Here is a 71644-nt window from a genome sequence, read left to right on the forward strand (position 1 = left end):
CTCTTGCATGAATTACATTTCTATACCGATCTGATTGTATCCACGCGAGCTTCAACAAACACCGACGAAGAAATTCTTGATAATCCATGGTGCCGGGGCCGCGATCTCGACGGTGATGGTGCATTGCTCCGTTCCTCGTGTCCCGCGGCGAGGCACGGTCGATTCGCGTACTCTGACGCCCCAGCAACGGGCAACGAGGTTAACAACGATGTAATTTCGCTCGATAAACGCGTTTCCTTCAGCCTTTCGACAATTTCGACGGAGCCCTTAACGACGCTGCTCTGGCGGCGCTTAGCTGATTGTTTTTACGTCTGTTTTCTGGCACACGGCCCGGTAATTGGCAAGGAAGCCCTGCACCACCTTCCTCTTCCTTTTTTTTCTTTCGTACGACTCCAGGCAGCAGCCAGGATGTGTCGTTGTTTCGGGGGATCTCGGGCGAAGCAACGAGCAAAGAGACACTCCGCAGGGAGCAAACTCGGGCGTTCCTATAACGAGGCTGTAGGTTGATCGATTACTAATCGACCAGTGAATCAGCGTGAAAGGTGTCCGCAAACCGAGTCGCGAATTTATGAAATCGGTCACTTCGCTTTTACAACGTCGAAGACGGTTGGCATTCTCCGGAAACGTGGTAATTGGATAACCTATTAATCGGAGAAGCCGAGGTACATTGACGATCGGAAACGCCTCCATATTATTCTAGTCTAGAAGGCCAGTTTTTTGCCTTTCTTTAGGGACGACGCGCAAGAAAAACTGCACAGTCTTTACCGATGAGCATTATCCACACGTATTTATTAACACTTCAGTAAAGAAATTTCAGCCAGAGATAGTAATAATTAATGGAACATTAGGTTTCTGTTCTCCAATTACCTTTAAACCGTTTGCAAAATTTGGGTACCTCAAAGTGTCTACTTCGATGGGTTAAGGGGTTAGAATATTGTAAAACGGTTGAAAAATCGTATTTTTTCGCTTAAGTATTAGCTTAAAATCTTTAGAATGGCGTGCCAAAGGTTTGAAGTATAAATATAGCTTAGTTTTGGAACGATACGTTTCAAACCGGTGTATATGATTTTTGTTGCTACATTCTCTAAGCATTAATGGATCATTTTTTGAAAATTCTTTCTTTTTGCGGGAGTTACAAACGAATCGTCGGGAAATCAGCATCCTTTTCTTCAACACGCTGTTATTTAGCGAATTTTCAAAATATTAAAAAACGGGTTCGCTAATGCTTAGGAATAACATTATACTATTAAGTATAATGTTATTCTATTAAGACAAATTTTTATTTTTTTTATTTTAGACAATCCAAATTTGAGTTACGAGGTCCACCGTTTATGAAACACCATCAGTTCGGAGTCACCTTGTGACATATATACCTCCATATTTTCTTAATTTTTATAATGGTTTTTAATGCTTTGCAATATGCCAACATCAAGTGCTAAACCGCATTTTAATCGGCTGAGTAGTTTCTCTACAATTTCCATTAGAAGATTATCTACTTTTTCGGGCCCTCGCAGTATTCCAACCCTTTGAGGTTTACGCGGCGATTCGTGTTCTTCGTGAAATCCGTTTACTTCTTCGAGGTAACGCAGCTGGCAGCCACACAGGGTTGCGAACTTTATCCCCGACAATTTGCGCCGAGCAAGTGTTAGGGAGCCGGTTGAACAATTCCTCCGATTGTTTGTATAACGAAGTTGTAAAGCATCGGGAGTCGAGGCACCGCCCATTATTGCCACCTGCTCGGATAATAAAGCAATTGCTGGCGATTATCGAAATTCACGGTTTGCGCCGTCGAGGCCAGGCTTTCCTCGAATCGCGAGCTCTTGGAAACTGATCGAGCCCTTCGCTAATTTTGTATACCCTTCACGCGTTGAAGCAACACCTTCAGCAATGCCAGGAACAAATAACAAGTGGCTTTTATCCGCGACAACGAACGAAAAGGAGGACGACTTTTACCCTGAGAACTCAGAGAATCGACGCAGGGAACCCGGGGTTCACAGGGTCAAGCCTTCACCAGTTACTCACACGCAGCAATTTTGAAAAATTCCGTGGTATTTTGATATCTTCGAGATACGTATAAATATGTATCAGACGTAAACGTCCCATTTAAGCGTGATTACCGCGAGATTCCCGGAGAGCCCGAGAGTTACGGAATTCCATTACGCAAACTTTCCACCGAACGCACGATGTTTCAATCTGAATTCTCGGCCCAATTAACGTGGACGATAATGAGCGTTAATTCGCGGGTAGGTTTATAGTTGGTTGGCATGTCGCACCGGCATTTGTCGTGGCCCGTGTGCGAGACAGAGAGCCCGAGCGAACGCGAGCCACGATCCCATCGATGATCTTCGATTCGCGTTATTTCGAAACATTTTACGAGATGCGAAAAAAGGCCAGCCATAAACGTTTCTACGAAAAGAAGACAAATGTCGGAGGTAAAGTCTTCCAAGAAATTCTCATTGCCGTAGCGATTTATCCAACCCACATTGCGAAGTACGTGTATTTTCCTTATTTTTTATCATATAAATTCTGCGAATCCTCTCGGACTTTTTGTCCCGCTGACAACCACTGCGTCGTGAATAAATCTCAGCGCTAAATGGTACCTAAATTATGGAGATGGGAAAGTAAATATACTTCTCGATGAAGGGAACTCAACGACACCGTCCCCGTATTCAACATCCCCGTGCAACTTTCCCTCGAAACGCTAGTTCAGGCATGGACTCCTTCACTTGGAGTGGCTGGAAAGCGCAGGAAAGGGCGACGATTTAACGTGACGTTGACGTGGCCACAGAGGAAACGATATGGAGGCTACGTGGAAATGGTCGTTACGCGGGCCGTTTGCTCCTCCGAACGTCGATCAACCGTCGGATTACGCATGTCCTGGCAGCTGCGCATCCTTCCTGGGCGTTCCAAAGAGCCGCCAATCGGCGAAACCCTCTAATATTAACCACCCGGTGGAGCGGCCAATGGGAACGAGGCGGTGTATCAGCGCGGGTGTCATCGGCCAGTTGGGCCACGCGATATTATCATTTTTGACTGGGTCGGGCTAGGGGGCTGGGGGTGGCAGGGATGCGTGGGGTTGGCGGGCGAGGGAGCGAGAGGACCATTGCCAGGTCGTTGGTCATCGATCCTGCCGAGTCTGGGAATGAACGCTGCCTTCGGGCAATCCGCGTCGATGCTAAGCTCGCTGGCTGACGGGTCAAGCAAGCGGAAAAGCATCAGCTCGAAGTAACAGTTTAATCCTCCTTTCCGTATCCAATTCGACCGAGCCCTCCCCCCCGTAATCCTCCGCGCAGTTTCAGCGGGATTTGCGGAGAGCGATATGTAACTCCGTTTGGTATTTAAACGACGAGTATACGTGTCGATTATCGTACGGTGTGCCTACCAGCATTGTCGGCGAAACATTTGCCAGAGAGTAATTTGGCGATCGTACCGATTAATTCTACGAACGGGGGTCTGGATGCTTCTTCCTCGGGGCTGGATAAAGCTTTCTGGCGATGCGGAAGGTGTAACATGCTCCGCTGTAAAGGGGTTGGGGTAATAAGTAACTCGGATATGGTTCATTGATTCTTCATCGCGCGCTGCCTTCGTTTAACACCTCCTCCCAAGTTTCCTCGAGTTCGATCAGCCTGGACTTTCAAGAAGTCAACAAACGGGCGGTTCGACACCTAACGACAGCAAGCTGCGAGGATGATAAACCCCCGAAGCGGATTAAGTTGTAGCGACTGGTTTCGGAATCTCTTAGTAACTTATGTATGGTAATCGCGCCGCCCTGATTGTTTCATCAAAATCGTGCGAACACCTTGCGCGACTGGCTTCCTTTTTGCTCGGCTTCGCTGCACGCCCCGTCCTTTTTCGCCCGTCTCACCATCCCTCCTTGGCTCTATAAGTGGCGACTTGCTTCGCGAAATTAATGTTTGATCACGGCCACGCCGTGAAGTCCTTTCGGCCGCAAAAAGAGCGAGTCCTAAGCCTAAAAAATAATAGGAAACCGGGTTCTAATATCGTCGATGGTTACTCGGCGGCGGCAGCAGCTGCATGTTTTCGGCAAAACTGCCGTCGATGAAATTGCAACGAGAACATAGGATTCTTTTTCGCGGGACTATCTTCTACCTTAGTTTTGCTCGTTCCTTTGCCGGTCCAGCTCCCCCTTTCTCAGCCAGTTAATAGTTCTAGCAGCTTTTATTTTCGTGCCGAATCCTCTTCTCGTTCCGCTGTTGTCTTTTTTGCACGCATCCCCCTGGAGCGGGATACTTGTTCACGCCTCCCTGGGTAAAGCGAGTCGCCTACAAATTGGCCCACGCGAATAAACTGCGTTCCCTTGCTCCCTGTCGCACTCGAAGGCTTTGGTGTCTATTAACGGGCAATTGGCACGAAGCTTTTCCACTTGATATTAGCTGAACAGTCGGAGGAGGATGCTGAACGCCCCGGGGTCCTGCGCGAATTCCAGGAGCAGGTCGTCGAGGTAGCTCCACACTTCCACCTGCCCTTGTTTCCACGACGAGGAACGGTTACAGTGGTCAGAACGCAGGCATTCTCCCGTAATCTTCCCAGTGCTCCCTGCCGGCGTGCAAAGGGACATAGATTAATCTATCCGAACCATCTGATCCTCTCCTCGTTAGGGGTTGTTCCTTTGCTATTACCACGCGGCCTACCCCTGGCCCGGCATCGCGCACGATCTGATAAAAAGGGCGCCACGCAATTTTTACCCTAGTTCCGTGGATGTGGCGGGGACACGTGGGAATTGTTGTCCGAATTTTCGAAAGTGTTCCGACGATCTGTTTGGGATGCGGCGGTAGAATGTGGGATACAGGATCGGCGCTGATAAACAGGTGGTATTGACTGCTTGGTGTTCTTCTGAGCAGAGCAACTTAAGGGGGGATTCTCGTCTAACAGCCCCAAAAGTAACTGAGGTTTAAGAATTTTTTTTGAAAAAACTGTTGGTCATATTGGATTAAACTCTCTTGGGATATAATTAGGCATCTTTAAGCTTGCAGAAAATATTTTTTTTTATGTCGATCCTTCCTATTGTTTATTAATTATTGTGGAATCTTGTCCACCTCTTCGACGATGTAACTCCTGTTGGCGAGATGTCCAGCACCTACCAGAGTGATCTGATTGCAAAAAAAATAGAAGCTTCTTAAGGTCCACTTTAAAGAAAAAAAATGAAAAATTGAAGGAGTTATAGCGTTCGAAAGAAAAAGTAAGCTTTTTCCTTAGTCAAATTTTTCATATTATTCTTTATATCGGCGAGAAAGGTATTATAAATAAAAACTAATATTAAAATTTTAGGTCCAGTCTCAGCGTAAATTAGTTGACTTTAAGAAAATCTTCTTCTTTTTGCAATCAGATGACTGTGACAGGTGTTACACCTGACGCCAACATCGGCGAAGAGGTTAACACGATTCCACAATAATTAATACATAATAAGAAGGATCGACATAAAAAAATTCTACAAGTTTAAAGATGCCTCCTTATATCCCAAAAGAGTTCAATGTAATATTAACAATAGTTTTTTCAAAGAAAATTCATAAATTTCGGGGGCTGCTACACGAGAATCCTCCCTTGAGGGTAGCCTTCCATCAAGTCACCCCAAAAATCGGCCATGTTTAGGATTTTATTTAAGAAAAAGTAAACGTCATAGTGTTAACAAACTTCTTGGGCTATATTTTCACATCATTGAAGAAAATAAAAAAAATGTTTCGCATGTTTTATCTAATACTGCTGTCTGTTGGTGGCTCTGACTGTCCTGGTGGTAGAAAAAAAATCTGCATCTGCGGAATTTAAAACGCCTTGTAGAATTATCTGAAATCAGCAAACCAAGAAAATTCCTGAAGTTCATAAGATTCTGCATGGGATCATCTACGATCATAACTCTTCGATCAATCATCTTCTTTTTATAAACATTTTCGTGCGTAAAATTAGTCGTTTTTTCGAAATCTGTAGATACAAAGGTCTGCCAAAACATGAGATTACATGAACATGCGAGCAGAAGAAAATTTATTTGATTCTGTCGCAGTTCCTGAACCCTAAAACACGAACGTCGAGTTCCGGAGTCGTTTCTATACACGAGACATATCCGAGAACAGCAATGCGGCATTTGGATGAACCGTAACAACGGTTAACCGGCGATGATCCGTGAACGAGCGCAACCTGCTTGGTGCGACGCACAGAGGGGGTAGAAAGAGGGTAAGAAGCTGTGCCGGTGGTGTCGAAAGTCGAGAGTTCGACAATCACTCTATGGGGGGTCGTTACAGACGCAATGGGTGCGGTGGTTGGGCTCTTGTTTATTTGTCGTTGAGCTACCGAACCATTAAACGAGACCATAAGCCAGCCTGAGAATGATGGACGCTGTTAGCCTTCGCAATCTGCGTTCCTATCGTGGAGGGTGTAATCGATTTGCAACGTTGTTAAAGCGCAACAAGGATGTGGAAGTTGGATTGCGTATGCAATTCAGGACCTTGCAGCAAAAACGATGCAGCTCCATCTTTCTCAACTTCGAGTAAATTAGAAAAAAAAACTGTTTATAAAATTATTGCTTTGACTTAATATTAAAAAGAGAACACTAATCGGAAAATATATACATATTTTCACACAATAAATAGTGGCTATTGAATTGATAAGTTTTGTATTTCTATTTTTGGCGTATTTTTCAAATCTGCAGCTACAAATTTTCCAAATTTCCAATAAATCGCTCATTTGTTATCGGATTTGCACCAAACGATTTAGAATTATTTTTTACGTATATTGCACGTCATAATTCAAAAACTGTAAAAAATGGAGCTGCACTCCTCTCCTCTTGCTGCAAGGTCCTCAATTCAATTTTATCACGACAGATTTTTGGAAGCTATTGTAAAGAAATTGGTGTCAATCATTAAGAACTTAACTTGCAGGGAGAAATTTGTTATACAGTAGCGGACAAAAAAGGTACCACTTTTCGATCTGTTTTATTTTTGTTATTCTTTAGCATCAACTTGGAACTGTTGTATGTATTTAATATACATATTCTAATGGAGAATTTAAAGCTGTATAAAACCCAGTTAAAGTTGAATTTAATTAACTAACAAACAAAAGTTTTATATGGCATTGAATGTAACAGCACATTTTTGGGGCCGACAAAGGAGTTTCCACTTTTAGTAACTTTTTAGACCCTCCTAAAAGCAAAAGGTGCCCCACAAAATATTAGACTTCTTATTACTTTTCAAAAGTGATAATTTTTTGTGGGCTTTAAAAGTGTGTTGTTTTGATTAACGTTGTGTTAACCGCCTTTTTTATTTATTAATTAAATAAATTCACCTTTAACTGGGTTTTATACAGCTTTTAATTCTCTATCAGAGTATGTATATTGCACACTTGCTGCAGTTTTGAGTTGATGTTAAAAAGTAATAAAAGTAGAGTGGATGAAAAATGTTAACTTTTTTGTCGGCTACTGTACTTAAAAATCGATTTCTCGATAATTCACACTCGACGTGAATCTCCCTCGTGCACCAATAGCGAATACCTTTATCTAATTATATTCTCCTCCCTGTACAATACCAATTGCCTCGTCCTTTTCTATCGCGCGTTAAACATTCGGCGAACAGCCAAACCTATGTACCTGCCAGTCTCGGGTCAGGCGAAAATTTATCGCCGCGACGGTGCAGGTAAGAATGTCACCGCCCTTTGCCGCGCACCTGTTCGCGTAGAGAGTAATTTAGAATGGGGCACGGTTTCGGTAAAAGCTCGCCGAGATCGGCATAACCCAGAGAGGACGAAAGTTATCGCGATAACTGAACAGATACCTTCAGAGTAGAGTCACCAGCCGATCTTTATCTTTCTAAATCGCCCCTTCGAGGCAACCCGACGAGCGCCGTAGATCCTCGACGGCCGAAAAACAGTAGCGACGGCGCACACTTATCGTGCACGTGGATAGAAGCCGCGCTGTCGTCTTTTATCGAACGCATCGAACAGGTTTTAATTACCAACGGTCGTAAATTTCATTCCAATGTCCTGCTGGCCTTTGCAGGCGCAGCTCGGCCCGCGGCGGTGTTCAGGATGACGTTCAGGAATTCAGAGTTTGATGTCTTGCTCCACGCAGAACGGCCGTTTACGAGCAAACCGTCGGCCAGACAGGCACGGTAACAGAATCCCCTCGGATTCGTCGGGGCCTCCACGCTCGTCCATTCCGGGGCGCCGATTTCGCAGCAAGCTCGTGCCTGGCTGTCGATCTCTATCTTCCGGAGCTGTCCGTGAATTCCCGATGCGACTCCGAAACGCCACCGAACAAAAGATCGAAATTGCCAGCCGAGGGATCGGCATTACGCAACGCTGGAGAGCCCCCCAGATCGCGTTACGAGGAACGCTCACGCCTTTCGTAAAATCGCGACGCAGCGGAGAGCCGGTCGGGTCCGTGGCCACAGAAGTAGAGCCCTTTGTTGTGTAATACCGCTTGCTCCTTTGAGGAAGATGTAATCGCTCTGGCGATGGCACGCGAGTACGCTCCACGGGGGGATCGGTTTCGTGCGTTCCACGAATGTCGAGGAAGCTGCGATCGCGAGCCGCTTCTAGTCCTTGGGCCCGGCTGGACCCGCCATCCTCTCAGATTCTTGCGCAAGAATATCTGCTCCTCGACAATTACACGGCCTGTGGAACCGGCGTTTTCTGCTCGGGACCGTCGAATTAAAGCGGAATGGGAGGTAAACGGTGGACGCGTGTCCGCGAATCTTAGGGTTCCCGTCGATCACGAAGGTCGACGCGATTCGAAAGAATCCATCAGTCATCTCCTGGCGCGGGAATAATAATCGCGTGGCTGGCCACATGCGTGAACATTAGACGGACAGTTTTTTGCGTGCTGGTCCAATCGCGCCCGCTCTTTCCGCACGTTTCCGTGCTGTTTTCTTCCCCGGTGACTCAGCATCCCCTTCGAGACGACCAAGCGTTCAAGGGGTTATGGCTAGCCAGTATTTCGAAAAAGAACGCGATTTTCGGGAATTTTTTGTGGAATTGCGAGTTACAAAATAAAATCTAAAAATAGCCGAATATTCAGAGGTTAATTTCATCCACTTAGTTTGAATTTGGGCCGCAAACCAAATTTGCGTTGTAATCAGGAGAAAATCCCCTACATATCCACGAAGTTTCAGAATTTTTTGAATTTCCGGGCTCGGGATCTTCCATTGTCAGTGAGAAACTTTGATAGAGATCTTTGGGTCCCTTAAGTATTAAAAGAATTACGACTTCTAACGCGAAGAGTTAGTTTCTATTAAATATTATTCCCTTTGTCATTTCAATGTTCCCAGATAATTGTTGATATCTCCAGAATCTACTAGCCACTATTTCACAGTGAATCACAAAACGCAGTCTCTTTTGCAAGACCTACGATCTACGTAGATCGCCCGAATTGCCGTCAGTTAGACGTGTTAGAAATCACAATCTCAACGGGGCACGAGCCGAGGTACGCGAATCACAGTGGCGTGAGCGTGAAGAAAAGTTTCGCGGGTGTTGAAAAACTTTCGACATGCCGCAGAACGCCGAATGCCGGTGAAAAGTAATCGTCACGCACGAAAATCGTGCCGTTTGGAGTACGTAAAACACCGTTGAGAACTATGAAACCAGGAATCCGTCGAATTAACGATCGCGGTTACAGGCACGAATGTAATTATCGTGGTGCGGGGTCGTGAAATTAATTGATCGCCAGATTACCGTCGACTTGAACGGGCTTCGAGGAATAATTCGTACCGTTCCTTAATTCTATTGTGGTTCAGAGAGTGTCGCCACGATCCCTAGACATCTACAGTCACAAAAGAAGCAAGCAGAAAGGACCTTGCTCCTTTCAAATCCACGCACATCGTGATTGAAGCTTGATCACACTAAACAAGTCGCTGACGAGGACATCCCTTGTGCGAAGGAATCGAAGGGATCACCGGGTGAACCCCCAGCGAAGGGGTACGCAGGTACCGAAAAGCGAGTCTAGGGGGCAAGCATCGGCTGCGTGGTTCGGAGCGCGGCGCGAGTGCGGAGCAGGCGAAGAAGGTGGAGTAGAGGATCACCGTCAGGCTCGAGGAGGAGGAAAGCCATCCGGAGGAGAGTCGCTCAGCCCGCCCACCCCCGACTCGTCGTCTCCTTCCATCCTGGATCTTGCATCGCTGTCTGCCATCGACTGAATGGTTCGCGTGGAAGCGGTAACGTTCAGAGAGCGCGAAAGGGACCGGGCGTCGGAGGGACAGAGCGGAAGAGAGAAAAGCGGGAGAGAGGAACGGAGATGGTTTCAGCTCGCAGGGGCCACGGGCCATAAGGGCAGCCCCGAGCCAACATATTCAGCACGCGACGACACGCTACCGTCACCTTCTGCCCCCTCCCGCGGTTCTCTTCCATCTTCATCGTACCCCGGCCGAATCGCGGCCAGGACTCGCTCGCTCTTCGGCCGCGCACACGTAGCCGTTGCTGCACGAACAGCCACCACCACTAGGGAAGCGTGGTTCGCTCGTGGCACAGGGTACGGGGGGCCAAATCGAAAGCAAAGCCCGTAACCCCCGAGCCCGCTTCAGACACGTCGTATCCTCCGCGTGGTCCACATCATTTCGTCCTGGTCCCATCGCGTCGTCTCCTCCCGTCACTCTTCTGTCTGGCTCGAACGGTCTCGTTCTCCTCGTCACCCTTCGGCACCCGAGCCTACGCGTCCTCAGCTTCTTTTCCCCCGCGGGTCTGATCCGGCCCTCGCCGTTTCCCCTGCTCCCTCTCCGCCCCCCCCTCCTCCTCCTGCCGCGCGAGCCGAACCTCCCTACCATCCCCGTGTCGCTCCCTGTCCCCGCTGCTTTTGCTTCTTTCCTGCCTTTTGCGTCCCTCTTCCTCCCTCCTGCCGGGCGTCCTTCTCGCCACACGCTCGCCGGCCAACCGCAGTCGTCCAACGCGCGTTCGCCCTCGTCGCGCGGACCTGCCACTCCGACGGCTACCAGGAGTAGCTGCACGCGCGCACGAGGTGTCCAGCGCCTGGAGGAGGTCCAGGAAGACACACGCCGACCGAGACACCACTGCGCCGCTCCGACAACCGGTGGCCGTGTGAATCGCGAAGTTTAGACGGTCCAGGGAGATCCCTCGCGGTAGTCTACCAGCTGGATCAAGTCCGCGGGGTGAAGCCAGGTTCTGGGAACTGTAAGCCACTCGGTGCAGCAGAGGAGGATTGGCGGGAAGGCCTCGACGACACCACGTGATATGCTCGAACCGACCGATGTCAGGCGATATCGAGGGATCGGTAGGAAGTGACGTGCGGTATATAGGAATTTCAATGAGACTCGGAGCTTTCGTACGGTGGCTCCTCAGGTACTGTTATTGAACGATAAAGTGGACATTTCTCAGATACACGAACGAAGGGTATTGGAAGCTACAAGATTGCAAAGTGTTTGCAGTAAGCAGTCGACAGATACGCCGAGGTTCTTCTTGACAACCAGAAGTCAAGCTCGCGGTGCTACCGGTCACCTGATAACGGTTGGAGCGCGAAAGAGACATGAGCCCTTCTCGCGAGCGCAGAAGAGAAGCGACTTGACGGTGTCCCGGGCAAGGAATCCCAAGCAACGAAGATGTCACTCTACGTCGAGTCGTTAGAGGAACAATCGAGCCAGTCACCTTTTGACAGTGTATTTTGAAGCACGCGGAGAAACCTCGCTGTCTGTCACCGCTGTAGGTGTATCATTATAGAGTCGGATTTCTCCTTCTCTTTCCGGTGCACGACACATCTGCATCTTGCTGCCGTGAAAGCGGAATCACTTCCTGTGACCGGCGCCGAAACCGCGGCAAAAGTGTCACGTAAGATCGTGCCGGAATCGGTAAGGGACATGACGTCGACGGAGGCGGAGTGAACGGAAGATCGGAGAACGGGCGCCGCGAGCAACTGTCAGCCGGAGGAAGGAAATTGGAGGAAGGGACAGGCTTAGAAGTTTTGGTCCATCCAGATGCACCTGAGAGGCGAAGGGATTGCTTCCTGCTAACAGAGAACTCAACAGGTATGATGCTTTGTCTTCTTTCTTTAATGTAATTGTGGTTGAATAAATTATTTGCGGTCGCGAGATGGTTCGGAGCTGTGGGTGGAAACTTAAGTGGATAATGGAGCTTCATAGAAAGGAACGGAAACGTGTTTGTAAATGTAGTTTCACGGAAGGATTGCTTTGAAGAGACACAGTTTCTTCGGGAGAAAGGTCTTGTTGAAGCTTCTGAATATATATTTGAGCAGCCAATGTCGCGTTGCATAGCTTCGTCTTGAGATAAGGCCTCGAAACCATATGGACGATTATTAGAAAAGACGCGATTAGTTGAAACGAGGCTTTGCATTGTTGAAAGTGTAGCTAGAAGAAAGTTTATTCGGTAAATGTTCACTGTGAGGTCTCTCATTGGGTGTCAAAGTGCTGAGCTTCTTTGTTGATTAGTTATTAGAACTTTTCTGCTTCTTCCCATGAGCTCCATTGGTTGACCAAGAAAGATTGTGCTTATAGCTCTGCAGTATTCTTATACATTACTTCATATTTGCAAATCGAACTCTTTAAATGACAGCTTTGATCTCTGAATAATAACTGAAGCAGTGTCGAAGTTGTTGGTTTATCGAGAGTATAACATTTCTGCTAAGACCTCAAGCTGACAGGCGTAGCACCTAAAGGTACGTCTACACGTTGACACTTCTTTGTCTAGATCAAGTGTATACAATACTCAACAAAAAAAATTCGCAAGATTAGAAACTGCAACTAGCTAGACACAAAAGACACTTGATCTAGTCACAAAGGCGCCGTCGTGTAGACGTACCTTAAACAATAGTGATTCATGTTTCCGAATAATTCAGAAAAATAAACCGAATATCAAAATTAATGAGTATTCGACTGATATAACACATTGGAGTTCTAATAACATTGAATACGTTACTGATACCTAGAGTTACCTTAAGTAGGTTAAAGTAAATTTCCCTGGGAAGTCGTTTCCCCTATACCCTACTTATCTCTACACACGATCCTCGATCTACCTGTGTATAATCTAATCTATCTATATTCTGCAACTTCTACCAATCAAACTGTCGATTAGAGTCCAGTTTACGTGGAGCTGCTCGATTGGAATATTTTCAAATTTGAATCAGCCATCTACTTTCGCGGCGAACGTGCCCCAAGCTTCTAAAGCTATACGCAGAACCAAACTACAGCGTTATTCACACAGAATCGCGACAAATTATCCTGAATCGCGAAAGATACTCGTTACCGGACTGAGCGTAACGTGGATTGCTATTCAATTGCCTTTTCTCACCTTCCACCGTCCCGATATACCGAAGCGGAGGGTATCATCGCCCGGTCGCATGCGTGTCAATGAAATAACACTAAAATCAGCGGCGCTAATTACGCGATAACGATCCGCCGTCAGGGGGTCTCAGATGGAGGAGAACCTTCCGCGGACGCGAGAAGAGAGGACGAACAGGGGCAGGGACGATCGAACCGCCCGTGACTGCGTCCAAAGAAGGAAGCCGTGAATATACCGTACCATAAATACGACGTGTACGTGTGCTCTTGCGTATATGTGTACACGCTTATTCGGTTTGGATATACGCGATAAATATTAAAGTTCCTTATAAAACACAAAGTTCTGCCGCTCGGCGTACCGGGGGCCTCTGACACGCCATTGCTTCATTTAAAATGCAAATTCGTCCGTGTGGCGTGAACCACGGCGGCCCGAATTATTCTAATTACCCCCCCTCCCGTCCCCTTGACCGCCCTTTTTACTCGTTCCTACGCCGCTTAGCTCTCGAAAGCTTACCCCCGCGTTTAGCTGGCTTCAATACTCCAAGGAAAAACCGAGATTCCGCTAAATCCTCCAGGCTGGCGAACGCGAACTTTCCTCTAACCTTCAGCAAAAGAGTTTAATATTCATTTATCATTCATCGTGTACACCAGCAATTTATAAATAACCTTCCCTATTGCATTCCGCATTCCGCTACATTTCTCCCACATTCTGCTATATATAAAATTATATAAAACACATACCTACCCCCAACACATAAATTTCCTTTCCGCTTTGAAAAGTCAACCACTTATAATCGAGTCTCAGCTGATGCGAATTGAAGCCCCAAAAATTTCCTTAGTTAGCCGTGCCCCTAAAGATAGCGAGCAAAAGGAAATTAGCGTTCCAGCGGAACGACACGAGGAAACCGGGAGGGCATCCTGGGACTTGGTCGGTGGAAGAAGAAACCGGGGAACCTAAGTAGTAGCCGGTGTCCAGCACTGTGTACGCAGAAACGTGTTAAAGTGTGCTAGAAACGGGCATAGATTATCGTGGCTAACGTGTTCACGATCCGAGCGAGATGTCGTGTGCATGTACGCCTAATATATTCAGATTTTTATGGCTGGTGGCATATCGGAGATACGGCGGTCCACCCTCTCACCCCTCCCGCCACCTCTCCCTGCTTACGGCGTCTCTCGGTGTGTCGGGGCAAGCCTTCTCCACGTACCACTTAAAGCGCGGGGTAACCTAATGAATAAACAAAAACTAGATTTCGCTTAGGGCTTACACGTAAAAGCGTGACCTTACTGGCGATTTGCCGCTGCGGTTCTCAAATCGAGCCTTCCATTCCCAGCGGGAAAAACCAGGAACGTACCGCGACTTAGGAATTAGCCCCGCGCTCCTCGGGGCTCTGCGGGGGCGTTCGCGGTATCGACGATTCGATCGCGATGAAAGGGCGAGAGGTTTTAATACACTTCTGCCGTCACACGACCCCTTTTTCTTGAATATTTTAACCGGCGTACTATGTGTAGAGAAAGTTTCGTCGGAAATCAGATGTGCGTTTCTCACGTGAAGGGTACCGAATCGTTTGGTTCAGGGTGATTCGTTTGTAATAGAAGTTCCACGGGTAATTATTGTAGCGCGCTGAGTAGGAATTTCTTCATATGTTTTCTATCGCGGAGAAGGAAATTAGTTGCAGTCGCTGGGGCTTAGGAGCAAGGATTTCGCTTATTTCGTTTTGCATTCGCCTGGGAATACAGAGGGTGGACAAATTATTATACTCGAAACATTTTCGTCGATTTTTGGGATCATTTTAAAATGGATTTAATGCGATTAAAAAAAAATCATAAATTGGCAACTAAAGGTTCTGAAAGGAGACTTTCTTAGCTTTCCAAAACACTCATGAAAATTGATCTACGATCATGAGTTCGTAAGTTGTAGGTGTTCAATGTGAAAAGTACCTTTTTTGCTTTCATCGCGAATAACTAGTTCACTAAAAATCATACAACAAAACCAAAAAAACGACATTAAAGAGAAATGTTTGCTCTATAAGAGCTCTTCGTTGGATTTACCGGAACAATTTTTTTTTTGGCCAGAGCATACGTTCAAAGTAGGCAAAAAATTCTGAAACCTCGTTTGCTGCGCTTCATCTTGATAAAATATTATCGTAATGGATGAAAAAATGAATTTGAGTCTTTGATTAAAAATCTAGAAACTTCAAACGTTAAAATACGTTTTTTAAATATTTTTTGCGACCATTTTTCGCGGAGATACAGCCATTCCATCGCTTAAACTTACAAAATCTCAAACCTTTTTCTTTGAGTAGAATAATTTAGCCACCCTCTGTATTTAAGAACGTAATTTAAAATTATATAGTAGGAGGAAAAGTTTGATACAGTAAACGGGAACGCGTTGACCTGAGAACTTGTTAGATCTTCTCTGGAGCCGAGTACTCTCTTATGCAGGCGTCGATGTCACTTTAACTGCACCCTGTTTCTCAGTTTTTTTTTTAATTCTACAATCGTTCAGTACCCACGGAATATTAAATAAATATATGTTCTTGATTTGGTACACTGAGGTTACTCAAATTTCGAAGCTTTAAATAAAGGTAGAACGATTACACATATACCTCGAAGATAAAATGGATCCCTATTAGACACAAAATTCTGTTCACATTCTCGTCTCCCCATTTCAGTTTTTGACGCACTGGGTAATCTTGGGAATAAGAAATAAGAGGAACAATATATTTTCATCGCGATAGAATTGACTGACCTGGTCAATTATTCTTCTCCGAGATTATTCTTCTCGATATCTTAGCCTTAGCCCCTCGAGTAAAAATTCATTTCGTGGACTTGACGAAGTCGGAGATAATCCTCAACATATACGCGCGTTCTACGACTCGGTCCTGTTCCGTGAAAGCCTCCATCGCGATTTTAGGCCGCTACTTTCACCCGAAACGATGTAATTGAAACATCGGAATCATAGCCTGCGTCAAAAGAAGTTACCCTTCGGCGGCGGCCCCTTGCTACGGAGGAGAAAAATTCAGCGTGTCGGGGGCCGTTCGGTGCGTACGTCACTTTTGCACGTAGCTGGCCGGGACGTGGAGAGGAACGAGATGAAGAAAGAAGCATAAAGCAGGAGGCGGGACACGTGTTCACGAGAGAGTAACACCGGCAAAACACGTGGCGCGCGAGAAATGCGGCGAGCGATCCGCGTTCGCGGCGCTGTTTGATTTATAATAATCGTTCAATCCTCATTACCGAGATATTTTATTGTGGACGGCTGCTCGTCGTGTTTCCCCTTGGGACTTCTGATGGCCGAGACTCTGGGCGAAGCCCAACCCTCTTTGTCCACAGAAAACAACTGTTTTTCGCTTACAAGTGTTCAAGGGTAGTTATCCATAAATTGGCGGAAATTCTGTGTTATTGCCACTTATATTGCTTTCAAAGGGGGATTGAATGCTAACCCTTCGCGGTCACTCGGGGTGTATCGCACCCCAGGCAATTTTCCTCCAGAAGCATACGTCTTTGCCAATATTTCTGCAAAATTTTAAACCTTCGCATTAAAACTGAAAAATTTGGTGAATTTTAAGAAAAAATATCGCTCTCTGCCACAACTACATTCCCAACCAAAAATTTAATCGTATCAGAATTTACTCAATTCACTCTAGTTCACTCAAAAGTTGAAAGATTCAAAAACACGAAAATGGTAACTCAGAAATGACGCTGGGGTGCAGTTAACCCCTGACCAATTTGTGATTACATGGTGTGACCACGAAGGGTTAATGTAACCCCAGAATGGTGGAGATTCAAGAGGAACTGATATGGAAATTTCGTTGAGGATGTTTCACAGCGGACAATAGTAATTTAAATAGACAGCTTTTTTCGAAAGCTGATGTGCCTGAAATATAGAAGATAAAACTGCCAATACTCGTTGCGTTGGAAGTAAGTAAAAAGCGACGTGGTTTCGCCATTTTTGTAGCCGCCGCCGATTCCCATGTTTCTGCTTTCGTTGCACGGGATTCCACAAAGGAATCAATTTAATTGAAACAGCCGTGCACCGCTGTGCACCATCCGTGTTCCTCTTCGCCGACGCCCCAGTTGCACCGTCGCTTCGGACAGGGTAAAGGGGGCCGCGTTTCGCGCAACTGCAGCTGCAGCTTTAACGAGTAGCGCCTTGACACCTTGAAATCTCTCCGTGATGGAATTTTAGCATCCTCGAACTTTACAGACGCCATATACGTAGGATCGAGTTTTTCGAGGCGACGGTCGCCATAATAACTTTGCACCGTCAATTTTCCAGGTCTTTGCGCGGACGCTGGATAAAAATATTTCAGCCGTTTTCTTGCGGGACGCGCGGCCGTATATGCGACATTCTCGGCTTCTTGCGCATCTCGATTTTTCACTGCTGCACAAGCCAGATACACGGCTGAGTCTGTTACTCTCGATCCATATCCCGATCGAGGATGGCGTGCGGTTTTTCTCGCGACACAGAGCACCGGATAGAACGGAGCTAATCCTCGGGGACCAGGAAGGGAGCAATATGCTTTAAGAAACCTGACAATCGATTCATCAGAAGCATTCAATTTCATCGCTCGACGTCTGCAGACACTCTGCTCCGTCGCAGAGAGAATTTGATTACTTACCTCTGAAAAGTATCGAGCGACCCGTGGAGCACTCCAGCGAAGTGTCTCCGCCGCTCGTCAGCGTCAGCCTTCCAACGCTATCGAGTTCATCCTCCCGAGCGTTTTACAACGAATCAATCAACGGGCATGAAAAAGACCGCGCGGGGCAGAGAATAATTCCGTCGATATAACGTCGGCCGTGCACCGCGTAACGTGTAATAGTTACATCAGATTAGCGGCGGGAGTGAGCGTGTAACCAGGCTTAATGCGTGGGTAGGCATCGAGTGGCGCAGGGGTGAGTGCTGGTGGACCCGCGAGTACACCTGAAATTGTGGTACGCAGCCACACGACACACACGAAGCCGTGTAGCCATTTGCTGGTAGCCACGGTCCGCGGCGGAGGCCTCGACACGAAGGAAGCAAGGGTAACGACGAGGAGGGGCGGCCGGGGGTTGCGGGGCGGTTTGGTAATCGCGCATTAATTTGCATCACAAAGTACACGCCACCCGCCACGCTACGCACGCATTCCACGTAGTTTTCCGCTCCCGTTCGATCTCTGCGGCGTTTCTCAAGCCACCGCCGGCACACCCACTCGTTTCACTCCTTTCGACGGTACATTTTTTCCGCGAGATGATAGGAGAAGAAGGGACCGCCACTCGGGAGCACGGGCGGACGTTTGTTATTGGTTTCGCAAGGAGGGTATTAAAATTTTAAGAAGATCAAATCGCCCTCGGACTTCGAGGGAGATTCAAATTAACCTTGAGACACCTGTGGTAAGACGGAGAGGGGTGAGGGGTGGTTCTACACCATGAAAGTTAAACTTCGAATTTATAGCTGTGAAGCTACTGAGGTACGAGCATCGCGTCACTAAATATTCCACTAATAAGTCCGACCGAGTCCAGTGAGTATCATGAATAATTCACCCCTCGTGTGGCCGGTGGAATTAATTCAATAAAAATTCATCGGGCGCGTCATTTTATTCGGATAATTGCGCCAAATTGCGCGCTACCTCTGCGTCTTTATCTTTTATATTGACGCTGATAACTCATTCCGACGTCCCCCCCTATTCGGATCATCAGATCGTCAGCATCGATCGACGGGGATCGGCTCGATTCCCCTTCGCGACGCTTTCAAGGAATGAGAGTCACGGCTCGCTGCGGCGGCAATATTTCGCCCGCGTGGTACCGTTGCATATTTAAGGGTTGCCATGTCAAGCGTCAAGCGCGCCCTTTGAATACATTTAAATTCATTAACAGTAAAGGCTACGTTCCCGTAAACCTGCGCCCGTACACATGCGAGCCCCGTGGGGCTACACGTACGTAATATATGGACATCGTTACGTTCCAAGCCCCACGCGACGAGTCGCGAATAATCGCGCGCTGCAAGGAATCGGCGACTCCAGTGGTCCACATTCGTTAACGGCGGCCCATCTTTCTGTTCCAGATTGTCGGGGAAATCCTTGGATCAATATGCCGCATACAGGTGAGTCTGAGAACGCGTAGATCGCGCAAAGCTGCGCGGGCATATGCAGCTTAGAAACTCACGGCCACTTAGAGTCCGTAGTGACACCACCTCCGCGATCAGAAGTAGCCACAATTAAGGGGTTACACCACTTTGGATTCGACAAATAACAGCTTTCTTTAAGATTTTTTTTTTAGAAAATGATAAAGAAAATTAAAAATCTATAACTAAGCATTTATTACACAACTACTGAGGTACACAAAAAAATTTTTGTTTCTTTCCTTCGAACAAAATGACGTCGCTGTGATCGGTCCTCGAAATGATGATTTCACAAACGGTGGGCAGTCTAATGTCTACAATTTTCATCCGATTCGCTTGAAACTTTCAGAGGATTTTTTCAATTTAACAATCTAAAGAAACATGTAGCCGTTTTGCGATATATTAACAACTGACCTTGCTAAGGACAGTTTTATACTCATTTTTTACAAAAATTCGTCGCATCGACGTCATTTTGTTCAAAAGAAACGAACAAAATTTTGTTGCGTACTTCTATAATAGTTGTATAATAAATGCTTAGTTATAGATTTTTAATTTCCTTTATCACTTTCTCAAAACAAAATCTTAATGATAGTTGCTATTTTTTTAATCCGAAGTGGTGTAACTCCTTAAGCATTTAAATGACAGTTTTAACGCGGAAGCTTCGTATCCCTCTTTATATTCCAAGTTACCAAGAAAATATTCTTCCATGTACTGACGCTTTAGAACATTCTTCCCTCTCATGTTGCCGCGTCCGCAGAAGTTTCTTCTTGATGTAGTCCAAGCACTGCACCCCCAAAGCTCCATCAGAATTCAGACTCCGTTCGACCACGATTTACGGTGCACAATCAGGCAGAAAATATTAGCGGCACTATGTACCACATATCGCTGCTCGCTGATAGCCCGGCGAAGCACCGGCTTTCTGATTTATGCAACGACGAGGCTGGCTCGTCGTTATCGTTCCTCGGACATTTAGCACGAGGTCAGCTACCAGTCGGCGAAGATCAGAAGACGAGTCGTTCGGAGCAATCGACAGTACAAAATTAAAATCACTCCATCCTCCCCTCTCTACCACCACACCCCTTTGCCATCTTCCTCTCGTCGTCTCTCGCCTTTCCATCGCGAGCCCGCGGCTTCCGTCCTCCTCTTACGGGAGCGTATCCGCCCTGCCAACGATTGGCTCGAGGCATCAGCTAAATTACGATTTGGAAGGCACTTTGACAGTAATTAACGAAGAATTTTATACGGCGGATCGAGAGGCAAGATCTATGGACCCGTTATTAAACGACTTTAATTACATCGCACTGCCCCCTCCGGTTCCCCGGAGCTCTTTCCGTTCCCCAGCTTCTCCGATCTCTTTCGCCTAATGTCCGCGGCACGATGCTCCGGCTGAACTCCTGGCGACTGTTAACCGCCGTTCGATCCGCTCGTTGCTAGTCAGCGGAACGTTCGTCGAGATCAGAGGTTGCCCCTTTAGCTGTTCGAAGAAGTAAACGTGGTAACAGGCACCTGGGACGATTGCAGCCGTTACGAACCGTTCGAAATGGTAACTATCGATATTCGCACCATAGTCCAGCCTCGAATCTCTTTCCCTGTTGCCACGTTCGCTGCGTCTAATCGCACAGCGTTTCACCGTGCGTACAAATTGTTTCTGTCGTCGTCGCTGGAGGGTAACCGTAATTACACCTCCATCGGTCGAAGGAGGAGATCTCGGCGAGCTGACTGCGGCTGATAAGACGAAAGGAAAAGTATGGCGGAACAGGGCTAACGAGGAAAAGGGAAAAGCCGCCCGAAATTCTGCCGGTGCGCAATAAACTGGCATAAGCTTGCCAGGTAAAAAAACATTCGTCCGACGGCGACTGGCGGAGCATGAGCTAGGGTGTATCTCTGGATTCACAATAATGATTAGCTTAGAATTAGCGAATTAATGCGAGGCAACGGCGATCCCTATCGCGCGCTCGCCATTTAGGTCCTAACCAAACTATACACCTGCCTACCTGTAATCACGATCCATCTACGCTAACAGATTTTTCCTCTCTCTCTCTCCCTCTCTCTCTCTCCGTCCAATTTTGCGTACGAGGTGACACGCGATGCGACTCGAGTCGATCCTGGAATCGCATTGTATCCGTAATTGAAACGTACGATCGATATTTATCCTGAAAATACAGCCCCCTCCGTTCTGTCCCCATTCTCTTCTCTGAAGATGCATCGCGTTAGCAGATAATTAGCTCTTTAATGGCTGGAAGTTTTCAATCCCACTTGCTTCGACGACGTTCACGCGGCTGTAAAGATCCCGAGGAGATTACGGGGAATTGAAACGATCGATCGATTCCTGATAAAACTTTATCGAGTACGTGGAAATTGGATGGATGGTGGAGGGAGAAATGAGAAATCAGGAACGATTGGCTTCGACGAGGGCTTCGATATAAATTGCACTTCAACGATTAGCAACGGCAACGAAGGGTCCTCTGGGAAATTCTAGCGTCGAAATGGATGAATGGATAAGATTCTCCTGCGACAGTCGGGATCGTACTAAATCTCGTAGAAATGTGTGATGCTTAACGATTTTTTAGACTCCTTTCGATCCGATCAGACGCAACCAGTGGCGGAACTGCGACAGCTAATTGAAAGCGACTGTAATCACGTTTTTTTCCCGCCGGCCATTCCGAAGTCGCATGGGGGATCTTCACGCTCGATAAATTTGCGCCATCGCCATCGCCATCGCCGTCGGGTTAAAAGAGAGTCGCGGGAATCCGACATTTATTCGCGCGATTTCGCGTTTCGCCCGGAGATTTTTATAAAGATAAGGGGGCCGACTTCCTGCTTCGTTTTTGCCGTAATAATAATTTCGCCGGCGGTCGTGTCTCGTGGCCGCTCTGTCGCGTACTCTGGCTCGCGCGTGTAATTTCGCTCGATCCTCGGAGGCTTGGAACAGGAAGCGACACTCTTCTTATCGTGTAGCGCCGAAATTAAAGTGGAAAGAGAGAGAGAGAGAGAGAGAGAGAGAGAGAGAGAGAGAGAGAGAGAGAGGGAGAAAGGGGGAGAAGAAAAGGGAGGAGGAAGGCACACTTGCGACGACCAGTGTCCAGGATTTTTTTTTTCCAAGGAGGCGAAATAATAATTGCCGATAAACCCGAATAAATCGTTATTTCGCTTGTCGGATATCGCCTGATGAATAACGAGGGATCGACACGCGAGAATTTCTCCCCTTCTCGATGTAATTTCCGCGTAATAACGTGTCGAAATGTTTGTCGCCGCTGCTTTAATGGAAAGCGGCTTAAATCATCCGGTGAAGAGTATGTACCTGGACTACGTGCCTCTTTCATCGTTCACTAATTTCTCCTTGGATCTTCGTTTTATTGGCCGCTTTAAGAGGCGCGGGAAATGATACAGGGGGGATCAGCGTGGGAGTCGAAGAGCTTCTTGTAACTTGGAATCGAGTTTGTCGAAGGGTAAAGTTAATAGACCTAGAAGCATACTCTCTTCGCTGAAGCGCAGTGGACTGTTTTGCAAACATTTTAAAGATACCATTTACATACAGACATTTCTTCAGTGATTCATATCAGGTATTCATAAAAATCGCGCATTGGCGCGAAACATATTTTCGAGAATTTCATCGTTCGACCCTTAAATTTACTCCGGCAAATTTCCTCACAATCGTGTTACTCCCGGCGGTATTTATTTGAGAAAAGAAGCACCCGTAGTTGATACAGAGGCAGGTTGATACAGACGAATTACCTCGACACCGTATATATGTAGCTCCATTTCAGCGAGATATGTGAAGTTTCTTGTTCAATTCTTTACTACGATCCAGCGTACGTCTGTGTACCTTGACGTTAACAATCGTTTTTTAACTCGTTTATATTAGAGGAAAAGTAAATAGTTTTGATACATCAAAATTGGTCGTCCAAATAACATTTTTTCATACATTTTGTATGCATTTTCTCAAGTTTTCGCTTACTATATATTAAAGAGGAAGGTCCAAAGTATATTTTGGCATATTTGTTATTAAGTAATTAATTCAAATAAAAATGAAAAAAAATTGAAAACCGAATAACGTATCAACTAGCCCCGGTCTCCCCTATTTATGTTAGGCTTGATAACAGTGAAACGTGCTGCCACACGAGACTGCCAAAAAAGCCAAACTTCACGTCCAATTGAATATATAATGTTATAGTGAAGTCTCGTACCGACAAACATATCTCCAACGTTCGTTTCCGTAAATCTAGGAGTCCATCCAGGAGTCCATGCACGTAAAGAATACTCCCTTTGGCTGTGGTAAGAGTAACGACACAAGTCAATTACGGCAGTAATTACTAACACGTTTTGCACCGGTCCAATAAAAATACGATTTTCCATATTGTCGCTTGACTGCCGGTCACGTAAAATTACGACTTTTTTCGATACTTTTACACCACACCATTACACCATTCATCGAAATTCCGGGGTGCATTTATATTCGCGGCCTCGCATTATTATAACTTATTGCCTGAAGACATTAGGTCCATCAGCTCAAAAATAAATTTCAGGCAAGCAGCTTCGTTGTACGTAAACAATACGAATTTCTAAGGTGTTTGTAAGTTATTTACAAGAGTAATAGAGTAGGATTTTAAAAGAGCAATTTGCTTAATCTCGCCCATTGCGCCACAAAAGGGAGGGGAAAAAACTATGTATTAATCTAACGCAATTTGTTGGTGTAATATAGCCGTATTATTGTTGTTATAATTATTATTTTGCTAGTAAAAATAAAGCGGAGAGACACGTGTACGGAGAAGTTTACCAAGTGATCGGAATAGTTGCTAAAATCTTGGTTGATTTGTCCGTATACCTTTCTATCTGAGTTTCGTCAAAGCAACAGTGGCATTTCTCTGAATTGGATATTTTCGCAATCTAGGATATAGGCACTAGCTCCAGCTTCGCCCAAAAGTTTAAATAAAACACCGCGTGTTGGATGTATCTTCCTCGTCGCGGCGAGCACTCAATCCCTAAACATGATTTACGATTTACTTCAGACTTTCCATTAAATGGTCCTCGATAAAAGCCTACTAGCTTAAAGTTTCACGAATTTTTCGCCGCGAACGGCAGCAGCCGTCTACGAATGGGCCCGGCTACGCTTTGAGAATCGTAAAATCGTAACGCTCGGAATAAAAACGTCAATCGATCAGCAATTTTATATCCGCGCGTTGAAAATCGTGGGGCCAGATGGGCCGACGGGCATTAAAGCGAGGAATAAAATTTGAGTTACGCCACACTCGCCGCGCTTCTTCCTCCCAACGAAAGCTGCCACGTTCAGCTTCCGAGAGGGAAGAGGCTAAAGACAGGTCCGGCGACGGTATTATATCTCCCATAAATCCTACGGCGGCTCGCCAATAGCGAGAAGTCCCTAATTCTCGAATCGTTTCGGTAGCCGAACGATTACTTAACGGCATAATTATTATGCGCGGCCCAAAATTCCGTAAGAATTCTCTGTGACGCTCGGACGTTTACTTTCGATCCAAGCTGACTCTTTCGATGAGATTTTACAAGTATGGAGCTTCTTTGCTACATTATGCAATCGATGGACTCACTTTCTATGCGGCTTGACACGCCCCCTTTTACGGAGTAAGTAGCTTCATTGTTGCAGTTTGATAGGTGCCATTCAGAAGTTCGTAATACTCTTCGGGAAACTTTGAAACGCTGCTTTCTAATTCGACGTGCTAAGATCGTTTATGTGGCAAGTGATGCTCCCAAGCTCGGGCTACGAATATTCAATCATTTCTGGGCTGACGTAGTGGTTGTAAAAGTAATGGACCAAACGTAAGAGTTATGAGAAAGAGTTGCCTCGTATGAGGGACCATTATTGGAGTCACAAGCAGCTGCGCGCTGGGGGGATTTTAAAAGATCCTAGATCAATCGAATTCGTAGTCTTACCGATCAGATGAACTCTGTGTATGCCAGCGTTATGATAATTTTTATTAGCCGAATCACGTAATGTATACTTCTTTTGCCTTTCGATCGAGGGACACTTTTATTGAGGACTAAATCGCCTAGTCTCTTCCATGCTGACGCAAAGTTGCGCGTCATAGATGGTCAATAAAAAGAACGCTGGTGTATTATTTTCCAGCGAAATGGTGGAGGCCAAGTAGAAAATCGATTGGAATTCAAACGATGTCGAATAAGAACTCACGATGATATAGCACAGCCCAAGCAAATCAAATGAAAGATGGGTGCGATGTACTGAATGTAAGGATTGATCACATGAACAATGCACCAGCCAAAAGGTTTTCTATTTCTGCCACAATTGCAATACCGCACAATTGGTTATAAATTTTACTTTTCTTCGTTTATCATTACAATTAAAGTCAACAAGTATTTTAAGTTTGTAAAGTTAAATTTGTGCTCCTATCAACTCCATGCAGTGTTACAAACGACCTCAGAGACGCTTGTAACAATTTACACCGTAACGTTAGGGCTATAACACTCCGCTTCTCATTTTTTATTAATAACCTGGATATTACTTGACATACAGCGAAACTGTTGTGTCTCAATAATGTCGGATAAGTAAGTCACATCTTCGTATAAGAACTTTTGTTCTAACTGTGATAGGCCTTGCGTAATCTTATTCCAATTGCAAAGTGTTCCTACCGCCCCCGGTCTACCCTACCAAACTTCACTTGGTCGCCGTAAGGAATTACAACTTAAACACTCCACCTACTTTCTATTATAATATTTCATGGCAGGTAATTACAGATACTTCAATCGAACCAGATTAATTATTTCCCCTGGAGCGTGTGCAGGGGAAAGTAACGCGCTTGTCAGACTAGTTTTTTGCTAAAAAATGACAGACAAACTTTGTCAGTTAACGCGGCATAGAATCCAACTATACATCCCCGATAATCATCCATAACTACTGCGCCAGTATCATTAACAAAAACAAGCAGCGGGTGATCGAAATTCTGGTAATATAAATCGTACAATAAACCGAGGACACATTCTGGTTCGTCCTGCCGTCTAGCAAATTACGGGGACGACACCAAATGGTAGATTCCTGTTTAAAATGGCGTCGTCAGCGATTACTGGCTGGAGAGAACGGAACAAGGAGAGAACAGACTACCCTGGCTGGTAATTTTATTTCACGGCGAGTGCGTGAAAAATGGTTAAAAACGGTAATTCAGGGGATCCTGAAATGTCCCGGGAATCAGCGGAAAACAATTTCGAGGAGCATCGCCTGTTCCTCTTTCCGGCCCGCGCCCGTCCCTCCGTCGACATCCGCTGCCGGAACGTCACGATAATTATACGTCTCCTTTTCCCGAGGAGGCGCATGCTAGAATGTGTCAGGCGACTCCTCCGGAGGACATCCGACGCTACCAATATTATTAGAGGCCAGGGGAAAAGCATCTGCCCTCCGTCCCTCCCAAAACCGTGTACGCACTATTAGCAGATTATTACTATTCCGGTTGCCCTTCCACGTGCCTGGAAACGGCCTGGCGAAAAGGCACACCTGCGCCTTTTTCGGCCAATACCTTCAATCTTTTCGTTACGTCCGGCTAATGATTTAATTTAGTTAATGCCTGGTTGCGGGACGCGTGACCGCGCTTCCATTCCTCCGCCGATTGCTCTCCTTGTGCAGTATTATAACGACAATGGGTCTTTCTTGTCGCGGACAATAATTTAATAACGGAATGATAGCGGTGCCATTTTTTTAACAGGGCACACGGCTGGTATGTAATATGCACGGTGGCTGACAGGTTGTTCTAATAAATTTCGAGGATTAATTGCTACACCCGTGAGGCGATGGATGTTTATAAAGATGTTTGAAATTGAAAGGTCGAATTATTCGTTGCAGGTCAAGCAGGAGTGAATCAACTGGGCGGTGTCTTTGTTAATGGAAGGCCTCTGCCCGACTGCGTTCGACAAAGGATTGTGCAACTCGCCCTGGTCGGCGTGAGACCTTGCGATATCTCGCGGCAGCTTCTCGTCTCCCATGGATGCGTCTCCAAGATCCTCACGAGATTCTACGAAACGGGAAGCATTCGGCCAGGAAGCATCGGGGGAAGCAAGACGAAAGTGAGTGCTGCCGTGTCACTGCGCGGATATATTTCGATTGAATTTCAACCACACCACCGCAGGTACCCGAGCAAAGTGATCAGCAAACGTTTATCCCACTAAGAATCTCCCGCGGTAAGCAAAGCTACGAAAGTTAAGTGTTCGCAGACTCGAGCAATCCAGAAGGGGCTGTAAGAGGGCATAAAACGGTGATGGCACCGGCGAGAGGAAGCGATTCCAAGAAAGCGGAGCCGCCGATGGCGGAAATTCGAGTGAATCGTTTCACCTCCTATCGCAATTACGGGACGTGGCACTACGAGATCGGCAAAAAGCGTAATAAAGGGAGGAAGCGCGCGCGTGCATTATGGGACGGTGACACTGATGAGGGAGAATCGCGGGAGAGAGAGAGAGAGAGGGAGAGAGAGGGAAAGAACGAGAGCAAAAGACGCGAGGCAGTCGGGGCCAGTAGTGGCGCTGATGTGATTTTAAGTAAGGGCTGCTCGGCCCGACAGCGCACGCAATTATCCAAACACCTTGCAGCGGTGTTGCATTTGCATAATTTCATGGGTTTGCACGGTTCTCGTAGTCTCGCGGCTCCGCTTGTCGCGCGGAATTATCGGGCGCGGCGCGGCCAATCCGCCGCGGAGGAATCGCCGGGCGATCGGGATCGTAAAAGTCGATCGTCGGCCACGAAACGAGTCGAATTAGACGCACTTAGCGGCCTTTAAGCGCGCGGCCTCGCGAGAAAAGTGAATTCCGCCGGGGCGCGTGACACCCCCCGACGCGCATTAACGCGTGGCAGATTTGAATTTCAAATTCTTTGTTTACGACCGGGCCCGACCACCCCGGCCGTGATTTCCCTCGATTTACGATATTAATAACTTTCGATGAACCTCTCTCCACCCCACTTAACGAGCCACCCAGGGATATTGAATTGATCGTTCAATTACGATCGAATGCATCAGCGTTGATGACACGTAGATGGGTAGGTCTCGATGCATTGGAACATTCTGCCGATGCACTTCGATAGCTTGACGCCTGAAATTATTCATTGTGGTTCATTGCAGAGATGGGCAAAGATTTGTTTAAATAAAATCTTTCAGTTGCGACAGAAGATTCAAAATTTTATTCGTTACTCGTGCCCGAGTTATCTTTATTCGACTACGGATAAAGATAAAGTATCTTTTATTCGACACGTTGTTTAAATAATTTTTTATTCACATAATTCCCAACCCTGGTTCGTCGCACCCGTGCAACTAATAGATTTTCCTTCCGGCATTGCCAAATTCGGAGCATTTTCCTGATGCCCCATTTTTATGTGGCGACTGGGTAGCTTCATCTCTCGCTCGTTGAAGCGCAAATGATTACGGCTACTCGGTATTCAACGATTAACGACAGTTAGTTGAAACGTAATACTTCCTCGGGCGGGTTCTTACCCCAGAAGCGCGCCTCGCAGAGTTATCCTTCTGCGGTCTCGTTTTTCCCCGGAGATTGCGAGACAGCGTTGAAGAAGATTGCCGGCTAACGAGTTGCCTCGTACAATGTAGGAACGATACCGCGTATCCAGCGCGTTACACGCGTTCGATAATCAACGGCCACGGGGCGGCGGGGCGGGCGATCTGCATCCAGATGGATCCTCGCGAAACAGCATCGCCGTCGCGGCCGACAAAGAGAGCGGGCCCTGGCGTGCTGTGTTACGCGTGCGTGACGTCACTAATGACAATATAATTGCATAGGCCGCGTACGCGGCGGATTTCTTGCGACGCGACCGCACGATCCCGGCGTTTCGGCTTAATGAATTTATTTTAATAACGCCGCGCCGGCCGTGCATCGACCTCCGCAGGAGTCTTGACGATGCTCGGCCGGTGTTCCTGCCGCGGAAACCTGAGGAGCATATTTAAATTCTGACTCTGTGCGGGGACGATCGCGAGCGCATGTAAACGATCGCCATCAGCGGCCGTTATTGCGGAGTGTTCGTTTTGCAACGGCGATACGCCAAAACAGTCAATATGTACGACGCGATTCCGGCAGTTTAGAGTACGCACTCTGGTTTAATCGCCCGTTGACATGATGGGGAGGAACGAATTAGTGGCTCAGGAAGCTGGTTGGAAGTATCGCAGGTGAGCGTTTGGGTCCGTGGGAAGAACAGTGCCGGTGATTTCAACGCCTGCGTAGGACACTAGGACAGCCCCCGTGGACCGCTCAAAGATGATACGAGGCATTTAGAGCAAAAGCGGACTAACCCACATTGAAAAAAAAATCATTTTTCCTATTTTATGCGATTGGTACAGCCTATTGGAATAAATTATTGCTACTACCTTAATTTCGCAAAAAAAAAAATGTGAGTTAGTCGTAATATAAGTATTGGATTCTTCGGGGGTGTTTCGTTTGAAACGTTCTTCTATCTCTGCTCTCTGCTCTTCAGAATGATACGAAGGGTAAGTGGGAAAGCAAGGAATGTCGCGAAACAGCTTTATTAAGAAAATCAAATTTTAATACTTTAGTCTGCCATAAAGAAATTAACTGTATTGGTCGTAACATGAAGTTTATACTCTAATTAGGCATCAGAAGAAAAACTGACAGGGGAACATCACGAACCCAGAAATTAAAAAAATTCTTAAAGTTTGTGAATATGTATTACTTAGGGTAGAGGTGCACAGGGAGCCATTTTTAGCACCTAGTTGCGAGCAACCCGCCTGTCCCGTTGCTAAAGTTAGAATCGATGAGGAGAATTGCAGTAGTGTATACATATAGCTGGGTTCAAGTCATATCAAATGCACGTACACTACTGCAGTTCGCCTCACCGATTCTAACCTTAGCAACGAGACAGGTGGGTTGCTCGCAGCTAGGCGCTAAAAACGGCTCCCTGTGCACCCCTGTCTTAGGGGATTTTCTCCTGATTACAATGCAACTTTTGTTTGCTGTCCAAATTCATTCTAAGGGTGTGTAATTGACCCCTGAAAATCCGGTTATTTTCCAATTTTGTGTTATAACTCGTGAACTGTAAAATAATTTGTTTACCAAATGATAGATCTAATTAAAAGTAGTAACTTTGGTCTTGAAACTTTTTTTCTATCTCTTACATTTCGCGAGTTATAACACAAAAACGGAAAATAGCCGAATTTTCGGGGGTTAATTTCACTCCCTTCGAGTGAATTTGAGCAGCGAACAAAATTGCATTGTAATCAGGAGAAAAATACTGAAAAATTTACAGGTCCTCAAAATGCAGAATTGTCATTAAGAAAACAATTAGAGATAGCAATCGCAGAGAGCCTGCAAGAAATTAGTATCAACCAAGAACACGATAAATTCCGGACTTTAAGGAATTTCATATTTTTGAGTCCACTGGAAGGACACCCAATTTGCCATAACTTTTGAATGCGCTACATAGGATCAAGTCAACATCCACTCAAAACGAAAGAAAGTTTTCTACAGCTACAGATTTTATCACAAAGAAAAACAAATAGATTAAAAAACTATTTTAAAATAAAAAAGTAATCTTTCGCTTTGCACAAATTTTGTATTAAAGAAATAAATATATCAATTATATTTAATATCTGTTTTTTCCATTTATACAAAGTTTGTGCAAATTAGACAGGAATGAACAATTAGTTAAAGGTTTCTTCTGTTGTTGATAAATACTATCAACATTATTCCAAAAATATAAATTTTGTAATAACTTTTCCATTTTCTCGAGAATTCTCAAGTAGTATGATCTGATTTCTGATTTCCCGAGAAACAAAAAATATCGAGAAATCCGGAACACTGCATATAAGAGTATCGCTTAGAATTCTTAATTACACGGTAGTTATAAACCGATCGCAGTCCCTTAAAAGCAGCTTTTAGACTTCCCCGCTGGAAGTCGCCCAAATTTTAGCCAAGTAACGGAAACTAAGTGCGGACCGTCGGAAAACTGCAGACTGCCGTTTTAAGTGCGTCGTGCATTAAGTAAAGCCATTCCGTAGATTTAATCTCACCGTTCGAAGGAGTCAGAGTCACTGGTATGTCAGACATGGAGGAGCTACGCGAAACGTGAGGAACGATTATTCGCCGAAGACAATTTTTATTTCCCTCGTCTCACAATAAACATCCACGTAACGAAGTATTATGAAAAAAATATACGTGCCTATTTACGTAAAGCAGTAACAATGAATTCTACAGACACACGAGTTTAATAAATCAAGTAAATCCGAATGAATCGTGAAACGTGAATCCAGAAAAATTCACAGGCTAAAAGTATTTCTAATCGGCATATTACAAAAGCAAACGACGTTCAAGTCCACCGATGAAATTCTCCAGCGGTAATCGTCCCGCGTCGATCGAAGCGTCACGCCCGTTAAGGTCGCCTCATTATTTTCCGATCGACCGGTTAATTTGCGAATTAATTGTCGAACTATCGCCGATCTACACGTGTTCGCGGTACGGTATGCAACGTTTCCGAAGCATGTCCCGGTACTTTCGTCGTTATCTCCGGGCCCCCGTGTACGTGCTCGCACCAGGCGCGATACGCGTCAGATAATGGACTCGCATCACAGCAGAGGAAATTGTCTCATGAAAAATGTACGCCCCGTCGAAGCCCCCTCCGCGGCCGATAATAAAGTGGAACGTCGGAGCTCGGCGAGAAAATCGCGCAATCTTCGCCGCCGCTCCTCTTTTTCTGTGTTTGCTTAACCCCCAGCCATTTCACAGGTGCCCCGATCCGCTGCCCCTGCGCGGCGCAACCCGCGACTCCCGTTCGTTTACGAAAAACCCCGCGCCACCGTTCCTGGAACCGCGCCCTTCGCCGGCGAGGATGCGTATTACGAGGAATTAATCCGGCGACGGGCCGCGCAGCCGCTCGACCACGATATCCTGCTATTACGCGTTGTAATGGGAATTACGGATGCAGTATTTGCAAAAATATTGAATTTAGGGTGGAGGCATTGATATCTCTGAGACGGTGGAAATTATACGTCTCGGGGAGACAGTGTGCGTACCAAAAATTATACTCTTTACAGCGAGAGTATACCGAAGTATAAACGTTCCACTTAAACGCTCCGAATGGTCCTTTTGCTTCGCTCTGCAGTTGCCTGTGTTTTCCCGTCATGCCCGCGTGCACTTAACTGATATCAGTTCGTAGCAGCGTTTTACAGTAGGATTTCCATAACAGCATTGACTAAAGTTCGCCGAAAATAATTATTTAGATTACTTCTATTGCTGGTCGTGTACATTTGCGATAAATTTAACCATCGGTAAATATTACAGCAATCTTCAGCGTACACCTACCTAATTCTACGCGTAGAGATCGTAGCGCGCATTTAACAGGCCGCTCTCCAAGAAAACGCCATAAATATTCTCGCATGCGGCCATTCGTTTCCTCGGCGATTCCAGCTCGTCGATCGGCAAGCTTTCCCATTTATCTCGTAATTAAGATCTCACCGCGCGCGCGCGATGGCATATCGAGCCACCCGCCGGATGGGTATTTATTTCCCGTTGAATGATTTAGTAATAGCCGATAAAACGTCACGGAGCGACGAAAACAAGCGGCGCGCGAATCGTAGACGGTCGCTCCCCCGTATTTGCGCGGCGGAGTAATAATTAATGTAACTCCGCGATTAGCAATTTGCCAGCGATTACGGTTGCGGATAAAAATCAACTGCATAATAGAGGAGAGTCAACGTTGTGTTCTACACGGGAGTAATGCAGTTTCAGCTGCGGAGGTAGAGCCACAAGAACTGACTTGACTGATAAAGTATATCCCCTCCGGGAAGAATGGGAGAAGTACAGGGGACGAAAGGGTGACGGCCAAAAAGACGTTGGATCCCGGCGTACGTCTTGTCATCGGAAACGGCTCCAACACACTGCGGCCAGAGGCAGCAGACATTCGCCCGTAATTACCGAGTTGGTCAACCTGTTCGATAGCCTACGTTATCTAACGTTTAGCGCCAGATGTCCGACTGTCCGGGCCGGCCAATTTCCTTTGTGGCGTGGCAGCACGCACACGAAAGACACCGTCGATCGCCGACGTGTGTAGCGCGCGTCCACCGCGTACCCCTCCAGCGTACAACGCCCAGAGAGGGTAGGCATCGGGACACGTACACCGGTGGGTCGGCTAAGGGTAATTGTGGAAATGACGACGGAAGTGTCAGATTAGAATCTGAGATGCTCCCGGGAGCACGCGATGCTTGTCCTAACCCCTGAAACTATTAGATCGACGGCTCGGCTAACCCCTTAAACGCCCTGCCTACCAGTGGTGCTCCCATATCGATGCTATTCAATGGACAACGCCGGTGTTGCTATCCGCCTCGCGTCACCGTGTTCGATGGGACAGCGGGGCTTCGATCGACCGAGGTGATTTAGTTCGGTTCATCTTAACTGATGGGGATTCGTTTTCGTGAAAGGAGTGTGACAATCTGGATGGATGTTAGCCCTTTAACGACAGATTAAATTTTAGAAAAACGGCTAAAGCTTGCAGCCTTCTATTTTACTATATAAATGTTTATATAAACTGGGATGAAACACGGTTTATCGAAAAAAGCGTTTATTTTTTATTCTATGGATGGTAATATTTTGGAGGTGGAATTTTGAGACGGTTCGTAAGAAATGTAGTATTATGGAAGTGGGTCTAAAGGGATTAGGGATGCTAGATTTAGTTCAAACGCGTGCTTAAAAATTAGTGGGTAGAGTATTGTGGGGCAAGAGTGCGCACTTAAAGTTTAGACTTCCCTAAAATCCTTGGTATTACACTGATAGCACATATGATTGTGTAAGAAATAACTAATATTCCTTATTATTCGATAGGCAGTGACTTCGTGTAAATTTACCTGTCACAACTTACGTAAAATAAATATTTCCAAAAAGTGTGACATGCGAACTTTTACCCGATGTGTGGGGCAAAAGTTCGCATGTTGTGGGGTAAAAGAACGCGACGAGAAATTTTCGCAAAAGTGTTTTATTTTCCTGCATAAAATAGTTGTGGTAATATAGCAATACGAGTAATAGTTTACAATTAATTTCTTTTTAATCGAAGCAACAGTAATGGCACGTAACATTGCCTCCACCTTCGTAGTTTGCGCAGGCATCAGTCTTGTGAAGGATCAGTGTATTCTTCTTTACACGCAGGACAAATTATTTTTCCTGCAGACGTTGCTGGGTGGGCTATTCTCTTTTTCGAACCCATTTGTTTTGTTCATTTAAAAAAAATTCAGAAGTAGATGTTATTTTTTAGATTTTTTTGCTTTTCTAATTATTTCTTTGCACGTTCGCATTCAGATTTTCTTTTCATTGCTTCATTTACTTCAAGCTGATTTTTAAATGGGGAGTTTGTATTCGAACTCTTGCCCCACAGCTACTTTTCCATTGTCTAATCAATCCTGTTATCTGTGAGGAGAACTGAAAGCTTCTATTAGTACTTTTGAATAGAAGAATTTCAGCTCTTTCAGACGAGATATTAATTAAAATATTTACTGATCAATTTATAGGAATAATATTGATTCCTAAAAATCAGAATATTACATCAAAACTTTTGAATAGAAGAATTTCAGCTCTTTCAGACGAGATATTAATTAAAATATTTACTGATCAATTTACAGGAATAATATTGATTCCTAAAAATCAGAATATTACATCAAAACTTTTGAATAGAAGAATTTCAGCTCTTTCAGACGAGATATTAATTAAAATATTTACTGATCAATTTATAGGAATAATATTGATTCCTAAAAATCAGAATATTACATCAAAACTAACGAATTCAGTACTTACGAAACACAGCTACACAATTCAACACTGGTGACTCTACTGTCAATCATCATTGACAGCTGCCATAACTGAAACAATGAAATTCGCATGGTGCGAATTTTTACCCGCTGCGAACTTTTACCTACGTCTACACCCTCCGGTAAAATAGGTAGGATGCAGTTCCATGGAATCGTGGACGATCTAGGCGCCAGTCCACAAAGCTTCGCGGGGTTACTGTCACCACAGGTTAATTTTACATTTAATTAATATCCTTCGAAAGGGGAGCTGGAGACGAGTCGAAGCATCGACCCCGCCCGAACAGCTGAAAGTGATCGGAGGCACGTTACGCGGAATTGCACGCAGAAAAATGCGCACCCCTCCCCGCTCGTGGCCCGTACCGTTCTCTCCGAGTGGTCGCGCCCCACCGAGACACCGGCGATCTCGAAAATCTGTACGCCGAATATCATTTCCATCGCGTTAGCATAAAATTATCGGGCCCCTGCCGTTCATTAGCAAGTCAAATGACGGCCGGCCAGATTTGAGCACCACTGGTGGGGGCCCCGGGACCGCGAGCGTCGAGGAAGAACGGAACATCGTCCCCGACGACACAGCGGGCGAGGCTGGGCCCCGGCACCTCGGCAAACCGGGGGCTAAACTGTAATAAAGTGCGGTGGTACGCGTTACCCACCTACCTCTGGGACCTTCTCCCGTTATCTGATTCACGGCTGGACGTGTTTCACCTGTGAACGACATGTGGGCCATGCGCCCCTGCCCCTCTCGACGACAGTGTGACCACTTTCGCGTTAATTTGTCGATAAGATAGCCGGGATCCCCTCCCTGCGTGCGACGAGAAATGACCGGGTTAACGATCGACAACGGTCGCGACCGGTGGGACCGTTGCGTTTCCGACCGGTAACCGTGAGCCTGGAACGACCTGTAGGGGGCGAAGGACAGTTGAAGGGGTGGTGAATGTCAACGTGGATTTGCATCCACGTCTACAGTAGACTTTTGGGTTTTATTCGTAGACAGTTTGAAGGATCGCTGGTCGCGCTTGAATCTACAGTAGCGGATTAAAAGTTACCACTTTTTCGAACCACCCTACTTCTATTGCTTTTCAATATCTACTCAAAACTGCAGTACGTGCCTAATATATATATATGTCGAATGAGAATTAAAAGCTGTATAAAACCCAGTTACAGTTGGATTTATTCAACTAACAAACAAGAACCCTACATAACATTAAACAACACAACGCACTTTTAAAGCCAGCAAATAATTACCACTTTTGAACATTAATAAAAAAAATCTAATATTTCGTGGGGGCACCTTTTGCTTTTAGGACAACCTAAGAAGTTACTAAACGTGGTAACTCCTTTGTTGGACCAAAGAATGCGTTACCCCGTTCGATGTCATATCCCACTTTTGTTTGTCAGTTAAATAAATTCAACTTTAACTGGGTTTTATGCAGCCTTTAATTCTCCAGCAGAATATGCATATTAAACGTACCACAGTCCCAAACGTATGCTAAAAAATAACAAAAATTGAACAAATCGAAAATAACAAAATAATTAATATTATTTATAGTAATTAACAAATTTTATGTGAGGTTTTACGACAACTAGATTTTTATATTTTTACTATTTAAAGTGTCTCTTTGTCATGCGTATTGCGTACTAGTATCTCCGACAATCTTATCCGCCGTCTGATCGGCAATGAAGAAAGTATCATTCGGATCAAAGAAGATCAGATGTAAAAATCGTGTAGGCAGAATCGATGGTACTCAAGGTATGATATTGAATCGATAAGATCGGGCTGTATCTCGACAAGGATCGCACGCATCAACCGTTTAAGTTTCGAAAATGACCGCGATACGGATCGCCCCTTTCGAGCACATCAGGTGGCAGGTCGTAACACTGTTTCAATCCCTTCCACTTCCACGTACGCACTCCTTCAGTTTGAAAGTGTTCGCGTTTCTTAAATACAGCCTGCTTAATCGGCAATTAGATTTTGAGCGCAGTGGTCCGTCGAGTTGATTGATTCAACGAGAACATTGATTAAAGTGGAACAGAGGGCGATGGTCTCTTCTGCAGGGAGCAGAAGCTTTGTGTCCATTAATCGTAACTCGCAAACGATCTTTGCTGTTGCAGCAAGTGGCTACACCCACGGTTGTGAAAAAAATTCTACGAATGAAGCAAGAACAACCGACCATGTTCGCCTGGGAGATTCGGGAGCAGCTCGCGCGGCAAGGAGCTTGCGATCCGCAAAGCTTACCCTCTGTTTCCTCTGTAAATCGAATTTTACGGGGCGGAGGTCTTCACACCGATCACGCGGGGATGGAGAGTGGATCACCCAGCACGTACGCATCGCAAGTTTCGCCAAACGTCGCTAACAGAGGTACGAAGTGCAATCTACATCTCCTCTCAACGAAATACTGCATCTCTCGAATGTAATCATTTGAAAATTGTTTAAACAATTTCTATACGCTCCGCAAATCGTTTTCCATTCGTTCCGCCGATGGATGTAGCACCTTTTGTAAATGCTAATTTCATATTAAAATTATATTTCAATATTTCGCGCTAATTATAGTCAATCAGGAATTTGTTTAAACACTTGATCTTGAGCGTTTTCAAACACTTCGATTCTTGATATATGCGCCACGGTTATACCATAATTGTGTGTCAGTTGATTTTGGATATTTTAAATTACCAAAGCCAACTGGTTCCGGAATCAATTCGAGTTTCTCCACGTCAGAATGCGGGGCTTCTTATGGGCACCTATAGTTTCGCATCGGGGCAGTCTTCGGGCGCGTATCTTTCTCCAGCTTCGTGAGTCATTATGCGAAGGAAAGCTGCGACGCGAGTGCGCCATTACCGGCTAATGATCCCCTAAACATCTGTCCGTATCGTGGAATCACTCTGTGGAATTTTTTGCATTGTTTTGCCCGTTTTTGCGTCCCCGTAATTCGGCTGCCCATAGACGAGAAACGAGGGGGAGAAGAAGAAAGGGACGGGAGGTTGCAGAGATGCAACAATCGAGGGGAACGGGAGAAAGGGTGAGAAGGGGGGCCAGAAGGAGGGAAGGGAGAAAAATTGGAGAAGAATTCGAAAATACCCTGTGGCCGATTGACTCGTCAGCGAGCTGCCGCGAGATGATCGTCACGCAACCCCTTAAAGGAACTTCAAATTTGCCTCACAATTTACCTCGTTTATTCTGTAAATTGTCTATAAGGCTGCTCCTTTCGCCGGTGGAATCGCGTCACGAATATTTGCGACGGTCTGAAATGCATGGCACATGTCAAGAGCTTCTGCTCGTCGAATGGGATTGTTTCAAGCTTCGCAGAAAATTAAGACGCCGCAGCTATTACGAGCCAGCTGGATAGTGGATGGAAAGAATTTGTTTCCTGTTAGTAGACAATTTTTGGGCTACGTTAAAAAATGCAATCACCCCCTTGTCAATTCTTCAGGACGATATAACAGTGTTTCTTAATCTTTAAAAACGATGCTCTCCTTCCTCCTCTGGTTTTCTTTTTTCTTTTGCTATTGGCTACTTCAGTGGAGTCACGATCTCGATCGTTCCGTACGTCGATCTCAATTTAAAGTGACGGGCACGAAGGTATAGACGTTGCAGTTAAAGGGAACCTTAATCAATTTTGGAATCAGCTTCGTGATAATTATGGTTGCGTGTGACGCATATTTCCGCCTTAAGTTCATTTATTATACTCGACAGATTCAGTGTGTAAAATGTATGTCTCGTACTACTTTATAGTTTTAATGAAACTTGCGCTTGACTTGTACGAACATGTGTTATTCGCAGACACGCTTATGAGAACCGATTACCAGCTGTTTTACCCGGGAGCTCTGGGACCATTGCATATTTCCACAACCTCCGGTAACACCAGCGCGCCATCGTGGAACCCGAGCTTTTACTCATCTCTGTATCAAGCAACTACGCTGCACTTGCATCACGGAATGCAATCCTTCACGTAAGTATTGCTTTTATATTCTTCTTATTCACAACACGAATGTAAGGGGTCTACCTACCTCGACGGACGAAAAATGATGCGAACTTTGGGAATTTTTTAAAACAAAACCATTAAATATATTTACTTCCAGCTTTGTGGCTTCATTTGTCAATCTTTAGAGAATATGAAGAAAAAAATCGAATGCAAAAATAGTGGTTATTTTCGGAGTTATAGTGCTTCAAATAGAGCGCCTTACAAAAATCATAAGCGCATTGTTAGCATAAAATCAGCCATTGTAGTTGTCTGAAATAGAAAATTTAAAAATTTATGTAATCTGTATGAGTGCGGCTATCGCCTGAACTAGATTGAATGAGAAATACTGAAAATTAAAAAAAAATAGCATCGGCTAAAACAGATATCGATTTCTGCAAAAAAAATTCGCTGGTTTTTTAAGTCGCAAAAGTCTAATTTTGCAAAAACCGACGTAGTTTTAGTACCAACGAGAATGGGACATCTGCTGAAGATATGTGCCAAATTTGAAGTAAATCGGGTGATTGGTTTTTGAGATATCGTGCTAACTAATCCGAAAAACATCGTTTTGTAAATGACACGTTTAAAGTTTTAAGTACTGTTATTTTTTAATTAAATTTTTTTAAAATGTTGCCAAAAGATGTGCAAATATATGCATAAAGTTTTCAATTAATACAATTTGAGAGTTTCTCTTAAAAAAATTCCAAATATCACGCTCAATTTCAGGCCGTCGAAGTAGGGAATATTCGTTTCTAATTTAAACATTCAGTCACCCATGCAAACATACATAATTACTTTCTGCAATGGATCTCGTATTTAGCAAGCTTCCACTACGTTTGACTAGTAGCAGAAGATCCCCCCTTACATCTAACGATTAGCAATTAAAAACATTATCGATTCATTGCGCCACACAATTTCCAGATCGAAATAGACGTTCGTTCTTCGAGCATAGAAAGCGTAGGTACTGCCGCCGTAATTACCCGTAGTCTTTTCAAAAACATCATTAAAACCCCCGGACGGATGGCAAAACTAGAGAAGACCCGTGAAGTGTTGAGAATTGAAATATCGTTGCAGATCGTTGGACGTGGAGCGTCTGTCGGAGCAGAATGGGCCGTCGAATCAGGTGGAGCTGAAGTCCAGCTCGAGCTCGTCGATGGCGGGCAGCGACGATTCCCTGGACAAGAGCGACCTGGACGAGAACACGGAGTCCCAGGACCACTACAAGCCCTTCCAAAATTCGCCGATGATCCTAGAGCTCGGCCAGAAGATCGGCAGCGACCGTAGCGCCTTCGTCAGACACAGCACGTCAGGCTCGTCCGGGAGCGTGGAGAATCGGCAGAGCCCGGCGCCGATCGCCGGCGAGAAGCAGAAGATCGCGTCGCCGCGGATCCTGGAGACCGGCAGCGAGCAGAGCACGATGGCCAAAGAAGCGACGATCGAGGGAAGACCGGAGCAACCTCAGAGAAAGAGGAATCCTTACTCGATAGAGGAGCTGCTGAAGAAAGACGAGAGCAAGACCACCTCGAAGAGGCCGAAGCTGACGAACATCGGCGTGGTTCAGCCCTGCGGCGTGGTCCTCAGCAAGTAGATTCCAAGGATCTCCAGGCGACGACCCTTTAATCGGAACGAGGGAAGTGTAACGGTCCAGCGACAGAGGCTAATTGTAAAACGATTGTCCAGATCACGGGGATCCTTCGATGTACGGGAATGCCGGGGGTATTTGGGGACCGTGGAAGCTCCTCGCGAAGGAGGAAGTCGCTCCAGGTTGCAAGAGATAGAGGCTAGAGAAGAAGCTGTTCAATCCGCGGGATCGCTGAGGCTCGGAAAGTCGGTGAACATGTAATTAGGCTATGTTTATGTTCGATATTCGTGGATCTATGGTTTTCCGTATTTATCGTCGTTCATTGATTTGGTATTGGCGAATTGGCTGCTTAACTGTGATTTCTAGAATGTGGGACGGTGTAAGATGGAGAATGGGAAGTTCGAAGATTTTGCAGTGGCTTCTACTGAAGCAGAATTCAGGTAGACTCGTGGTCGGTATCCCATCTAGTAATTAACCGGTGATTTGTAAACAGTAGAGGCTCCTTTAGTGGGGTAAGAAGGGGCGGTAATAACAGATGTCCCACTTCATACCTGCTGTCATTCCTTTCCATTAGTTTACCCCTCTGATTCGTGACAAGGGTCGTGGTTGCGCACCGAGTCTCGCCGAAGCAAACATTTAGTATCAGTGTGTCCTTTGATCCGATTAGAACTACCTGAACTCCTTACATCTGTTCGCTAGTGGTCAAGAGGTAAGTAAGCGTGAGCATTGACTCCAATTGCGAATAACAGTGAATAATTCAGGAACTTTAAACTAAATTAATCTGTAAGACATGATTCACGATGAACTTTTATGAGACTTTTATATGTCGCTTAGATATCTTCAAAAAGCAGTTTTAATTTCCAATTGCATTTGGCTTCTCGTTCTAATCCTTGGTGAGTTGTATTAAATATCTGTATTCGCCAGAAAGCATCGAGTTAAATATCAGCAGGTAATGCGAGAGAAATTTAGCCCCGCCATAAACATCAAATATTAATTACTCAGTCAGATATAATCCGATGCTGAGGAATACTCGCGCGTTGTGTACCTTTAATCCTTTACCTCTGACTGTAACTTTGCAAAATTATCAGGCTAAAGTAGTCGCTATAAACAGTGGAAAAAATTATGCTGTAACTTTCTTTACACTCGTGCGTAAATTCAAGATACTTTCGCGCAAGATACTTGTCTTTGTCACGAAGCGAGTTTAAAGCTGATTCGCGCTTTATTTTCCTTCCTTTCCTTCTGAAAATTCACTGCTCATTGGCTGAAGGATTAAGGTGACCGCATTCGATTAACGATTGGTGTGACGCAAAGAGCGCAAGCCTAAAGTAGAAGTGTAACATAATTTACCAAAAATCGAGGACACAAAGGTTCTGTATTTATAAAGTCACTTTGCAATCGAGCATAGAGTTTGCATGGCTTCATCGACGGCTGAAAATTCCGAGGAGCAAGGCGATCGTCGTTGCATCGAGGCACGGCATGGAAAAGCATAAGTAACGCGCAATATTAGTATCAATCGTCGATAATGTATCGTTGACTGCAATATCGTAGGGTAACACGTAAGTTAATTTATAAACTAAATTATTTTTATTTCCCTCCTCGCTCGCGCTCGACACCTTCGACGCTCTATCTTTGGCACGAGAAGTCTCGTTGAAACATGCGTGACGAACACGGCAGCGTGCGAACAAACGTGTCGTACTTAAAAGGCCTTTCGCGCGTTCCCCGATGATTCGAGTGAGATCAATTTTCTGATCGCCCACAGGAGATTCCCAATCTGTGTTACATGTTACGTTTTTCATGTGTTGTGTGTGTTGTATCATTTCGTTTTGCAAGCGGGACGATGCCATATTATCGTGTACGATATTTAATTTTAACGAGTCAAAGGAACTTTGACAGTCTAATAAAGTGACATGACTAGTAATCTTAAGAAAATGTTTCCGCTTATTTATTTGCTTCAGAGGCAACTTTGTTTTAACTGTCGCAAGAAAACCTAATCGTTCTGAGCATCGTGTTCTAAAGTGGAGTGAAGGCAGTGGCGCACTCGGGATAAAGATATTTTTAATGTAAATTCAATCAAATTCATTAGGTGCTCATAAAAATATATTTAAAGAATAAAATTCAGTCTTCCTTACTTTTTACAAAGCTCTTGAATTACTTCAGTGGTTGTTACATTAATCTCCTTTTTCCTTTTTCTTGGGGAGGTGGGGTGCCAGGACCCCTGTGCCCCCCACCCGTCTGGGTGCGCTACTGCATAAAGGTATGATAATGATTATGAATTTATGCGGTAAAATTGAACCAGTGAAAATGTGAAATAGGGCCTGGGGATAATTAAACATGTATAATATATGATTTTAAATTCAGACCAACTTAACTATTGCCAAAGGAAATCTCTCGTATGCGCCGAGTCAGTGACGTCTCAACGAGCAGCTAAGAAAATTAGTTCACACGAAAGATTAGAGGAACCCGCCTAACGATCAAGCGTATTATAGTTAATAATCAATTAAGAAGTCTACTCACAAAGCTATTTCTACGTATGTTATAGTCACTACTAATATTCATTAAATCTAACTCTCTGTGGGATCAGGAACCCCCATGCCATAAGAGTAAGGGAGCACGGAGAGCCGGTGTTTGCCGTGGTGGCTAGGGCTACTGATTAGTACGCGGATGGCTCGGGTTCGATTCCCAGCGCCCGTGGTTCTTTTTCCGAGGCTCACAAAAACGTAGGAATATTACGTCACTCTGATTTCTCCTACAACTAACTCCACAGTAGTTACAATCCCAATGACAGGTCTCAGTAGAGAAGGGATGATCCTAAAATAATGCCCGGCAAATTCTAAAACCTTAAGTTTGCAACGCAATCGAGAATAACTATGCAGATCTATTAAATACTACGCGGCCCAATCTTCTTCACTTTCACCTCTATATTCTAAAAGATTCTGAAAGACAAATTTTATTAACAAGGGAAGATAAGATCCCGAACCCGGAACATCAAAAAATTCTGAAACTTTGTGAATATGTTGGAAATTTCCTCCTGATTACAACGCAATTTCTGTTTGCTGCCCAAATTCACTCTAAGGGGGTGTAAATGACCCCTGAAAATCCGGCTACTTTCCGATTTTCTGTTATAACTCGTGAACTGTATAATATTTTTTTACCAAATGCTAGATCTAGTTAAAAGAAATAACTTTTGTCTTGAAACTTTTTTTCTATCTCTTACAGTCTGCGAGTTATAACAGAAAATCGGAAAATAACCGAATTTCCACGGGTTAATTTCACCCCCTTCGAGTAAATTTGGGCAGCAAACAAAAACTGGGTTGTAATCAGGAGAACATTCCCTACATATTCACAAAGTTTCAGAATTTTTTGAATTTTCGGGTTCGGGATCATCTCTTGTAAGTAGCAAACAATATAAGTCTCAAAAGAATTCGTCACTCCATCACCGCTGCAAAACAATACAACTTTTCTTCCATTGAAACATTTCCTCTCGCTACTAATTGTGGAACAAAAGCTCATCAGTGGGCAGTTCCGCTTACACTAATGACGCGCGGCGACAGGGGTCTCCCCGCGGTCATCTTATAGAGCGGTTAGACCGGCGAAAGAAAAGCCTACGGGATATATTAAAACAAGGGCCAAGCTTGTTAGAAAGCCGCGCAATTCGCCTATAACTCGGGATGAAAGTATGCCAAGCTCGCCCCGCGGTAATTAAACGAAAGCCTAATAAAACGATGGCAATAAAGCACGCATCGGTGGTGTACACCGAGTCGAGGGGGATGTGGTAAAGCCATAAACGGTGCTCGGCCCGAGTGTGTCACAGTCGTGTGTATATCTTGTAAAATACGACGAAACACGTCGGTGCCGCGCAAAAGGAAAGAGGAGGAATTAAAGAAGCAAGCGGGAGAACCTGCGCGAGAGGTCAGGCATCATCGGCCCCTCCTCCCTTCCTACCCTATTGCATTTACAACGTTGTAAAATCCTTTTTATCCGCCTCCTCATCGCGGACTAATTAATGCACCATAAAACGCTAACGCCTGGACGTAAGGCGAATTTATAAGGAAGGCTTTCACGGGCGCCGCGATTACACGCGTTTTCGGGGTGGTGCTCCAATCGAGTCTTCGTCACCGACGCGGCGAGCGCAAAAGGAAGTCCTCCGACTGCCTCTCGGCGCGCGAGTACCACGACGCGGAGGACCTTGTACGTGGGAAAGCTTATGTGACTTTTTTTTAAGTTTCTTTAGCTCTTGAAATTGGAGGGATTGGATACTTTTGGGGACTGATTCACCTAGGGTGGTGACCTTAAATAACTTGTGGATAATAAGGAATCTTTACAAAAGCATATCCGCTACTCTTGTAGTTGAAAAAATATATTCTTCTAATTGTAAGTGTAAACAACTTGATTGCTTATTCCGGAAAGATTTTGTTAGATCTGCCTAACTTCCTTCTTTTGCCATAGATAGAGATTATTAAATTTTGGATATCAATGTAAAATGGTACATTCATTCTCAGTGAATGTTTACTGTAGCTTTATAAAATTGTAAAATCGCGATCGTGCAATCTGTCACCCAGAATCGTTGAAATATAATTTAAACTTACATTTCGGCCATTTTTTACGAGAACCATGGGCATCCGGAAGGGGGTGCAAAAGGGGCAGTTGCGACCTCTTGCTTTTGAAAAAAATATCGCTTATTTTTCAAAACTGATCTTTATTAAGTTTATACTAAAAAAGGGAACATTTTTAAATTTGGGTTTTCAATTTTTAATTAAATTGGCACCACAAAATGGGTTAAAAAAAGCAAGAAGGGTATATTTTTCTTTACCATCATCACAAAGTTGCCCCCCGCCCCCCTGGAAAAAACCTCCGGACGTCCATGACGAGAATGTATGATGTTGGCTTAAAAATGTAAGAAGTAGAGCGATAGATTTGTACAATAATAATTGTGGTTTGAATATGTTCCATAAATTTTAAATTATTAAGGTACCAGTGTATGATATAATTCCATTTATTTATTTAATTTGAAACAGTTTGGATTGAAAAGGTTGATAAACTTTAGATCGAGTTAACAGTGGGACAGTTTCCCACTTCTCTTAAATTACACTGATTACTTTCCGAGCTACCATTTGTAGAGTTAAAGTCGTAGACGTAATAGGATTCGGAAGAATTATATAAATAATTTATTAAATAATAAATACGTGTAACAAAGTGTCCTGTATGATATTATGAAATACACTAGTCAAAATAATACGTGCTCCACTTTCGTACTTTACATTTTTCTCAACATCCGTATGTATGCAAATTTGATAAAAAGTAATTTACTTAAACTATGCAAAGACGTATACCCAATTTCGTACCAATTTCATATTATGTTACATCACCGCTATCAAAACTAAAAACTATTGAAATTATTGGAAGTTATGGAGTTCGAAAGCAGACTTTTCCGTGACACATAATTGTCTGCATACGTTTGCCAGAAAATGGCTCAGGAAATTCTACCTTAAGGCTGACTCAGAAACGTCGAGTAATTTAGTCGAGTAGCGAGTAATTTAGTAATTTTTCGAGTGTGAACACTAAAATTTAGTCGAGTAGTTTAGTAAAACAGTGGTAAATTACTAAATTATTCGCTACTGGAGTAAATTACTCGACGTGTCTGTTCCAGCCTTTTTTTAGCGCTTGCTATCTACTTACGTTGGACATATGGGGGTTGCTATGCAACCACTTACTGCTACACAAAGCCTACAACCATTGCAAGAGCTGTGCATTGAAGCTCGCAGCACGTTTTAATTGTAATTGACAATGGCTGACGACGTGAAGCCAGAAGTAATTAAAAAGACCCAAGATCTGCTTGGGAAGTATTTTAAGAAACCACCACTCACGGAGAAACTACTGAAGAAGCCACCGTTCAGATTTCTTCATGACATCGTGACAGCAGTAACGTATCCTTCCCACAATTCCTTTTTCTATCGTACAATAAAGCTTAATTAGCCCGTGCCTTTAAATTGACGAGTGGATGGCATCGTAGGTCATAAAGGAAACTGGTTTCTTAGATGGCTTATTCACCGCAGAAGAACTCAACTCTGAAAATATCAAAAATAAAGAAGAAAAGCTTGTTTATTTAACAAAGTTAATTGATGTTGTCAGTAAGTTAATTATCGTATCGGTGCACGTCACACTTAGCATTCTTACTTCTTCTCATCGAGGTGTACCGCACAATAATTTCAGAACTAACCACTGGTGCACATTTAAGCGTAAGAGCTAGTAAGATTATTTCAGGCCAGGAAGCGACCAAGACAAATGAGTTATTACAGGCAATTGGAAAGGCCTTAGATAAAAAGGTAACGTAGACGTAGTGTACTTTAACGTGTAATAGGAGAAAGAGCATAGAACTAAGAAGCTTCTTCAAAATTAGGTAAGCAGCGTGGAAGCTATCGAACATTATAAAAAGGGTTTAGAGAAAAATAAATCAACTTCGAGAACTAAAGCATCTGTAGGAAAAGATGAGAAGAAAGCATTGCCGAAGAATGTGTCTCAAAAAAGAGGCGCTACGAGCAAAGATAGGTCTGTGGAACAAAAGAGAAAAGCTTCTAGTGTAAATACCGCACGTGAGAATGAAGTAGAGACGCATAAGAATGAAACCCAAGAATCTAAAAGAAAAGCCGAAGTCACGCATGTTCCACCAGCTGAGGTACATTGTAATGTCTTACGCTTAAGTTATAAAGATAGGAAATCTAATTAAAATTATAACTTGTAGCCACCTCAAAATAATGTGCCTTCATCTGGTCATAGAAGAAAGTCTGCAGCTGTTAAATCTAAACATACCACGTCTTCTATACCTGCAACCGAGATCACTCCTTTGCAAGCCAACGTAAATGCAGAGAAGAAGGTAGATGAAAGCAGCAAACAAAAAGAATCTGAAAACACATCTAAGCAAGTACTACATACTGAAAACAGTGAATCTCAGAATCACATTCTGAATGTATCAGACACTATGCATTCAGAATCCAAGTTCGCAAGTAACACGGAAAATAATAAAATGACTGAAAATGTAGCGAAAATGGAAAACAAAGAAAATGACGCCATGAATAATGACAGTTCTGTTCAGGATACAGAGAAATCTGATAATCTAATATCAAAAGTCCAAAGATCCCAATTAGAAAACATCGAAGCAAGGTATCTCTTCATAAATTCTGTTTTTTAAAAGATTAGAATTTCATAGCAACTTAGTAAGACTTAGAACACTTTCAGTGTTCCGCAACCAAATTCTAGACCAAAAACTTCTTTACGCCCGCCTAGTGCAAGACCAATTAGCGCTAGGCCCGCAGCGCCTAGAATACGAGGGAAAGCAGAATTAATTGTTAACGAAGAGATACTGTAAGGATTGTCTTGGCTTCCCTTTTAACATACAGAATGTTATGAAAAACCTGTAGGCTATTATAAATCTCTTCCAGTACACCTATGGGGAATATTAGCGTCATTGTAGAAAATTCTGATGCTAAAGAAGACGACGACGCTGAGGATATGGTAGTTATGGAAACTAGAGGAGGCAGTGATTCCTTAGACAATAATGATACCTATAAAGCTGATAATCAATTAACACAAAAACATGGGCATCTTGTTGCCCAAATATTAGAAACGCAAAAGGAACTGGTTAATAATGAAAATGTAGACGTGATACCTAAAAAAACGAATATTGTAAGGATATTTCGATTAATTCCTAAATTACTGTTCTTACTATCGTCCTATTTGAATATAAAATGCTTTATGAACGGAAAATTGTTATTAGGCATGGGATACAAGTGCGAAACGTGATATAGTTACAAAGGAAGTCGACAAACTGCGGAACACGATACAAACCTTAACTCGTACAACGAATCCACTTGGAAAGCTATTAGATTATTTTCAGGTAGAAACGGTTTGCTCTTCAGTCTTTCATTTTATATTGTTACTGCCTCTAAGATATAAAATATATCATTCTCGCAGGAAGATGTGGAGATAATGCAAAAAGAATTATTGGAATGGAGAAGTCAATATCAACAAGTAAACGAACAATTAAAATTAGAAAAGATGTAAGAACGTTTAGAATTGCTTAAGTACTAAACATTGCGTGTTCTACACGTAGTAAAGCATTTTTCTTTTTCAGAAAAACACAAGAATTAATAGAACCTATGAAAGAGACATTAAAAGAAATCGATCGTAACGTGGAAATGCAATTGGATAAAATATGTCAAGTAAAATCGCAAATAATGAAAAATGATCAAAGGATACAAACATTATTAAACGGTCATGTTTAAGCGTCGCTTTTGCTGTAATCCATACAATGAAAATATTTTTTGATACTTTTTAACAATCCTGTTATGAACACAATACTTCTTTCAATTTAGAGTGTACATATTGTACATATATAAACTAGTATCGTATGTTACACAAAATGTAATATAAACAATTACGACATGATTACAGTAACTCTATCTTATTTATTCGTCTTTGTGTAGATAGGAACCTTCATACAAAATATATAACTATATCATACAACTTAAAGATATTTTTACACTTAACTGCATAACATTGGTTTCTCTTCAGACTTCATATTTATTCCGTAAGGCTGTGACTTCTTCTTCGGACACATTCTCGATATTTTTGCAATGGTCAAAGAGTATCTTTAAACCTAAAAATTCATAATAAATTATTTAAAAAGGAACAGTAGTAGTAATCAAAATATTTTAGGATCAGTGCGAGAATACTTACTATCTTTCTCGCTGTTGCTGATAAACATGATGAGAGCTCTAAATCGCTTCACTTGACTAAGGTCTCTTAAATAACAAAATATGGGTTCTTTTCTTTTCACAAATTCTACCTTTAAGACCTCCAATATTTCGTTAAAGATATCAGATTCCATAGAATCTTGAAATATCTTTGGCAAATTGTTCTCCGGCAATTTCTAGAATTCAAGCTTTAGTTGTATTAAAATGAACATCTTTGACGCCGATAAATTCAATATATATCGCATGATTCTTACTTTCAAATACTTATATCTAAATTCTGATGATTTATTTGTTTTCCAATTCATGACAAACTGTACAGCTGTTTTAGGAACTGGAGGTATATTTATGTTTTCTGAAGACTCGATAACTGTGTTAAGATCATTACTTTTCTTAAACTCATCATCGGTATTCTTTGACTCTACTAGTTTACTTTCGTTACATAACGTCTTCTCATTTCCATGGTTGTATCCCATAGCGCCAAATTCTACTTCTTTAACCGGTATTCTCGTCAATGACTTCTGTAAATAATACGCATTACAAGCGTTTATATTAAACGATTTTCAATTACTCGATCCTACCTTTGACCGCAAATGTGGTACCTTTTTAATAGGTTCTATTACAGCCACATCATTCCTCTCGGGTAACCAGTCAGGTATACGTGGATCCCGTTTTTCCGTTTTTGTAGCGGAATCTCCCGTAGGAGATACATCCGATGTATCAGACGTTTTCTGCTCTTTAGCGTGTTTAAAATCTTTAACCCGTTCAACATTTCTCTCATCCTCTTTACTACGCATACTGTCCTCCGTATCCGTAATTTCTGTTATTTGAATACTCTGAGGAGTATCGGACCAAATTTTCTCACCAATTTTTCTTTCGATTGATGACGTTTCGGATGATGTCTCTGCGCTTTCTTCCAACGAAATGTCTGACTACGTAAAATAAGATAACTGGTGTATGGATAATAGTTGAATTAAGTATTTCGATAAGTTTTTCTCTTTTGTTCGTTACTTACCTCTGGGACCTTAATCTTGTTTCCAATTTTAAGAAGCATCACCTTCGCTTCCATGTTCAGCGGATCTAATTGCAAGACTTTATCTAAGTCTTGTTTGGCTTCTTTATACTGTTGTAAATTCACTCTAGCTGTTGCTCTTCTATAATAAGCTTTCACATAAGTTTCATCCAATCGTATCGCTATAGTGCAATCTGATTCTGCAGAATGAAAACTAAAAGAACGTACAGCATTCTTGTGTGGTTAAAAATTTAAACCCATTATTCTTTTAATTATCCTTAGAAGAAACTGCATACTTACTTGTCTAGTTTCAACTGGCAGAGTGCACGATTCGCATAAAATACAGCATCGTACGAGAAAGCTTTTATAGCTTGATTATAGCTTGCAATTGCTTTAGCCCATTTCTGTTGTTGCACAAAAATATTGCCTTCATTTTTATGCCTTGTTGCTACTTCATAACTCTCTTTTAATGCTTCTTTGCACGTAACTTCCTCGTCGGAATGATCTGATTGCTCTTCTTTCTCTACGTCCTTGCATGCTTTGTCCTTTCCGAAGAATTAATATTAGTATTTTCTACTTATACGAAGGCCGAAGTTTTTCTAAATATATCGTAAGTATCCATTAATTCTTAACATATAATAAGCGAAACTTACTTCGTCAAACTTTTCCCAAGCAGAATAATCGTACGATTTAATTCTTTTAGGTTTGTTGTCAGCTCCATTCTGTTTTCCTGAAGCCTTCTTCGTTTTACCTTTATTCTTACTTCGAACTGGAGGTACACTGGTCTGCGGATCAAGAATAAACGTAACTAAAATGAAGTATTTTCATTAACAAATCTTAATAACATACCTGACCACTTGTTTCCTTTTTCAGTTCCTCCTCTTTATGCTTCATTTGTTCCTCCCAGTTTTTCATATCAAGAAATTCTTTCTGCAAATCTTCTGCATTATCCTTTACTTGCTTCTGTATGAAAATTGATTGATCCATGTTTGTAATTGTATGAGGATTTGAATAACAAATCAAGCCGAAACCATCGACGAATTGTCTATGCCGAAACGTTTGTAGATAGGCTTTCTATCTGTAAAGATTTTCGATGTCTGCTTAACTTGTTCGGCAGACGCCTTACAGATTCCGCCACATGTACGTTCCCCGTAGCGGTGACTGCTACCACAGGCATAGACAAGGTATAGAATAGACCTATCACCTTATGGGAATTCGTGTTCACATCATTAACACGTAGAGGCACGGTACTCTATGAAACACTTTTTGTTTTTAAACATCCTTCAGTTTCTGAAAAAGTCTTCTAAGTAACGGGTATATCTGAATGGAATCCTGTTAAATTAAAAGGCCTCCCACATGGTCCAGTAATCGATGAAATTGATGCGCGAATTGAGAAATCACGAGATAATATGCACTATGCCATTCACACACTTCACTGAACCGATGAATTTCTCAGGGCTAGACAAACTTTTATTTCACAATGCGGGTTTCAAAAGTAACTCGATTTGCAGTTGCATCCATGCACCACAAGACACTCATGCATCATGCAACTTTCTGCGAGACTTTTAAAATTAGATTTTACTGTAAATTTCAGTGTTGGCGGTAAACTAATATTAGGGGCAAACGGAATCCAATTATTATTACTTCACTGGAATGATTAAACAGTGCATTAGGAACTTGTGGGAATATCAGTAACAGCGTGAATTTTTAATACTTTTCGGCGCACGATACGTGAAAGGGTTCACAAGGGTACGCAAAGTGCTAATTGCTCATCTTGCAATTTATAGCTTGCACAGGCTTTGAAGAAATACTATTTCTGAGCGCCACAGTGTCTAGATCCACGAAATGGATTTTGGGGGAGAAATCCGCGTGAGTCGTTGACAAACCGAGCCAAAGTATACCGTAACAAAAGCCTACCCTCTTATGTCAAACTCTCTCTCTAAACAAGTCACATGTACAGAAATACGCACACACCTTTCAGCATTTCAACACATTTCAGAGTAGTTGTTGAGTTGGACGCTGTTCATGAGCAGATGCCACTACATTCGGACCTCAAATTATCGGTCGGTAATACAGTTTGGGTAGCGACACCAACATCCATAAGGTGATAGGTCTATCCTATACCTCGTCTGTGTTTCAGGACTGAGTGTAGCGGCATCCGCTCATGAACAGCATCCAACTTAGGAACTACTCTGAAATGTGTTGAAATGTTGAAAGGTGTGTGCGTGCTTGCATACGTGTGACTTGTTTAGAGTAGTTTAACAGACTCATTTGTAAATCGCGGGTTTCGAATGACCTAATTTTACACTTCTTGAATTCTAATTCCTACCACACGTAGCGTTACAATCTGTTTCGAGGCTTCACCGGTAACGTTGCATGCGACACAAAAATGATAAAGGGGTTCTCCGACCCCCCAAACCGGTGACAGAAAAAATTAGTTGATAGCTCTATCCCACGGTGTAATAGAGAGGTGTTCTAAGCACCTTTACCCCAGCGATTTTGTGTGCCGATTTCTGTTTGGTTCCTCTGGTCGTCGCGAGAGGCGTCGTGATAAGAAATCCATGTACGCATGCATTTATGTGATTGTAGTAGTAGAGCTTTTAGTACATTATGTGCAGAAAGTCAGCCTTTTCTGCTTGAGCGCCAATCTAGCGGCCACCAGAAGAACTAGGACGAAAAAGTCACACATTCTGAAAAGGAGTCGGAACACCTGTCTATTACTCCGTGGTCTATCCTATACCTAGTCTGTGAACTCGCCCCGTTTTTACTTTACCAACACTTTAGTATTTATCGACTTTACCGACATCTGTACTTGAGTTGAATATAGTTCCCAGAGTCGCCGTTATTTGGCGTAGAGTGCGCGACAGAACCATTGAGTTTTCACGAAGTCTATATTTCAAATTTAAATTCCCTTTCGCGACGGTGTCTTAGTAGACAAGAAAACTTTTCATCGCCAAATTGCTATTAACTGTACAGTTCAAGTACTTCCTTCGATATGGACTATAAGAAGCCTCTATCTAATCTAAAACGATGGAGCAACGATAGACATTAGAGAAAATCTACAAAAGAGACTTGCCGCACTCGACGAACTTGAAATCCAAAGCAGTTATCTCTACTCTCCAGCACGTCCACTCGACCCGCGATAAATTGAACTTTCACTGCCCCGGCAGAATCACTTGCAACTATTTGAAGCGATTTCGATATCAATTCCAACCGGTACATCGCATGAGCGTAGCTAGGAATAAACTCGAAACGACCGGGCGACCGTTAACGATGAACTTTCTTCGATGGAACGGGGCCCATAATCGTTTCCTGCTCGCAGCGTTACGCCGATAGCGATTCAGCTGGGCCCTGGGCGTCGGGGCGGATTAACGCGGTAGCGGGGGCAACGGAGAAACGTTCCGTTGGCAGCATCCCGCTCGATTCCTAAGCAAAAGCGAGCAACTGGGCACTCGATCTAAGCGGTAATTTGCTCGTCGCCGGTTAATCGCGGCTATTAAATTTCCGATTACATCCGAGCCAATTTATCTCGCAATTTCGCGTGATCGGATCTCCTCGCGCCGCGGCCGCGCCGAGCGTCCGACGGGGTTGCAGCCGAGGGAAATTAAATGGAAACAGAAGGAAGAGGCGACAGAGGGAACGGGAGGGGAAAATAGGGAGGCACTCGGCGAGCGCAGTTCGTCGTAAGTAATTGCTTACTCGGCTGATACGGGGCGAGTACATTACGGATACGAACGGGTTTACGAGAAACCACGCGTTACGCGCACGTAACGCGGCCGGTGGCAAGCGTGCAAATGAACACCGGTGAGAGCGTGGGTCTTTCACAGCGAAACGAACTGTCACGGTTTATGTACTAGCGACGAATCCTACGCGATTACGGCAGCTGCAGCTGCGACACTGCCCAGTCTTTCTGGCCCTCGGCACGTCCCACACGATGGAGGTCGTCTGGCGTGCGTGTGACACTCGCTGAGCTTCGCAGCGGATAGTTTCAAACACTCGACAGTGGTATCGTAATATAGGAGCTATCCAAACGAGGGTTCATCAAGTTTAGTCATGGACGAGATTCCTCGATGTAAAATCCTTCGACTTGAAAGATCGTGGATGAAGTTTAGACTTCAAACTCTTCGCTTGGAGTTCCACGGTATAAAGTCTGCAGACTTGGAACTGTTCTATGTTGGGTGTTTGAAGCGGGGCCCTTCGTTTGGGGACCACGATGCTACAGGATATTGGCTAGGTTAAAGGCGTAGCTTTACGGCGAGGTAATAAGAAGTTGTTAAAGAGTATAAGGCGAACGTTCCCAAGGGGCATCCTTAAGCCCCCTAATTGAGATATAAGAATGGTCGGTGGGGACTGGTCGTAAGAGAGCCCGTTGCAATAACCGCAATTTCGGTGCGCGAAATTCCGCGACGTACTTCACCCCGGTGTAATTTCCATCGTTCACGGTTAAATCGTGGCACATTTCGCGGCGCGGCTTCGCTGGATGCGTACGCTCGTAACCGTAACCCATAACCGAGTATCCATTCCCGAGGAACCGCAAACGCCACGTGTAATCCGATGCGATACGTGCACCGCTCCTCGACAAAGTATATTCCGCGGGCTGCCCGAGGAAAGAGGGATCCGCTCGTCGCCTGGCGAGCGCGAGCGCTCGCTTTCTTCGGCTCACGGTGCCCCAGCTACCACCATTTAATTTCAAGTCCAGATCAAGCTCGTGCACGCCAGGCTGAGGGGACTTTCACCTCCGCCGCGCAGCTTCCACGACTTTTCTGCTTCTGCAGTTTTCGGGCATTCGAGGAAGGGAGGTTTCGGGAGAATGCTAACAAGGGAAGATCCCGAACCAGAAAATTCAAAAAATTATGAAACTTTGTGAATACGTAGGGGATTTCCTCCTGATTACAACGCAGTTTTTGTTTGCTGCCCAAATTCACTCGCAGGGGGTGAAATTAACCCCTGAAAATCCGGTTATTTTCTGATTTTCTGTTATAACTCGTGAACTGTATAATAATTTTTTTACCAAATGCTAGATCTGTCGTTTCTACCAAATGCGAGGATTGTCGAGGGAAATGAGCGCCGGGTTTCCGAGGGAAGTTGATATGGAAGCCTGACAAGGGAAGATCCCGAACCCGAAAATTCAAGAAATTACGAAACTTTGTGAATACGTAGGGGATTTCCTCGTTATTACAACGCAGTTTTTGTTTGCTGCCCAAATTCACTCGAAGGGGGTGAAATTAACCCCTGAAAATCCGGTTATTTTCCAATTTTCTGTTATAACTCGCAGACTGTGAGAGATAGAAAAAAAGTTTCAAGACAAAAGTTATTTATTTTGACTAGATCTATCATTGGGTAGAAAAATTATTTTACAATTCACGAGTTATAACACAAAATCGGAAAATAACCGGGTATTCAGTGGTCAATTACACCCCCTTAGAGCGAATTTGGGCAGCAAACAAAAATTGCGATATAATCAGGAGGAATTTCCCTCCATATTCACAAAGTTTTAGAATTTTTTGAATTTTCTGTTTCGGGATGTTCCCTTGTAAGTAGCGATCTTCAAGGGAAGGAACAGCGGCTGTATGTTCTACTTATAAGATCGAAGTAATTAAAATGTTTCGAGGTGACAGCGTAAAAGAATTTAAATCTTAAACGACTCCGGGGCTAATTAAAATCTCTACCCCAGTTTGCCGCACACAAGTCCACACTGTTGTGCATTAATGGTGCACGAAATGAAGGGACTGAAAGGGAGATTCGTTACGCGGATGGAGCCCTGAAGCGATCCCTACTGATTTCTAAGCCACGTCGTATCGACAGCAGCGTAACCTACACAAAGGGATACTTTCCAGCGAGTCACGACTCGCGGGCGAGTCGCACACGCGTGCAGCCGATGCAAAAATCCGCTCTCCCGCATGAGATCGCCCGTGAATTTTTTCTTGTTTGTTCCAGCGGCCAGCTACCGGCTGCTGGTGCAGTACGCCCGATCCAAGCGATCGCGGGGACCGAGGAGAAACCCGAACCCGGTTAAACTCTTTCTCTGCCCCCGCCTCCGTTTGTCTGCCAGCCAGTGCTGACATCGTTTTCGCGGCCTTCTACTCTCATTCGCCTGCTCTTGCTCGCTTCTAGATTCATCCTCTAACTCCTTCTCAATTCGACCGATCCTCGCGCGACGATCAGCCAAATAAGCAGATCTGTACATTGTACAATGATCTTTCCTAAAGGAAGTAAATATGTCTAAGAATTCTAAACTGCGCGTAGAAAGCTTTAGGCTTCTGTGCCTACACCTGTACTGATAATTTACGTCTTCGTGTATCCGGAACTTCCATTGAACCTATACCAATCAACCAAGTAGTGCAGATAGTTCCCACTAATTTTCTACTACAATTCATGTTTCAAAGGGTTCCATGCAAACTGGGGTGGCTCTTATTTATTCTTGGAAAATTTTTTTTCTCAAGATTTTCTTCGGGGCACCCTCTAGAATAGTTCCAATTAATTAAAAAATAATCCGTGTAAAGTTTGAGCTCGATCGGATAAAGGGAAAGGGTCCCTCTGAGTCCTTAAACATTTAAATCATTATTTAACAGCTCGCGAAGTCGATTTTATATAATATCCTCTAAGTTATTTATTAAATAAAACAATATGGCAAACAAAAGTTGTAGATCCAGACAAGGAGCAAGTTTTATGTTCTATTACTTTTTCTCGCGCGACAAATGGTTTTCGAAAAAAGTCCGAAAAACTAAGAAAATAAAACTTTTTTTCCCTGAAATTTTGAAAGTTTAAATGCTTCCAGAACACTTTTTATAAAATCGAAATCTTTTTATTATAGAAATATGCGACAAAGATAAAAAAAAAATTTTCTTATACTTAAGAAATTTTTTTTTTATCTTATATACTCTATATCTATATCTATTTTTGCGAATTTCGGTCCCAAATTTTCAGGAAACACTAATGACATATATCATTAGCTGATATTAAGAAAACACTGAAAATAAGAAATTTTTTTTTTTATCTTTTTCGCATATTTCAGTATATCCCCCCTTGAATGTTTAAAAAATAGTCCTCGCAAATAAAAATTCCATTTTTTTGTTCGCCTTCATAAATAAAAAGTGTTCTAGAAGCATTTAAAATTTCAAAATTTGAGGAAAAGAAAGTTTTCTTTTTGTTTTTCAAACTTTTTTCGAAAACCGTTTGTCGCACGAGAAAAAGTAATACAACATAAAAGATGCTCCTTGTCCGGATCTACAACTTTTGTTTGACAGATTTTTTTATTTAATCAATAACTTGGCGGATATTATACAAAATCAACTTCGCGAGCTGTTAAAAAATGATATAAATGTTTAAGGGCCCAGGGGCACCCTTTCCCTTTATTAAATCAAGCTCAAACTTTACACGAATTGTTTTTTAATGAATTGGAACTATTCTTAAGATACCTCGAAGAAAATTCAATAGTAAAAAATAAGAGCCAGACTCCCACGATTTAGCAAGTTTCTGTCCTCGCCCGATTTACCCCATCCACCGAGCACAGCGAGCCCTCTCGAAAGAAGCAATCCAGCCGGATTATCGTTAGCACAATTTTATACCCAGCTTCTTTCGGCTTTACGAACGCGCCGATTTAACGAGTCCCCCCGTTGGAAGCAGCGCGTTCCTCACGGTGACATCCTCCACCGCCCCTCCATCGGCGGAAACTACGAGCCGGGTAATCGGATATAAGACGGCGGCTGGGAATCGGTAATTAGCCGGGAGCTCGGCTTCGCTTTTGTCCCCCGCTCGCTGGGAATTAAAGCGTTTACAGTAATTCGGCGTTACAATATGGCAAGTGCGCGGGGTACGCAGCGATCCGTTGGCCGCCCTCCCCTCTATAAACAGCGTTCGTTATGGCTGGCGACCAGCGGGCCGGATTATCGCGATTAATATAGCCGCGGTGCTCGAGAAGCCGCCGAATCCGACGCGCGATCGCGGCTGCGAATGATAAAATAAGTTGACGGGGGAGTAAAATTCGTTGGCCGAACAAGCGTACACGGGACCGCGGCACTTAACTTTATCGCGGCGGACGTTCCTTTTGCCTCTCGCGTCGCGAGCGGACCCTTTTCGGCGGGCAGGGGTCGGTGGGGGAGGCAGCGCGGGGGGAAATAATTTCATTTCTCTCGGAGGCATACGTTCCTCCTTCGAATGGGACGTTGCAAGTTACACGTTGCGCGCCTGACCAATGTATAGCCCGCGAGGAGCCCAGTGAGCCGACGTTCCAGGTGCTCTTCTGTCGCTCGGACGTGTTCTAGCGCTGTAAAGGCTTCGGCGGCGCGAAACTGCTTCCAGCTGAAGTTTTAGAGCGACGACGAGTCGGGCGCGCTGCACGAGGGGGAGGGAAGAGGTGGCGAGCACACGGCCTCGGGCAGGTAGTTCTTTTCTGGCTGCGTATCGGGAAACGTGAGAAGCGCTATAATATAATCCGCGAGCGTAAAAACTCGAAGGTCGGCCCGATAGCTGTCCTCGATCCTGATAATGATCCGCGGAGGCTGGCTTTTAAGGGGACGGACGAAATTCGACGACTTTCTTTATTGTCCCGGTCGTGTTCGGGGACGCTGCACGACGCAGTGGCCTTTTAGCCCTTTTTAGGGGCACGGTGAATCACGCTGCGTGCGATAAAAACTCGCCGCTCGCCTGTGGATCCCCGGCGATGCCTTTGGCCGCGTCTCGTTACGTCGGCCATTTAACTAGCGTGCACTTCGGCGGGAGTTAGAGCTCTCTGGGAATTTGGAATCGCGGTACACGACGCGTTAATCGTCGAACCATTTCGCTTCGCGCGACAATCTTCGGTCAGCGGACGAAGGTAAACGCATCATCGTTCACCCCCCGGCTCCGATCCCCTTCTCCCCTCTCGAGCCCCCCTTAACGAGCTTAGCAAACATATTATCGAAGCGACTGGCAGCGTGAGTTATCGCGCAATTAACGAGTCCGTTACCGGAGCGGTAACGTTCGGCGCTACACGTCCCGGTCGCATTAAGACGCTCGGACGCAAGCGTGAACGGGGCTTTATCCAGCGCGATCTCAAAACGACGCACAGGAACCGAATGGTGGCGCAACGGGCTGGCTTCGCTCGCGAGCACTCTCTCGTCAAACAGCAATTAGCGCGAACGTTTAAGGGAGCGCGCGGGGCCCGCCGGTATTAAAATGAAAACGCCGCAGGTACGGGGGAACACCTCCGGGCTCGTGGAATCGATTATTCCGACTTAACGTCCGCGGATCCTGCTAAACGATCGTCTCACGTGGACTGTCGGTTAAAGGATAATTAACGAGCGACGAGCAACGGGCGATAGCTCTCGCTACGGGACGGTAATGTATGCTCTACCCGCGGCCGAGCCAGCGCCACGCTCGCGATCCGGCTACGTTAGCGATCTCCGGCAGAAGCTGAATCGCTGGGATCTCCGGCGGACTTGCGCGAGATATATGGCGGCCGATCTGTGGTCCCTGAAGGCACGGTAGCGCGCGCGGGCCCGGCCTTGACGAGATCCCGTGTCACGATACGTCGCACCTCGAAATCGAGGTCGTTTTTTGAGATCGCTGCCGTGCACGGCTTTAAAGCCCCTCCTCGGACAGATACGCGTATCGCGGGCCGATCGACAGATCCCCTTCGCCATGGACGAATTGAGGTGCGTGTCGCTGGTAAACGGCCAAATTTCTTTTGCTCCAGTCCACTCCAGCCAGTCGGCTTCCACGGATAGATTTATGCGGGGCCATTCGCCACGCAATGCGAGCACGTCTCCGAACGGTTATGATAGTCCTCGTAGGCCCCGCGTGGACCTTACCGATGGATCCTACGGTCCACCTACGTTCTACTTTCTCTGTGTTTGGTTTCATGGAGGGCTGCGCTTTCTATTCTTTACAGGGCATCCTAGGGATGGACTCTGTACGGTAATTAAAGAGAGGGTAAGAAGGTTTGTGCTGCTGTGCTTCGGATGCCACCGTAAAAAATGGCACGGAGGATCCGTGCTTGGGAATCACGGCGGTCGTTCAACCTGGACATTCACGAGTCGCATTGAATGTCTCATTTAAATATTCCTTAACTCGGGGAAAAGGAATGGAGCCTGCTGTAGGTACCTTTGGCGAGATGGATTTTTTATTCGTAGATAGCCTCCACTACTTCGAAAGGAATCTAGCCATCATCTTCGTCTGCGTTTATGAGTTCGCGTTGTAGGGTAACTCTGCCAATAGTCGGCCATTTAAGGGAAAGCGGATATTCGTGTTACGCGTTGTAATTATTAATATACTATTTTTTAAATGCGTTATTCACAGTTACATTCTTTAAAGTATCTATTTTTTAAATGTGCGGATGATTTTTTTAATAGTGTAACAAATTTTATTTAAAATATCTAAAATACCCAGAAACGTCCTTTTTACCAGTAAAATCGTAACTCCAGCCTTTCGTATGCCAGTAGTCAGTCAGGTTCTTCTATCAGGTTATATATGTATCTGCCACCCTATAGTATAGTTATTGTTAATCGTTAGAATGTTAAGTGGTTCAAAATTCCTGATGTGTGTACTCAAAATTTAAAAAAATATTTTCTGAAAATTCTAATTATTTAAATTACAACGGCCGACTACTAGACCAATCGTCCAGTCGTCAGCCGTTCTGTGTTTCAGACGACCGACCACTGGTTTTACATTAATTTTGGCGGAAAACAATAATAACGGATGATACACGAAAGTGAGCTTTATTTGTTTGGTAAATACGGTTGAAATTGGTGATTTTTTAACAATATGCAGTAGCCAGCCGGGGCGGCTGACTATTGGTTTTCTTTATATTTTGAATGGCAATAGTCGGCCACTTAAAAAATACTTACTAACCTAAGTTTAAATGCAATTGTAATTTCACGAAAAGTTCATTCGAACATCATTAATCGCGTATTCAAAATTTGAACATAAAAAACTTCGTATTAGTGTTAGTATTCACTATTTCCAATTGTCGCCTATACTAATAAATTAATTCAAAATGACTCACCAGTCGTCAACCATTCAATCGCCAACACAATAAAGCTTTCTGCAGTTCATATTTTCACCGCTAAAGGCATGAAACTTCCCACATTCGAAGGACAGAGTACACTGAACATTGTTTCGTTTAAATATATAAGATTTTATTCCTGATTTCTTATTTCTAAGCAATTTATTTCCGAAAAGGCTGACTATTGGGTAGGGGCTGAAATAAGGCACGTTTACCCTACCCAGTTTTCGTGGGCCACCCCGTACATCGTCTTCGCGAGATCCTCCGCCATCTGTCCGCGGGAAGCTCTGCCCTCCCCTCGCAATCAGCCTCGTTATCACTTATTAGGCGAGGATGCCAGAGCGCCGGCGTTACTATCGCTCCCTTAAATGCAGATTAATTTCATTCCCAGAGGCGAAGTATTTGCAGAGCATTGGCGCCACATCCGCCACGCCCTGTAATTACGCCTCTGACGCCGCGGCGCTCGTTAGTCCGTTCCGCGGCGCGTTCGCGTTAAAAAACCGCCCCGGCCTTCTTCCCAATTAACCGGAACATCCGGGGATATAATTTCGCTCCGCGGGAACGCTATGCGCCACGGGGAAAAGGGTCGATGCACAGTGGGGAAATTTTGCGATTTTATGACCGAAACTACAGAAATGAAATTATTGAATTTTACAAATTTAATGCAAATGTCAATTGAAGAACTGTATCCATTTTCGTGGTGAAAACCTCAAAACTTATTTTTAATATATAAAATTCGGCACTTTTACGTTCTAATATATGAGAAATTAAATTGTCCGAGAAACAGCACTTACAAAAATTACGAACGATAAAGATTTTTTTATTATTTACATTTATACACTTTTTTCTTTGTTAGAGCATGCCTCTGCTACAGTGCAATATATATTATTATTACAATAAAAAAATGCATATAATTACGAGATCAGCAACTATTAGCAATTAATAGTTTCATTTATAGAATCAAAATATTCCAACGTAAAATAGGAATGAAAATCATTGCAGGATGTTATGGGATTGATAACTACTTTATGTATTGAAAATTGATTCTTATATGAAAAGGTTATTTCTAAAACACTACTTTAAAAATTGTATAAATTACGTATTAAAAACCGCAACAATTATTTTGAGGACAAAAAGATATCTTACGCACCACCAGGAATTGAATCCATGCCTTGAAATTATTTTCAGATCTTTGGATAACACATTATAAGTGTTTGAAGCAACTTGAAAATCTGGATTAATTCTTTGCGATCGGTTTAACCTCGCATGAACATAAACATTTGCGAGTCTAAAGAAGCTTTGTATTAAAACATTTAACAGTAAAAATGGTGGCATCTGATACTCATATTAATTCTTCAATTGACATTTGCCTTTATTTTGTCGAATTGAAAAATTTATTTTTCTGGCTTTGGCCATGAAATCGCGAAGTTTCCCCACTGTGCGATGCCACGAAACCTCCTGGTTCGCCCCGATATCGTCGTCCCGCGGCATCTCGCTGAGACTCGAGGATGAGGAACAAGGAAAAGCTGCGCAGCGCAAAGTGAGTCACGAAACGAGTTCGAGGAAGCATCTCGGGAGTGGTAGCGCAGGATTATTCCAGCTTCGCTGGTGTCTCCGAGTTTGCGCCGGATGGCGAACGAGCGTAACCTCAGCGCGCGGCTGTCTGTCAGATTTTCCCAGCCCCCTCCACAGCCGCCAGGTCGCCGCGCGTCCGCGGCCGTGGTTTTTCCGCCGACCACGTCCCTCCAGGTCGCCGTGAACGCGCTGCCACGCCGGGGGCGGTTTTTTCCGCGGGCTCGCGCCCCTGTCTCCGTGATTCCTTCCCTCGGCGGAGCCACCGAGCCGTTTCTCGCGACCGTGGACTAGCCAGGCGCGCGTGACGCGCCTCTCGATAGGGCTCGACACACGCACGCACGCACGCACGCAGGCACGCACGCGTGATCCTAAGTCGTCGGCTCGGAGAACGTGGGCAAGGAGACGAAAAAGAGCGATGCCTCCGTTCGAACGGGGACCGGGGAAGAACCGCGAGGAAAAAGGAGATCGAGAGGGGAACGGAGGAGACGGGGGTTGATCGAGGGACGAGGGGAGGGAGACGAGGAGTCGGGTGGGCGAGGAGGGAAATGTCGCGAAAGGTGGAGAAAGAGAGGGACCGTGGGGAGGCTGCAAGAGCAAGGGAGGAACCAGGTGAAAAAGAGGAACAGGGAGAGATAGAGAGCGAGAGGGAGAGAGAGGCGACGGTGATAGCAGAGGAAAGGGGGCAGCCGAGAGAAATTTCTCGATCAAATAAACGCGTTTCGCGGCGCGGGAGATCGCGACCACGCCCTGTCTTCTTCCCTGCCGACGGCCTTCTTGCGACTTTTCGAGCCAGAGACGCGGAGAAAGGAAGAGCACAGTGGTTGCGCTGATTCTGTCTTTACCACGTGAACGCGGTAGCAGGATTTTCGCAGGGCCAAGGGCTTTTCTCGTCTATGATAGGGAATTAATCTGACGAGGCTTCGGGAAATCGGCGGACAGCTGGAGTACGAGCGCAGCGGGTAAGTCAGGTGGACGAAGAAATCGTGGATCCGGAGTAGTCTGAAGGGGGACCAGAAGAGTTTATTGGTACCACCTGTGCACCTGGAGAACGTAGAAAGGGAAATATAAGGCGATATTTACACGAGGCTGCAGTCGAATTCTCAAGGTGTCTACGCCAATGAGGCGCCTCGTTCGCTCCGCGCCACGCGGAGGGATCCTTGGAGCCCTCGTTTCGCCTTTTTTTTTTCTCGCGGCCGCTTAATGAAAGTTCGAAATCTCCTTGAGTCTCGAATTTATATTCATATTTCCCATTTATATCTGGCACAGCGGCGGCTCCGTCGCGAGTAACCTTGCCTTTGACGGGCACTGAACGATGTCAGAGCCTCGGGTACTGGACCGTTCAAACGTCATTCGGATGCTAAGCCCATTAGACAGCCAGCGAGATTAATTTCGTGGAAAGCAACGAACACTGTTACCAACACTTTTACCCGCAAACTGCTTACCGGAAACCTGCCCCCACCTGTCGGGCCCACATTCGGCGATGCCACCGTCAGAGCAAACCTGAATCCTATAATCAGTTCTTAATAGCAATGACTTCATTAGAATACTTCATCGACCGCGAGGACGTTACTACAGCCCCTCGCACTGGGTAATAGAATCTCCCAAGATTTACGACAAATTAAATCCTTTTACGGCCGACAATCGCTTATCTCCCCCGTGCCCCGTAATACGGCGTCGAATGAATATTATATTAAACTCGAACCATTCACTCGAGTTTCGTTTCAAAGGACTAGGTACACCAGCCAGATATGCGCGAGACACTCGCCAGTTCGTGGCTCTGCTCTAATTGGCAAATGGTCAGACGACTCGCGTCCAAATCGACAAGGTTGCGCCGCTCGTAATTATTTTCGATGGTTTACTGGAAATTTCACTGATCGAGGCGTAACGCCCCGCTGAACCAGCCTATCGTTTAACGTCGTCGCCGTTATCAGTATCGCGACGTTTATGGCGATTAAACACCGTTCCCTGATATCAATTTACCTCCCGACTGCGCCTTCGCTCGTTATAAAGATTTTTTAATTGTGCCAGCGACCAAGTGACTCGCTCGACGTACGACGCTGAAGAAAACGCTCGGGCCGGAGCAGACTGAGTGGCAATGCCTGCCTCCGAAACGACCTTCGTTACGCGATCGCCATTCTTCGCGTAACCGTTGTTTCCGCGGCGAACCGTAACGCACGGCCAGCGCCGATCGCCGCTTATTTATATGCCCGTGTCGCGGGGCCACCGTGACAAATTTCAGGCTGATTGGAATTTTCACGACCACTCGCCGAGACGAGATCTTATTTCACTTGGAATTATACCCCTGCGTTGCCCCCGCAGGCAGCGAGAGGAGGTTGCCCCTCGGAAACTTATGCTTCCCCGGCCTCGGAGATCGAAACATATGCAGCCTCGACCGGGCACTTTCTATTCCTCGAACTTAGCGGAGCACGGCGGAAAATCAGCAGCCTCTGAACTGCTTCAATTCTCCGAAATCAATCGAGCCCCGTCGGCAAGGATCCTCGATTCACGATTATACTTACACTGGACCGAACGGAAGCGCAGTCAGCGGCAGGCGATTCGTCGGCGGCTTGGCCGGCTGGACGAGCTAGAGAATTTCATTGAACAGTTGTTTGCCCGAGGCCGGTCGGGCCCGAGCCGTAATAGGCAGGAAAATGTCTGCAGGACGCGGCAGGATATGGCAAGTGGAGCTACTCAATTCGCTGAACTGGTCTGGCGTGTGCTACCGCGGAATCGGTCGCGCGCAGCTGACGTTGAATGCCTAAGTCGACGTTTTTCCGTCAACCGTGTAAGCGGAGGAGCCCGAGATCAACAACCCCCGTGTCCCTGGTGCCCTAAGCCCCGTGGCGGCTTGTGTGCGCGGCGGAGCGCGCGCGGACAACCTCCAACATCGCGGACCGCTGGCTCGTTGCACGGTGCGTCTATCACGAAACGATTGAAAAGTATCCCTGGAATTTTTCGAGCAACGCGCCTCCGTTGGGTCTCCGCAGCTTTCAGATGTTTTGGTTTCATCGCGGCAACGGTTTCTGGAAGAACGTGGGGCTGGAGGCGCGTTGAATTACGAGTTCAGGCTGCGCATCTTTGTCTCGAGCAGTGAAAGGTGGAATAGCGGAGTTGCTGAATGAAACTGAGGGGAATGCATTCGGGGAGTCATGGAACAGTGTCGCGCAATATCGATCTGCTTCCTTGGAGTATCGAGGCGCGGAATTCAGCGTGGCAGTGAGCCTGGGTGCACGCGCGAGTGCTAGAAGGAAGCGGGCACATGGGGAATTATTGAGAACGGAAGGATCGCAGCGTTTCTGAAGACTCGTACCGCCTGTTGTCCCATTGAAACGGGTACAACCGGCGGAACGAATTTCCAGTTTTAAATGGCCGCCGAGCCGCGTCGGTTTGGAGGTCGGGACGATCCGCGGGCGATAGCGGTCAATGAAATTCCGTAGCTCGAACGCAGGCATCGCGAAACGACGAGAAGGAGATCGGCACGACATTCCTGAAGCTGCGCGGAGCGCGTTGGCGAAAGGCACTCGCGTTTGGTCTCGCGAAATGGAAAGGGACACACCCATGCATAGCACGCCGCGTTACGGGAAATCTGTTTACGCAGGGGATCCACGGTGCCATGTACCTGGACGTCAGGAAGCTTGAAAATATCCGTCGATTTTATTTACCGCGACCCAATTACGTCAAGGTTTACGGAACGAAGAGGAGAGGGAACGAAAGCTACCCAACCAAGTTCAACACTCTTACCTCCACCTTCGGACCTAATTTCCCGTAGCTTTTGAAGCCAGCTGCGGTTCTCCGGATGCTGCAGCAACCTTCAACCAACATTCCACTTAAAATCGCTCATCTCCGAAGACTACGCTCGCAGCAGCAAGTGGTAACAGAAGCAGTGCGGTGAAATTGGTGTCAAAGGAGCGCGCCTCCCATCGCACGGGGTCCGAAGACGTTAAATCACGGACACCCTACGGGGTTATCAGCGCTCTAGGCACGGGCTTGCGCTCGCCTGTCTCGCGTTCGCAGCCTGGTTGGACGCGTCCAGACGGTGTCTCTTCTTCCCGGCGGCGGTGCGCCGATGTCGCGGTTACACTCGCGTCCAGTGTGGGTTACCGCACACTAGGAGCAAGGTGAAAGAATGTCAAATGATGATTGGTCATTGCGGTGGCCAATGGGTCCCCGACTTCTCCACTGGTAGGTAGGCGCTCGCCGTTGCACGTACCGGCGCCGCCTCCTGGTGCATCTAGCCATCGAACTTGCACCGTGTCGAGTCGCAACCAGCTCGTAAACGACGCACAGGAACACTGGAGAACGGTTGGCGGGATCGTCGGCCACGAACGATTTGCAGCGAGGGGAGTCGCGTTGGCGGGAAATGCGTTTGTTTAAAGGACGATGTGTGGGATGGTGCTCCTGAAGGATTTCTTCGATCAAGGAGTTGCAATTAGGATGGAATACAAATGGGTTAGGCTTCGGTACGAACTGAGTGCCGATTGTGGACTGGGATTGATTTGAATTTGTAGATTGTACTTGAATTTCGTGCGAAGTTTAGGTAGCGTTTGAATAGGGGATCGGGGTGTTTGAGGAAGTTATAGGAAAAGTATTTAATAGGGTAGACCGGGGGCGATTGTAACAAGTTAAATATCTCAAAACTTGTGATAGATATTAACCCAAATTTTGGACATATGATGAAGAATGACAGTTTGAATACACACATCCATGTCCTAGCAGTATAGATACACAATAGACATGTATAACGAAGAACATATTTTTTTGATACCCTGAAGTAACTTTCTCTTACTGATTTAAAGTTGTAATATAAATACTCCCTTTGCAGGTACTTTTTTTTTAATATTTAATCTGGCCATTTTTAAAGTAATACTGATCGTTAGTTATCACTTTTAAGTGTCTCATTAATCTGAATTTATAATTTAAGGTCAAAAGCCTGGTTGGGAATAGTGACAAACAAGATGAATAATATTGTCTTGCTTGCGTGGAATCATATAGTACAGCACAAGCAAACAAATGAAAAATAGGTGCGATGTACTGAATGTAGGGAATGATCACACGAAGAATGCACCAGGCAAAATGTTTTCTATTTCTGCTACAATTGCGACACCGCATAAGTTCTTATAAATTTTACTTTTTTCATTTATTATTATTATAATTAATATCAATAAATATTTTAATTTTGTAAAAATAAAATTTGTGCTACTATCGACTCTATGCAGTCCCTGACCCCGGGTCGGTTGTAACACTTTCTCCGCTTCTCATTTTTCATTAATAACCTGGATAAGGTGAATGTCCCAATTTCTGCTGATTTAAGAGATAACTCGTCATAAAGAAGGTGTAAAAAATTTGTTAGTGATCAAAATTTGCAGAGTAATTGATTAATTCTTTAATAATAAATCAACCGATTCAGAAACTATTTAAGAAAGATATTTCAAGATGTTTAACGATTAGTAATTTGTAATTAAATATATAATGCTCTAAATGTTCGTATTTCTGCTCATGAAAAATAGCGGTGTATGTGAATGTAAATGTTTAAATAATTTAGAATTATTTTCTTGCAACTATAGTACAAACGTAACGCACATAATAATAAGAAAAATACGAAATGAGCAGAAATGAGGACATGAGCACCCTATTACTTGACATAGGTACAGTGAACCTGTTGTGTCTCAATAATGTCAGATAAGCAGTTACTACCCAGTCAAAGTGTTACTACCGACGCCGGTCTACCCAACTCGAGAGTACATATTCCATTTAATCTGACAGTGGAGCAGGTCAACGATTCAAAGTTTTCTTCTGGGAATATCTGGCAAGGAGAATTTCCACCAATGAGCTCGTCAATGATTTATGCTAGTCAAGGAACGAGGGACCCGTCTCATTTGCAAGCGTCCCGCGGGCATGTCCGCGCTAACGTCACTGGCGCACGGCAAAAGAAACTCCGGTTGCCGGCGCGTGGACGCCCGAGATGTCTTAAGCACTACTCACTGAATATCATCGGTCATCACTAACGGGCTGGCGGGCGCGACTTCTTCCTGCGGTCGTGGCTGCGTTCTTTCTTGTCGTGGATATCGCGACAAGAGTATTTACTTCTAGCACGGCTCCGATACCGATACAGTGGTACCGTTAACGCGATATCAACCTGCTGCGCCGTGGGTTGCCGGCGGGCGGCGACCCACGATCTTCAGGGAATCGCCTGGGACAATGCGGCTCGTTGCGTGTACGCTGGCGGGAACGATAAATTGACGATACAGGACTCGCGGGGCCTCCGACGAACCTGATGGCTGCTTCGACGCTTCGCAACTGGTATCAGCCAGACCTGAAAGCTAAACAGAAAGACAAACTTTGACATGCTCTGGTAAGGTGATAATAAAGAGCCCAGAAATCTGGCCAGTGTCGAGTGCAAGTCTACACTGTCAAATGTCTACGTAAAATTTTAAATCACGTTCAGCGGAGGTTTCTCGCGGAAAGTTTCGTTTCTTTATTCTAAAGGCAGGTTGTACAAGTACCAAATATCGAGAAGGGAACATCCCGAAACCGAAAATTCAAAAAATTTCTGAAATTTTGTGAACATGGAGGGAAATTCCTCCTGATTATAATGCAATTTTTGTTTGCTGCCCAAATTCACTCTGAAGGGGTAATTCTGTAATTGACCACTGAAAATCCGGTTATTTTCCGATTTTGCGTTATAACTCGTGAATTGTAAAATAATTTTTCTACCAAATGATAGATCTAGTTAAAAGAAATATCTTTTGTCTTGAAACTTTTTTTCTATCTGTTACATTCTGCGAGTTATAACAGAAAATCGCCGAATTTTCAGGGGTTATTTACACCCCCTGCGAGTGAATTTGGGCAGCAAACAAAAACTGCGTTGTAATCAGGAGGAAATCCCCTACGTATTCACAAAGTTTCAAAATTTTTTAAATTTTCCGGTTCGGGATCATCCCTTGTCAGGCTTCCATATCAACTTCCCGCGGAAAACCTGGCGCTCATTTCCCTCGACAATCCTCGCGCGATCCGCCTTAGGGGTTCGTCTACTCCGCGCCCGCTCGGAAGCTTATAATTCGACGTAGCGAGCGTATGATTGCCTGTAATATACAAGACACCGAGGCACCCATGTGCTCCAGGATACTGTCCCGGGATGCGTGTACGTGACCATCATTCAGGATCGGCCGATAAATAATTATCGATAGTCTGTGCCGGTTGCAGAGAGGTGCGTCGCCGTCCGAGGAGAGGCCCGGCGTTGTCTTGTGGCTCTATTATACCTACTAGCGGCACGATAGTCGCATTATACGGGGGACCATTTTATCGGTTTCCACGACGTATTTTCATCGGCCGACCGTATAAATTCCGTCGATAGGATCTCGACAAATGAAATTACAGGGCGGGCCTCCCCGTTAGACCGAGCTACATTGTACGTTGCGATATCAACGGGCGTCATCGGCTGATGCTGGTGACTCTGGTGAGCCACGAGCCTCCCCCTGGCGAACTGGCCGCGGAGGAGAGTGAGCATATCGGGAGTGCGTTTGGGGGATGATTAAACGGTGACCAGTGACCTTTAACAAGATGATGGGGTGGGATTGTTGGGGTTAAGAATTTAACTTTTGTGCAGGATGACTAAATACTTACTTCGTTGGGGAAGTTGCTATTGAGGGGGTAAGTCTACCTGTAAATTCTGAAAACACAAGTATTTTCGTGATTTTTTTTATTAAAAACTTAAAGACTTTTTTAAATAAACGGTTGTATATTCGAAAGTATATATTTTAAAGTTCTGTAGTGTTTTTTTTGCAATGCAATATTTAAATAAGTAACACCGTTTTTTTATTACGATGACCACTGCAGCTTTGACCTGGTTCATCAAAAATAAACAATTCCACTAAATTTAGTTAGTATATTAGATTATCCAGTCCTTAATCGTGTTTTTTTTTTATTTCCGTTGCGTAGTTTTTATTTTACAGATAAAAAATGATGAGAAATGAGAGAGATTCTGTAACGAAAATCGATACTTTTGCTATGAAAAACTGCCATTTTGTAGCAAATTAATTTTTCGAGATAATGAATGATTAAGGACTAGATAATGTAATATACTAACCAAATTCCCGCGAATTTTTTATTTCAGATGCTCCAGGTCAAAATTAGAGTGGTCGCCGCAAACTACTGAAAAAAAAATCGCTGCAGGAAGATCGCTGAAATTTCTTTCATTTATTTATATTACCCATCGCAAAAAATACTAAAGGTAGTCTAACATGTACACTTTCGAATGGATAAAGGTTGGATCAAAAAAGCCTTCAAGTTTTTCCCCCAGAAATTCCCGAATATACATGTTTTTTCAGACCTCACCGCTATGCATAACCCCTTAAAGTAGCTTGAGATGGGAGAGCAACTGATTGCGAGTGTATGAAGTTTACAGTCTGGCTAATTTCATCACCCACTACAAGTTTGATTCCCTTTTAAGGCACCTTAACACCCACGCAGCAATTGCATCCAGACAACTTAACCTTGGCAAGTCTCCCTAGAATCTCCTTCGATTTCTTGTACAATCGCTGCAACGTCCCTCCCATAATTGTCACAGAGAGCTACAGCCTACTCAGGCGCAGCCTCGAAACCGTGAAGAATGACAGAAGTTAAGCCCAAGCGACACGCATCCCGTTAAAAGTAGACGGAACATCCGTGGAAC

At 44.7% G+C, this 71644-nt stretch overlaps 3 protein-coding genes across 3 annotated transcripts; 2 read left to right on the forward strand and 1 right to left on the reverse strand.

Annotated features, from left to right (window-relative positions):
* Window positions 1-11193: 11193 nt before the first annotated feature.
* On the forward strand, window positions 11194-42578 carry Poxn (paired box pox-neuro). The gene is made up of 6 exons (XM_076810274.1): window positions 11194-11972; window positions 19285-19323; window positions 27164-27384; window positions 37230-37476; window positions 38896-39064; window positions 40148-42578. Exons 2-6 carry the CDS (start codon window positions 19311-19313, stop codon window positions 40659-40661), a joined length of 1164 nt encoding a protein of 387 aa, XP_076666389.1. The 5' UTR covers window positions 11194-11972; window positions 19285-19310; the 3' UTR covers window positions 40662-42578.
* Window positions 42579-45847: 3269 nt separating this feature from the next.
* Ift54 (intraflagellar transport 54) lies at window positions 45848-49100 on the forward strand. The gene is made up of 10 exons (XM_076811190.1): window positions 45848-46574; window positions 46666-46783; window positions 46866-46978; window positions 47053-47328; window positions 47395-47813; window positions 47889-48014; window positions 48092-48335; window positions 48427-48546; window positions 48624-48709; window positions 48784-49100. The coding sequence occupies exons 1-10, from the start codon at window positions 46440-46442 to the stop codon at window positions 48932-48934; spliced, it is 1788 nt and encodes a 595-aa protein (XP_076667305.1). The 5' UTR covers window positions 45848-46439; the 3' UTR covers window positions 48935-49100.
* Window positions 49098-51514, reverse strand: Spag (RNA polymerase II-associated protein spaghetti). The gene is made up of 8 exons (XM_076811191.1): window positions 51264-51514; window positions 51068-51199; window positions 50715-50959; window positions 50418-50628; window positions 49984-50334; window positions 49660-49923; window positions 49389-49581; window positions 49098-49308 (listed from the first exon to the last, which is right to left on the reverse strand). The coding sequence occupies exons 1-8, from the start codon at window positions 51399-51401 to the stop codon at window positions 49220-49222; spliced, it is 1623 nt and encodes a 540-aa protein (XP_076667306.1). The 5' UTR covers window positions 51402-51514; the 3' UTR covers window positions 49098-49219.
* Between the last annotated feature and the right edge of the window lie 20130 nt (window positions 51515-71644).

The sequence above is a fragment of the Andrena cerasifolii genome, chromosome 4 (assembly GCF_050908995.1).
Source record: "Andrena cerasifolii isolate SP2316 chromosome 4, iyAndCera1_principal, whole genome shotgun sequence".
In the NCBI taxonomy this organism is placed as follows: domain Eukaryota; kingdom Metazoa; phylum Arthropoda; class Insecta; order Hymenoptera; family Andrenidae; genus Andrena; species Andrena cerasifolii.

What these genes read in the sequence shown, in the direction of transcription:
- Poxn (XM_076810274.1), top strand. An exon ending in TCGGGGGAAGCAAGACGAAA is followed by an intron (nt 27,385 to 37,229) that starts GTGAGTGCTGCC and finishes TTGCTGTTGCAG; the next exon opens with CAAGTGGCTACACCCACGGT. An exon ending in GCCAAACGTCGCTAACAGAG is followed by an intron (nt 37,477 to 38,895) that starts GTACGAAGTGCA and finishes TGTTATTCGCAG; the next exon opens with ACACGCTTATGAGAACCGAT.
- Ift54 (XM_076811190.1), top strand. Translation starts at nt 46,440, where the DNA reads ATGGCTGACGACGTGAAGCCAGAAGTAATTAAAAAGACCCAAGATCTG. An exon ending in AAAGTTAATTGATGTTGTCA is followed by an intron (nt 46,784 to 46,865) that starts GTAAGTTAATTA and finishes CAATAATTTCAG; the next exon opens with AACTAACCACTGGTGCACAT. An exon ending in TTAGAAAACATCGAAGCAAG is followed by an intron (nt 47,814 to 47,888) that starts GTATCTCTTCAT and finishes GAACACTTTCAG; the next exon opens with TGTTCCGCAACCAAATTCTA.
- Spag (XM_076811191.1), bottom strand. Translation starts at nt 51,401, where the DNA reads ATGGATCAATCAATTTTCATACAGAAGCAAGTAAAGGATAATGCAGAA. An exon ending in AAAAGGAAACAAGTGGTCAG is followed by an intron (nt 51,200 to 51,263) that starts GTATGTTATTAA and finishes CTTGATCCGCAG; the next exon opens with ACCAGTGTACCTCCAGTTCG. An exon ending in TTAGATATAAGTATTTGAAA is followed by an intron (nt 49,582 to 49,659) that starts GTAAGAATCATG and finishes CTTGAATTCTAG; the next exon opens with AAATTGCCGGAGAACAATTT.